Genomic DNA, 72,089 nt, shown 5'->3' on the forward strand with positions numbered 1-72,089 from the left:
AACCCACTCAAAAGCAAGGATGTTTATCTTCTAAACTTAACTCTTAGCAGCATAGATCCAATTTTTACCTCCTTGGATATTTGGATTAAGGTGTTGTGAAGGGGGGGTGTTAAGCATTAGATTTGATCTGTGAGATTTGTTCACAAATTTATGTTTTTTTATGTTCAGCTTCTGCCACTAACACAGTAAGTTCATGGAGGGCTTTGCATGCCTGCCTAGGAGTTTGGGCTTTATATGGTAAGAGGGAGTCTCTGAAGGTTAACTTGGAACTTTATGGGTTTAGATATTCATTTGGAGAAGTCTAAAAGATTTTTTTTTAATATTAACAAGTATTTTGAAAACTCACCACCAGCAAAATAACAAAAAAACGTTGGCATGGGTCAATATGAAGACAGGGAAATAGTCCGGAGATGTTGCTATAACATAAGCAAGGGATGATGAGGAACTGAACAAAGTTAGTGGCCCTAGTAATGGAGAAAAGAGGTTGGATGTGAGAAATATTAAGGGGGTAGAAGGAGAGAGTTGTAGGAAGGAGTCAGTTCCCATGTTTTTGTCTTGAGCAGCTGGATGGCTGGTGGTGTCATTCCCTAGGATGGGAGAAGGGGAAGGAAGAATATTGTTGGTGATGGTGAGCTTGGTTTGGAATACAGTAAATTCAGGGTTCTTGCAGGACATACAAGTGGAGGTGTGCAGTGCTCCATTGGGTATATAGGTATGAAGCTCAAGAGTTGAGTCTGGGCAGGAGATACAGATCTGGGAGTCATCAGTAAGGAGCTGGGAGTTGAGGCTATGCCACAGAGGGACAAAGAGAAGGACAAAAATGACTCTGGGGGAAGAGTAGTGACAGTGTTACTGATCAATCTATCACAGCCACTAACTTAGGAAAGGAACAGTGAGCCCTGGCCCTGCTGGGGCCACCCACTCCTCCTGGGGAATCCCAAAGGGGCTGGACAAATTGGAAGCATAACTCCTGGCTGGATTCACCAATGCTATTGCCAAACAAACTCAGATAAACTTGTTGCAAGAGAAGCCATAACTCAAGGGATGAGGGTTTGGAAAAGAGAAAGGGAGAAATTTATTTCAGGTGCCAGCAGTCCTGGGAGATGGTAGGCTCAACGTTTAACCACTAACCTCTCCACCCACAAGATGGACACTAGAGTTTTATAGGAGAGGTTCAGGGGGGTAATGGTGATAGAGGCTGAGGGTGCTCTGGGGGGCAGTAGGTGTTCAACTCATGGTCTTGAGCAGACAAAGGGACATGTGGCGTGTGGGCTTCTAGGTATTCTGTTGCTATCAGGGCTTTTCTGGTCCGGCAGTTGGAATGTTCTGGTCATTGCAAAATGTCAATGTCTCAAGAAAGTGCAATAAGAAATAAGCACACTGGGTTTTAGAGCACAAACAGTCTTCTCTATTTCTGGTTTTGACTGTTGAGATCTACAGTGGAGTGAGAGGGCTCGCTGACAATGGGGCAGGTTGAGGAAGAGGGACCAGAAAGGATCTAGAGTGGAGTGGAGGAAGAAGGGGAGAGAACAAGCAGGGGATCAGTTGAGTCAAATGCTTCAGAGAAGGAAGGAAGGTGGGATAGGAAGTGACCGTGACTTTAGGAACAGAGTTCATTGGTGACGGGGTTGAGGCAGCTTGGGTGGAGTGTAGTGTAGAAAGCCAGAGGACCGTGGCTTCAGTGAACGTGAGGTGAGGAATGGGGTCCAGGGGGCAAACCACCCTCTCGAGGCTCTGCGAGAGCCTGTGAGGGGTTTGGTTTTCAGAGTGAGAACTGAGCATGCTCTCCATCTCACATTCTCCAGTGGTTGATGACATGGATGAGCTATTTCAGCCATGAGTGGTCCCCGGCAGCCTCAGTGCTGCTTCTCTCATCATCAGATGGAAGACTTTTTGCTCTCTAGCTCTTCTCTTCAACTCCCTGGGCTTAAGTCCTAGGCCCCCTGTCCTGGCTTGCTTCCCCGTCCCCTGTTAGAGGTGAAGGGTTTGAAGGGTTTGTCACCACATGGCAGTCAGGCGCCATGTTCGGTATCCCTCTAGGGTCACCTTTCTCTTTCACCTGCTTGTGCTACACATGTGTCCCAGGGCTTGGAGTCCAATGAAGAGCTCAGGGTGGTCTCATAGTCAGAGGGGCCAGTGGGATGACAAATTCTCTGGGATGGGACTTCCCACAGTGCCGCTGTTGGGTGTCCAGGCATTACCAGGGTGCTGAGTCGTTAAACCCACAGCACCTGTGGCGATAGGTAGGGCCTGCCTCAGCTGTAACAGTCCTTTCATTCTCTAGGGGGTCCTTCAAATGCCTCCTTTTTCTTTGTGCGCCATGTTGTGGGAAGCACTGCCCAAGGAGCTCCACCTCCAGCACTCTGGTTGGCTCTTTGCCAGTCAGCTTCCCAGGGGATATTTACAATCCCCTCATAGCACCCCTGGGTTTCCGTGAGCTCTCTGGCCTCTTCATAGATTTGCTCTCTGTAGACTGGGAAAGCCAATTTACATTTGCCTGCATTTGTGTGGGAAGGAACACAGAGCTACTGAAGGATAAGTCCCTATCAACACCGAGCGCCCCTCTGAGGTCTTCTCTGCTTCCCTTTTGTTGTTATCTGGATGACAGGAATAATCTGGCCCACATCAAATACTGTCTGGCGCTGGAAACAAGCCTCAAAACATGTTTTAAATCCTTTATTTCTCTCCATCTCCTCCAAATCTGCCCACCGAGCACACACTTGACTTACCTCACACAGCAACAATCAATTGGGAGTGACAGTGACCCTCCTGAAGGTAGCTGCCGTGGCCCCCATAGACTAAGGCATCATACCTGGGTCTGATTAGACACTGTGTTACCCGTCTACATATGGAGCACATGAAAGCAGCTTTCTCTCGTGCACTTGTAGGGGAATGCTTTCTGGAAATGATAACACAGGACTAGACTTTGCTCCTGCTGATCTCCTGCCTGGAATGTTCTCCCCTTGCTCACCACCAGCTGGAGCACCATTGAATCAGTGTAAAATCCTCATCTTATGGTGGAGACTGAGGTCCAGGGAGGTGGGGTCATGCTTGGCCTTATCCTCTTAAAGAAGCACTCTTAAAGGAAGTCTTCTTTGTCAACTCTCTATTGGTCTGCTTGGGCCACCGTAACAAATGACACACATGGGCGCTTACACAATAGGAATTAATTTTCTCATTTTTCTGGAGACTGAAAGTCTAAGATCAGGGTGCCTGAGGGGCTCTTTTCTCCAGAGGTCTCTCTCCTTGCCTTGCAGATGGCACCTTCTTGTTGGGTCTTCACATGGCCTTTGCCCTGTGTATGTGGGTGGAGAGACGTGGGGAGGTTGGGGGTGGAGACCTTTTTTCATCCCCTTCTTGTAAATCCACCAATCCTAGCAGGCTGGTCCACCCTTATGGCCTCATTTAACCTTAAGTATCTCTTAAAGGCTCTATTTTCCAAATACAGTCACATGGGGATTAAAGCTTCAGCATATGAATTTAAGGGGAAACACAATTCAGTCCATAGCATGCTCTGTCTTTAACATGCTCCATTGTTCTGCCTTCTGTCCAGTGCTGGTGGATTTCCTATGCTGCTGTAACAAATTACTTCATATTCATTTATTATATGAATTATATATTCATTTCCTATGCTGCTTTAACAAATTACTACCAACTTGGTGGACTTAAACAACGAGCATTTATTCTCTCACAGTTCTAGAAGCTGGAAGGCTGAAACCAGTATCCCTGGGCTGAAATCAAGCTGTGGACAGGCTCACACCCCCTCCGGAAGCTCGAAGCTCTAAGGGAGAATCTGATCTGCTCCTTGCCTCTTCCAGCTCTCACTGCCTACCAGCATTCCTTGACCTGTAGCCACATCACCCCAATCTCTGCCTCTGTCGTCACATTGTTTCCTCCTCTTCCGTGTGTCACATTTTCATCTCTTTCTTGTAAGGACAATTGTGATTGCATTTAGGGCCCACCTGGATAATCCAGGGTAACTTCCCATCTCAAGACCCTTAATTTAATCATATGGGTAAAGATCCCTTCTCCAAATAAGGTAACATTTTCAGGTTCTAGGGATTAGGACCTGATATCTTTGCGGGCCATTATTCAGCCTACCCCAGGCATACTGTTCATATACTATCATTTGGTGTTTTCAGAGGGGAGTGGGTCTATGACAGGAGCCCTTATTGGAAGGGTAAGAGACACATGTCTTTCTTGGGCATGTCTAGGCGAGATCACGTCCTGCAAAGCATCCTCCAGACAGCTTGGCTCTGTCCTCTCCCGTGGCCTTCTCAGAGGATCTGAAGGGAGAGCTGGGGACTGGGGGCTGGGGAGGCGGTCTCCCTGGAGAGGAAATGCTCAGATGATCAGGGGTAGGAAGGAAGGAGAGTGTCTTCTTTGCAACCCCATTTCACGGCTGCTAAGAAGGATGGGCTGCTTCACTTGCAGTACTTTATTTACTTCTGGTTCAAGCCATCTCTGAGAGTGGGGTCTCCACTAGGAAGACCCTGATTCCCCTCCTCTCTGTTCTCCTATCAGGACACAATTTCCCCTTTCAATTACCTAAAATGCCTGATCAATTTTCAATGTGCTTATGAAGTCCGGGGAGCCAACCGTGTTGAAAATTAGCAATTTTAGTAACAGTGAAGCTATCACTTTTTTTTTTTTTTGTAAAGAAGGGGGTTACTATGTAGTGAATCTTCACAAACAGTGCTTTATTTGGTCACAGGACCCATGGTCCGCTATGAGGGTGGGAGAACTTTACTGCATGCTAATCTAATATCTAGGCTTGTGTTTGTCTGCTCTTCCTCCTGGCCATTTATGGTAAAAAAATCTGAGGCCAGAACACTGTAAATGTTTTTCTTCTTGTATCTAGTCCCATCCCAATTTCATTTTCATGCCATGAGAGTAGGGATTAGAAGATAATGAGCAATTTTCTTATCCCACTTTTGACAATGCCTCTGCTTACTTTACAAAGAGATGTTTGAACATTCCTGCTTACTCTGAAAAATTCAACATGTAATTTTAATGTTGTTTCAGGCTTTTCAAAGTTTCATGTGCTTCTGGAGAATTGCTAATGGTTTACCTCAGAATGCAGAAAAATTATTGTAAAGAAGACTGTAGGAGAAAATCATAATCTCCTTGAAGAAGCCATATCACCAAGATGCCATTGTTTAGGGGCAAGAGGGGAAAGTCAGAGAGAAGATCAGTGATTCAGAAAGATCAACACTTGGCATCAAGGCATTAATGCCTGTAGCCTGTAGGGTGAGTGGAAACATGTCAAACGCTGAGAGCTTTACTTTAATCTCTTCCTGTACTATCTAATTTGTGTCGATCAAAATTAAATTTAAGTGCAGTGGTTTAATTTACTCCTCTGGCACCAGGGAGCCCGGCCAACTATAACCTTTGTTATCTCTTCTGGTGAAGGCCACATTTGGTGATAGGTAAATATCTTGGAAAAGCCTGTCTCCCCACCTCCTCTTTTATTGGGTTCCAGGCAAAACTCTGCATTAAGTGAACTCACTCTTCATGCTTTTCCCGGTGTCTCTTAACTCTGTGAGTCCCTTGCCCCAGACCATTTGCTAGAAGCTTGTGTACCTAGAGTAGATGTCTGATAAACAAGTTCACATTCCATTGTTAAAGGCTTTAAAATGCTGATACTCGAGGGAGTATTCTAAGGGGACTCCTTTCCTAGCATAATGCCTCATCCAAAAGAACCAATCTCCAATAATGGATTTTCTGGCCCTGGGGTAGCTACATAAAGGAGAAATTGTTTTGAGCGGGATTGTCTTTCTGGGGTCACTCAAGTTCTGCCTATTTCACTTACAAACAACTCTGGTCATGGGTATGGGGACAACACATCCTTTGGGGGTTTGAATCTGCATTTCTTGTGACTCAAATTAAAGACGGAATTTTCCATGGAAACCTTACCTCAAGGGCGTCTTTGTTCAAGACCCAAATGTAATGGAAAGATCTTCCCCTTCTCACCGGTGGTTATTTGTGGTGTAAATGTTGGGGACTTCATGCTATGCTGAGATGACCATTTTCCTGATGTACCTTGGAGGGTAAGGGCTGATCCAATGAGTGAATGTGGTCTTCCCTGAGGGGCGGGCAGCCCACAAGTCACCTCTGGGAAGAGGCAGGAACTGACAGGAATCCTGAGTCCTGAGTCTGGATGTCCAGGGCTTCTGCCTCTTTCTTGGCCTCAGTTCTGTGAGTGTGAACTTCAAGGAATTTGTGAGAATGTCAGGGGCTGTTTGCTTCTACTCCATTAAGCTGGTTTTCCTCTCAGCTGAGACTCTTCAATGACATTTAAACATTTCTATTTCCTGAGAAGCTTTATCCTTTGATCTTGGGGATGTTCAACCAGAAATTGCAACCCAGCTGGGAAAAGATGGTTGAGAAGGGACTGGGAGAAGCAACCTGGAGGTTCTGTTGGTGGGACAGCTGCCCAAGTCGGTTCAGTCCAGGGACTATAATAAGAACTTGTTTCGGGGGCGGACCAAGATGGCGGAGGAGTAGGAGACCTCAGTTTTGTCTGGTCTCAGGAGTTCAGCTGAATAGGGATCAAACCGTTCTGAACACCTACGAACTCAACAGGAGATCGAAGAAGAGAGTAGCAACAACTCTCTGAACGGAGAAGCAACCACTTGCTGGAAGGTGGGACATGCGAAGAAGTGAATCCGAGGCGATATTCGGGAGGATAGACGGCGGGGGAGGGGGCCTCCGCCGGCCGCTTCTGGCAAGTGCTAGAGCCGCGGAGCACAAAATCGGACCTTTTAGAAGTCGGCTCCGCTGAGGGACGTCGCTCCAGTGGCTAAGCGGGGGGTGGAACCCTCGCGGGACAGTGTGGTCTCAGGAGCCTCAGGGTCACAGAAAGACCGAAGGTGCCTGAGTGCGGCAGAGCTCCCAGGTATCGGAGCGGGGAAGCCGGCTGCAGAGACGGAGCTGAGGCGCGGGCTTTCAGCTCGGGTTTGCCATAAACTGTGATCCGCAGCCCAGTCGGGACACTGCTCCTCCAGCAGGGACCCAACAAGCGGCAGAGCCGGGGAGACTCCCCTTCCTCCCCCGGGAGGAGCAGTGCGGGAGCACACCGCACGGATCTGCTGGGTTTGGAGACTCCACACGGGGTCGGGTGCCAGAGATAGAAACGCTCGATCACAGGCCGGGTGAGTGTGGAGTGCGGCCAGAGACCGGGGACACGGGAGTGACTGCTTTTCTCTGGGGGCGCACTGAGGAGCGGGGCCCCGAGTTCTCAGCTCCTCTGGGTGGAGATTGGGAGGCCACTATTTTCACCCTGGTCCTCCAAAGCTGTACCGAGAGCTTGGAGGGAACAAAAGCTCCTGAGAGCAAACCCGAGCAGCTTGCTTAGGCCCGAACGAAAAGGGCGGGGCAATTCTGCCTCCGGCAAAGACATTTGGGAACCACGGCAACAGGCCCCTCCCCCAGAAGATCAGCACGAACAGCCAGCAAGCCAAGACCAAGTTTACCAATCAAGGAGAACAGGAGAACTCCAGCGCTAGGGGAATACTGCACATAGAATTCATGGCTTTTTTTTTACCATGATTCATTAGTTTTTCAAAGTTAATTTTTTTAACTGTTGTTTTTAATTTTCTTTTCCCCCTTTTCAACCAACATCTTATCAATCCCTTTTTAAAAAAACATTTTTTATTTTTCATTTTTAGAGTCATATTTTATCCCTTCATAGTAGTTACCCTTATTTTTGGCATATATATATAAGTTGTTCTCTCTTTAAAATTTTGAGATACAGTTTCTTCTAACAGATCAAAATATACCCTAAATCACTAGTGTATGGCTTTGTTCTAGTCTCCTGCCTGATCACATTCTCTCCCTTTTTTTTCTTTTTTTTTAAATCTTCTTTCTTTTTTCAAACAACTTATCTTATCAATTCCTTTTATAAAATCTTTTATAATTTTCATCTTTACAGTCATCTTCCATCCCTTCATTGTATCAACCCTTATTTTGTACATATATAAGTCTTTCTTCCTTTAAAATTTTAGGAGGCACTTTTTTCTAACAGACCAAAATACGCCCAAAATCTAGTGTGTGGCACTGATCTATGCACTAGCCTGATCATATTTGATCATATTCTGTTTTTTTGTATTGTTCTGTTTTTGTTTTTATCTTTTTTTTCTTTCTTTTTTCTTTCTTTCCCTTTCTTTTCCCCTGGTTTCAGGTCTTTTCTGATTTGTATTAGAGTATATTTCCTGGGGACGTTGTTAACCTGTTAGCATTTTGTTCTTTCATTCATCTATTCTCCTCTGGACAAAATGACAAGACGAAAAAAATCACCTCAGCAAAAAGAACAAGAGGTAGTACCTTCAGCCAGGGACCTACTCAATACAGACATTAGTAGGATGTTGGACCTAGAGTTCAGAATCATGACTTTAAAGATACTAGCTGGGCTTGAAAAAAGTGTGGAAGTTATTAGAGAAACCCTTTCTGGAGAAATAACTAAAGTCTAACCTAGTCGAAATCAAAAAGGCTATTAATGAGGTGCAATAAAAAGTGGGGGCACTAACTGCTAGGATAAATGAGGCAGAAGACAGAATCAGTGATATAGAAGACCAAATGATGGAAAATAAAGAGGCTGAGAAAAAGAGAGAGAAACAACTACAGGACCACGAGGGCAGAATTCGAGAGATAAGCAATACGATAAGATGAAACAACATTAGAATAATTGGGATCCCAGAAGAAGAGGAAAGAGAGAGAGGGGCAGAAGGTATATTGGAGCAAATAATAGCAGAGAACTTCCCTAATGTGAGGAAGGAAACAGGCATCAAAATCCAGGAGGCACAGAGAACCCCTCTCAAAATCAATAAAAATAGGTCAACACCCCGACATCTAATAGTAAAACTCACGAGTCTCAGAGACAAAGAGAAAATCCTGAAAGTAGCTCGGGAGAAGAGATATGTAACCTACAATGGTAGAAATATTAGATTGGCAACAGACCTATCCAGAGAGACCTGGCAGGCCAGAAAGGACTGGCATGATATCTTCAGGGCACTAAACGAGAAAAATCTGCAGCCAAGAATACTATATCCAGCTAGGCTGTCATTGAAAATAGAAGGAGAGATAAAAAGCTTCCAGGACAAACAAAAACTAAAGGAATTTGCAAACACGAAACCAGCCCTACAAGAAATATTGAAAGGAGTCCTCTAAGCAAAGAGAGCCTAAAAGCAGCATAGATCAGAAAGGAACACAGACAATATACAGTCACAGTCACCTTACAGGCAATACAATGGCACTAAATTCCTATCTTTCAATAGTTACCCTGAATGTAAATGGGCTAAATGCCCCAATCAAAAGACACAGGCTATCAGATTGGATTAAAAACCAAGACCCATCCATATGCTGTCTGCAAGAGACTCATTTTAGACCCAAAGACACCCCCAGATTGAAAGTGAGGGTGTGGAAAACCATTTACCATGCTAAAGGACACCGAAAGAAAGCTGGGATGGCAATCCTTATATCAGACAAATTAGATTTTAAAACAAAGACTGTAATAAGAGATGAAGAAGGACACTATACCCTAGTTAAAGGGTATATCCAACAAGAAGATCTAACAATTGTAAATATCTATGCCCCTAACATGGGAGCAGCCAATTTTATAAGGCAATTAATAACAAAAGCAAAGAAACACATTGACAACAATACAATAATAGTGGGGGACTTTAACACCCCCCTGACTGAAATGGACAGATCATCTAAGCAAAAGATCAACAAGGAAATAAAGACTTTAAATGACACACTGGACCAAATGGACTTCACAGACATATTCAGAACATTCCATCCCAAAGCAATGGAATACACATTCTTCTCTAGTGCCCATGGAACATTCTCCAGAATTGATCACATCCTAGGTCACAAATCAGGTCTCAACAGGTACCAAAAGATTGGGATTATTCCCTGCATATTTTCAGACCACAATGCTTTGAAACTAGAACTCAGTCACAAGAGGAAAGTCGGAAAGAACTCAAATACATGGAGGCTAAAGAGCATCCTACTAAAGAATGAATGGGTCAACCAGGAAATTAAAGAAGAATTAAGAAAATTCATGGAAAACAATGAAAATGAAAACACAACTGTTCAAAATCTTTGGGATACAGCAAAGGCAGTCCTGAGAGGAAAGTATATAGCAATACAAACGTTTCTCAAGAAACAAGAAAGCTCTCAAATACACAACCTAACCTTACACCTAAAGGAGCTGGAGAAAGAACAGCAAATAAAGCCTAAACCCAGCAGGAGAAGAGAAATAATAAAGATCAGAGCAGAAATCAATGAAATAGAAACCAAAAGAACAGTAGAACAGATCAACGAAACTAGGAGATGGTTCTTTGAAAGAATTAACAAGATTGATAAACCCCTGGCCAGACTGATCAAAAAGAAAAGAGAAATGACCCAAATCAACAAAATCATGAATGCAAGAGGAGAGATCACAACCAACACCAAAGAAATACAAACAATTATAAGAACATATTATGAGCAACTCTATGCCAGCAAATTAGATAACCTGGAAAAATGGGTGCATTCCTAGAGATGTATCAACTACCAAAATTGAACCAGGAAGAAATAGAAAACCTGAACAGACCTATAACCACTGAGGAAATTGAAGCAGTCATCAAAAATCTCCCAATAAACAAGAGCCCAGGGCCAGATGGCTTCCCAGGGGAATTCTATCACACACTTAAAGAAGAATTAATACCTATTCTCCTGAAACTGTTCCAAAAAATAGAAATGGAAGGAAAACTTCCAAACTCATTTTATGAGGCCACCATTACCTTGATCCCAAAACCAGACAAAGACCCCATCAAAAAGGAGAATTACAGACCAATATCCTTGATGAACATGGATGCAAAAATTCTCACCAAAATACTAGCCAACAGGATCCAACAGTACATTAAAAGGATTATTCACCATGACCAAGTGGGATTTATCCCTGGGCTGCAAGTTTGGTTCAACAACCGCAAATCAATCAACATGATACAATACATTAACAAAAGAAAGAACAAGAATCATATGATCCTCTCAATAGATGCAGAAAAAGCATTTGACAAAATACAGCATCCTTTCTTGATCAAAACTCTTCAGAGTATAGGGCTAGAGGGTACATACCTCAATATCATAAAAGCCATCTATGAAAAACCTACAGCTGAGAGCTTTTCCCCTAAGGTCAGGAACGTGGCAGGGATGTCCACTATCACCACTGCTATTCAACATAGTATTAGAAGTCCTAGCCACAGCAATCAGACAACAAAAAGAAATCAAAGGCATCCAAATCGGCAAAGAGGAAGTCAAACTCTCACTCTTTGCAGATGATATGATACTCTATGTGGAAAACCCAAAAGACTCCACCCCAAAACTGCTAGAACTCATACAGGAATTCAGCAAAGTAGCAGGATATAAAATCAATGCACAGAAATCAGTGGCATTCCTATACACCAACAACAAGACAGAAGAGAGACAAATCAAGGAGTAGATCCCATTTACAATTGCACCCAAAACCATAAGATACCTAGGAATAAATTTAACCAAAGAGGCAAAGGATCTGTACTCAGAAAACTATAAAATACTCATGAAAGAAATTGAAGAAGACACAAAGAAATGGAAAAACGTTCCATGCTCATGGATTGGGAGAACCAACATTGTGAAGATGTCAGTGCTGCCTAGAGCAATCTACACATTCAATGCAATCCCCATCAAAATACCATCCACCTTTTTCAAAGAAATGGAACAAATAATCCTAAAATTTGTATGGTACCAAAAGAGACCCCGAATAGCCAGAGGAATATTGAAAAAGAAAAGCAAAGCTGGCAGCATCACAATTCCAGACTTTCAGCTCTATTACAAAGCTGTCATCATCAAGACAGTATGGTACTGGCACAAAAACAGACACATGGATCAATGGAACAGAATAGAGAGCCCAGAAATGGACCCTCAACTCTATGGTCAACTCATCTTTGACGAAGCAGGAAAGAATGTCCAATGGAAAAAAGACAGTCTCTTCAACAAATGGTGTTGGGAAAATTGGACAGCCACATGCAGAAGAATGAAACTGGGCCATTTCCTTACACCACACACAAAAATAGACTCCAAATGGTTGAAAGACCTAAACATGAGACAGGAGTCCATCAAAATCCTAAAGGAGAACACAGGTAGCAATCTCTTCGACCTCAGCCGCAGCAACTTCTTCCTAGAAACATCGCCAAAGGCAAGGGAAGCCAGGGCAAAAATGAACTATTGGGATTTCATCAAGATAAAAAGCTTTTGCACAGCAAAAGAAACAGTCCACAAAACCAAAAGACAACCAACAGAATGGGAAAAGATATTTGCAAATGACATATCAGATAAAGGGCTAGTATCCAAAATCTATAAAGAACTTATCAAACTCAACACCCAAAGAACAAATAATCCAATCAATAATGGGCAGAAGACATGAACAGACATTTTTCCAAAGAAGACATCCAAATGGCCAACAGACACATGAAAAAGTGCTCAACATCTCTCGGCATCAGGGAAATACAAATCAAAACCTCAATGAGATACCACCTCACACCAGTCAGAATGGCTAAAATTAACAAGTCAGGAAACGACAGATGTTGGCAGGGATGTGGAGAAAGGGGAACCCTCCTACACTGTTGGTGGGAATGCAAGCTGGTGCAACCACTCTGGAAAACAGTATGGAGGTTCCTCAAACAGTTGAAAATAGAGCTACCATACGATCCAGCAATTGCACTACTGGGTATTTACCACAAAGATACAAATGTAGGGATCCGAAGGGGTATGTGTACCCCAATGTTTATAGCAGCAATGTCCACAATAGCCAAACTGTGGAAAGAGCCAAGATGTCCGTCGACAGATGAATGGATAAAGAAGAAGTGGTATATATACACAATGGAATATTATGCAGCCATCAAAAGGAATGAGATCTTGGCATTTGCAACAATGTGGATGGAACTGGAGGGTGTTATGCTGAGTGAAATAAGTCAATCAGAGAAAGACATGTATCATATGACCTCACTGATATGAGGAATTCTTAATCTCAGGAAACAAACTGAGGGTTGCTGGAGTGGTGGGGGGTGGGAGGGATGGGCTGGCTGGGTGATAGGCATTGGGGAGGGTATGTGCTATGGTGAGCGCTGTGAATTGTGCAAGACTGTTGAATCACAGATCTGTACCTCGGAAACAAATAATGCAACATATGCTAAGAAAAAAGAGAAAGAAGAAGATAGCAGGAGGGGAAGAATGAAGGGGAGTAAGTCAGAAGGGGAGACGAACCATGAGAGACGATGGACTCTGAAAAACAAACTGAGGGTTCTAGAGGGGAGGGGGGTGGGGGATGAGTTAGCCTGGTGATGGGTATTAAAGAGGGCACATTCTGCGTGGCGCACTGGGTTTTATGCACAAACAATGAATCATGGAACACTACATCAAAAACTAATGATGTAATGTATGGTGATTAACATAACAATAAAAAATTGAAAAAAATAAAGAACCTGTTTCATCTGGTGCTGTTTCAGGAGATACTTTGCCCCTCTTGCTTCTTCCATCATCATGAATGACTTTCCCTGAACACTCACTGGCCTCACAGTTGAAGTGTCCCCAGGCTGGCCTTTGGGTTGTAGTATAGGCACTGTTAACTGGACGTGAGCTTTCACAAGATGGTGGCTTATTTTATATCAATTTCTAAACTTGGAAGCCACCTGTTCAGGAATCTCCTATTCCAGAGTCGTCTTATTCCACTGGGAGACCCTCCTCAGGCATGGGCCCAATTCTTTCATTTTCTACTTCGATCCCTATTCCTGGACTGTTTTTAGTAAAAAGCCTTCCAGGATGCAGTGTATTCTTTTGTTTGCCCAGGATCTTCTTCCTCCCGAGTATTTTCCCTCTCCTGAAAAACAAATCTATTTGGGCCCTCCTCTTCCATGAAGCCATCCAGGTCTTTCCCTCCCCAGAACTCAAAGGTCTTTTTTCCCGATGATCTTTTGGCAATGAATCACACACGTCTCATGACTTATTCCAGTAATTGTTTTATGGCAAGCATAATATCCACTTTACCTATTCAGCCTCCCTAATTTTGATGTATGGCAGGCATCTCGGTCTGCACAAGGAGACTCTGGAATATGAACTGTATTTGGCAAAGTGGCTTTGATTTGGGCAGATGTTTTTATGTATCTATCACCAGTGTTGATCTGCTTTCCATGAAGGAAATTTGGCTGACCTTCAAAGTATAAAGATTATTGACCTTCCTTGGAAGCCAGTGGAAGTGAATTCACTATAGAATTTTTTTTTAAGTACAAATGGAGGACAATTAAATGCAGTATATTACAGTTTCCCCCCTTATCCACAGGGGATATGTTTCAAGACCCCCAGAGGATGCCTAAAACCACAGACAGTACCAAACCCTAGGTATACTATGTCTTCCTATACATCCATAAAGTTTAGTGTCTAAATTAAGCACAGTAAGATTACCAATAATAAAATAGAACAATTATAACAATATACTATAATAAATTTATGTGAATGTGATCTCTCTCAAAATATCTTATTGTACTGTAGTCACCCTTCTTGTGATGTTTGATGATAAAATGCCTACAGAATGAGATGACATCAGGTGAGTAGGCATCGTGACATAGTGTTGGGCTACTGTTGGCCTTCTGGTGATTGGTCAGGAGGATCATCTGCTTCCAGGCCGGATGGCATGGGTAACTGAAACCACAGGTAACGGGTACTGTAGTGACACAGACTTCCCTGTGTTATACATCTCTTCATAGAATAAGCGTGGTTCCCTTTCTTCCACATGACTTTCTCTGCAGCATTTTACCACCGAATGATGACTCCCTTACAACTCAAGAAATGTTTAGGCCTACTTCTTAATAATCACTTGCTGTAAGAATAAGGAGAATTCAACATTCTCAGATGAAAGACCAGCTGGATGAAATCATGTGCCATCTATCCCAACCAAGCATGCAACTCTCCAGGTATCATCAGATGAAACAAACATGTCAATCAAGCAACGAACCAGGGAGATCATCTTCTTCTTTGGAAAATAATTGTATTGCTTAGCAACACATAAGTTAATGCGTGAATATCGTTTTGGGTATTGTGACATTTTCAAGCCCCATACAGCCAAATAAACCAGAAGGCTACCATCTGAGTCAATGCTAGCTTATCATTTAACATCTGCAAACTTCTATTGCTGGATCTGGCCGGAAAGTGTGGGTGGAGACACAGGGAGGCAGCCAATAACCTAATTATGTATGTGGCTTATTGACTTGTCAAAAGAAGAAAAGTAAGTCAATCATTCGTATTAGTTTGGTAGACTAATTCTAAAGTCTGAGGACTTCTATTAGGACTTCTATTGCTAAATTAGGGACTAGATTGGCAATGGTTTCCAAAGGAAAAACCCTTATTGGAGAGAAACCATCGTGCCGACTTGTTTTATTTTTTGTATGTTTCACAGTAAAATGGTTTATATTAGGAGGCGCAAAGCCATCACAATGTAGGCTTTTGTCTGTGTAAAAACATTTATCAAGTTAATGGATTCATGACTTCCTCCATTCCATGACTTCAAGTGTTTTGTGCAGAGACTTGAAAAACTGTAACTTTGAATAACAGAAATTAGACCATGATTCTGGAGACCTGGGTTTCTGTTCAACCGATTTAGTCTTCCATATTTGTTGACAGTGACCTGAACCACTGAAATGTGCTAAGTAATGACTTTCTATTTGTGAAGAGCTAAGTACCCTGATGTTCTTTTTTTAAGCAAATAAGCCGAGACAGAAATAATATATGGTGTCCTCTGTTAGGTCTCAACGCCCAGGGAAAAGATCACCTCCAAGAACCTTGCCTACAACACAAAAGAGTCTCTACTTAACACAAATCGCATGGTCTCTTTTCTGGTTGTTGGGTCACAAGTGGCTGAGCATTTTGAGTTTGCAAATGAAGTGCATCTTGATAAATTAGGTTAAAAGTGGGAGAATGTTCACAGACTGGGAACATCAATTCAGCTCTCAGCAGGTGCAAGTTGAAAGTGCCTTTTTGCAGAAAGCCCCCACCAGCTCTGCACCTGCTCCTTGGAGAAGGAACCAGGTATTAGAAGGGCTGCCACGGGAGAAATGACTTCGCAAAATCACAAGCAGGATGTGGCTCTGTTTCCCCTCTAAGAGGGGCATGTTTGTGCCCTCTCAATTATACCTACCTAACCTAATGGGAGGCTCTATGTGAGAGTGCCCAAAGTGTGATTGTTAAATACCCGCAAGGATGCATTATTACTTAGATTCTATCAAATAAACCCAAGCAGAGGAAATGTGCAAACATTACTGTTTCAGCTAATAGTTTAACCTTTTCCTTGAGGCCATGCTGAAGATGAAGAGTAAAATGAGAATAAATGTGACCACTAACGTAGATGGGGAGTGTTGAATGGGTCCGGTTGACAGAGAAAGAACACTAGAAAATCATGGGCTAGAAATGCAGCTGGGAAGTTAAGAAGGCCAGTACTCGGTGCTCTAGGGAAACCGGGTTCCTCTTCTACTTGGTGAGTTGTCTTGTGTCCCTCCCCCCACATCCCCCCCAACCAGGTGGGACAATCACTGACGTACTTGGGAAGAGGAAGTCATTTCAGGGATACAGTTCTAGGAGAAATGAAAGTTATTATGTGCAAGTGTTTGACTTTGAAGGGGGGAAGGGTGGTTGACAGGACAGGAACTGCTGTGTACATTTCCTCTTCCTGTTTCCTTAACTGATGTCCTCAGGCATCTCTCTGTGGCAGCGGTGGGCGGCGGGGGTGGGTATTTTCTACTGCCTTCTTTTTAGCCTCCTTCATCTGGTTTATATGGCACCTGTAGCCAGGAAACATCTGTCTAACAGGGACGGGATTGGGGTTACAAGAGTTTGCTACAGAGTGTATTAGAGTGAGGTTCTTCACAGAAATGAGTTTTGAGAGGCTGGCATCAGTGTTGACTTAAAAATTCTGATCTCACACGTTCATTTTTCCTAACACTGAAGGGTCCTGTTTCTGGAATCTCAAACCTTTGGACAAAACTCAAAATTGCAGAGTGGATGGAAATCACCTCTTATTTTAAAGGCTCACATACACTTTAGAGAAGCAATTTTTCTAGCCCTGAACTTAAGGAAAATATTATTATTCTCTTACACTTTTGTTTATTACTATAAACAAGCAACTTCATTTTAACATTTACTCTTTATTGTGTCGCATGAAGTACCTATGTAATGCAAGTTATGTACTGTACTAAAATACCTATATTTCCAAATAACATTATATGGTGTAGCCCACAGTCTCTGCAGAAGCATCATGAGTAACCTGTGCCCTTATATTTAACAATCCATTGTTGGGTGCTCTGAAAAGTATGCTAACAGATGAAGAAAAAGAAATAAAGCTAAGTATGAATACACTTTTCCAAACATATACATACGCAGCTTACAATGGAACCCCAATGGAGACAAGTCAAATGACAACATTTGATGTAGTATCTATAAAATGTAGACTCTGCAATAAAAAGCCAAAGGCACATAAAAATATATTTTAACTTTAAAAATAACTTAGTTACAGTAATACTTTGCTTGTGTCTTACCAACATGTAGCTGACGGTCAAAATTGCGCGATATAGATATAATATATAGGGATATATAAGAGCTATGAGAAAATCCCCCAAACCCATAGAGTTGTTCAAATGTGAGAACAGAGAACAGTTTTAACACTGAAGAATTTGCTATGATGAGCCCAAATAACGTAATATAGAAAAGAGTCTAGAAAAAAAGGCTTAGGTGTTAAATAAATTTTGACTTCTTGCTCAGAAAATGCTGGAGTATTGTCAAGTTCTTTAACGTGACTTGAGCAGCCCTTCGTAGCTAGTGCCAATCCTGGCCGAGCCAGAGTTCTTACGTTTCTGGAAATAAAAAATGTGAGCTGAACATCAGCAATACCCGCCGAAAATGGGTTCTGAATGACTCACTTCCTTTCTGCCAGGACGTTTTTTGTTTTTGTTTTTGTTTTTTGCCTTTCTGTTTTTGCAAACAGGGCATAATAGGTACAAAAAATATTTCGTAGGAACATTATCTTAGAAAACCCATCACACAAACTGCACACATAGCCAGTGAAGCTCTTCTCTTCGACTGTGGTTTAGTTTAGTTTTTATTTTTTGATACCTTCTCCCCCCAAAGGCCAAGAGTCGGCGGTGTCCGTTACTTATTTTTATCCATGACATTCAGCACCTCATCCAAAAAGGAGGGCCCCAAATCGAGCTGTAGGGAGAGGAGGGAACCTGTGAGGTCAGAGAGGGACTCCTCCGACTTTGTCTTCTCCTTGACAAGCTGGCATGGGGCGGGATGGTCAAACATGTCCTCAGCCGGCCAGTCGGGGTACTGTTCGGAGAGGCTGGAGGAGTGGCTGTCCCTGCCCTGGCTGGACTGCGACGCGGAGCCGCTGGAGCCCCACGAGACGTCTCCCTGGTGGCCCGTCCCGTTCCCCAGCAGACTGCTCTTCTCCGGGGCCTTTTCCTCCACGACCGGCTCACAGCTAAGCCGGGGCAGCTTGGCCGGCCCAAAGGACTCCTGTTTGGAATGAAACGTCACCGGCGACAGCAAGGGCAACATGAGCGCCTGCGACCCTCCGATGGTCGGGAGGGAGATGGCGTTTTTGAGCACGGGGGAGGGCGTGTCCGTGAACACGGAGTCGGAGGTACTGTTGGCCCGCAGGAACTCGCTGTGCCCCGGGAACGGGCCCAGGCGCGCTCTCTCCTGGTTTCCTGGGAGCAGCTCGTAGTTCCCTTGCAAGAACGAGATGTCGCCGAAGACGTCATGCTGGCCTTCTTTGCCGATGTGAATGGTGTGGCGGAAGTCTCCGAGGGGAGGGCTAATCATATCGGGGGACAAAATGTCCCTCAGTTTAAATTTCTTGCCTTTCTTGTTATTGGCAGCTTTTAGGTAAATCGGGGTCTTGGCTGGCATTTTGGAATTGGAGAATGTCTACTTTGAGAAAGGGAAAAGGGCCACTTTCTTCGAAGGTGTTAGGTTTCCGAAAATCCTTTCTGATAGGATCTGTCACATCATTTTTTTTTTTCTCAAGTAGCTTCCAGAAGTGGCTGGGAGATGAGCCGGGGTTTAAGAGGCCTTCCTGCAGTTACAGCCAAGGAGGGGCGTCCTGGAGAGCCAGGGACATCATCCAACCCCTTCCACGAAGAGGAGAAACCTGGAAAGGAAACCAGAGCAGGTTATAGTTGCTGGTCCTTCGGGGTTCACTGGGGCCTGCCTTCTTCACAAGAGCCTGTGAAAAGCCAAGCTTGATTTTGTCTTCTCCCTCTATCAAGGAGGATAAAAATTTGAATCTTCGGATAAAAACTTTAATCTTTGGGTCTTTTACTAAGGCTCCACTAATCTTAGTCTTATTTCAGGGGGAGGAAAAAAAAAAGGAAAGAGATTGAAAAACCTCATACCTATGACATCAGCACTTTTTAAACATGGTCATGGACACAATTTTCTGCACATGTCTAAGATTTTAGATTTTTCCTCTATCATAAGAATGGCTGTCAGCACATGACCAGAGTGATTTCAGCTCCTTAGATACAAGTGGATTTGCTTTACAATGTGTTTTCTCTTTTGTCTGGTGTTCACGCTAGCAAGACTGACAGTATTTTGTTGTTGAGTCCCGTGTCTAAATAAAATTAATGCAATACAGTGAATAGTCTTATAAGCAAAGGAACTGGAAATATTTACTAAGTGACAGTGGCTATTTATGCAGCGAACTGCATTCTTACACATGAGAAAACAGGGATTTGGGGGTCAAAAAATTAATCACCCTTTCTCAATCACCTACAGTCAGTAAATAGAAGAGCTGCAGCTAGAATCAGGTTGTGGCACGGAGAACTGGGCCATCAAGGGTTTCAGGACTTGAGTCCTTCTGAGATGGAAGCAAAATAACAAAACTGCTTCTTTTCACAGAAAAAAAAAAAACAAAACAGCGTGATCATCTATAACAGGCTGGGTCTTCACTTGGGAATACTTTTGGAATATTTACTGGTAAAGCACATATCCTCTCTCTGGGGTGGGCGGAACCCCAAGGAAACCTCCGTGATAGGGCTCCTGGTGTTAATGCCTTTGTGGGCACAACCTGGGACTTGCTTCTAACCTACAGAATATGGCAAAGGGGATGGGACGTCCCCCTTGGTAGGATGTATTATGAAACAGTCCATCTTAGCAGACTGAGAAAAGACTCCTTTCACTGGCCTTGGGAAGGTAAGCTGCTGTGCTGAGGGAGGGCTGACGGAGATAAATTCTGCCAACAACCTGTGGGAACTGAAAGTGGATTTTCCCCCCAGTTGAGCCTCTGATGACACTGCAGCCCTGACAGCTGGCTCACTGCCTGATGAGACCCTGGAGCGAAGCCCTGCCTGAACTCCTAACCACAGAAACTGTGGGGCAATCTCTAGGGGGTGGTGTAAGCCACCGAGCTTGTGGTCATGTGTTACCAGCATGGAAAACTCACACACCCTCCTCACATGTGCTACTTAACACAATCAGAAGTGCTAAGCTAGGAGGTGTGGGGCTCCAGGTTCTCATCCTACAGAGGAGAAACTCTTCGTCTCTTAAAAATAATCCTCTAACTCTTCAGTCACACCGGCTGACATGGGGAAGTTAAAACCTTTCCCATAGCGGGAATTCCTGAAATGCCTCGGCTAAGACCTCTCTCATCAGGCTCTCCTCCCATCGGCAGCAGAGCAAATAGATAAATATATCAATCAATACTCCAAGGGCTGAGTCGGGTGGTGGCTTGAAGGGAGAGCCAGTCACATTCGCTTTGTAGCAGCCAGAGGCTGTCTGTGTCTGCTGCGTACTTCTTTCCTTTTGGTGAGAATTTTAAATCCATTTCCCCGAAGCGGGTGGAAAGAACTGTGCCCTGGCACCTGCTGGCAAGGTACCAACTAGCTCTGTTTGGGAACTGGCTTGTACCCAGGCTCGACAAGGTGGAGAACGATGAGCTAGAGAGGCCCACCATGCCCTGGCTTTGTGTGTGGGGAGGAGGCCCAGGCAGTGCGCAAGGCGGACTGTATCTGGAGTTCACTAACCTAGCCGTCACCTGGGACCACACACTTGCCATCTTTCTTTTCTATTTAGTCCTGATCTTGGCTCCAAAAGCTCCCCGAGGTGTTCTGCTGTAGCCACACAAAGGTGCCCCAAGCTTCTGCTTCCCACTTGAGGTTAGGATCCCAAGGAAACACCGTGTTACTAACAAGAGGTGCTTGATACCAAAGAAGGGGACATGCGTGTGTAAGAAGCCAGTCTGGTGGGTCCAGATGTTCTCTCAATGTTCACTCGAATTTGAGTCTGGTGGCAGTCACAGATGTTACAAATCCAAAGCCTTGGATCCCAACATCAGAACCTCCTGGTAACTGTCTAACAGCCCGGGGCCCCTGCCACCTGGGGTAGCTGGCCTTGCCTTCCTGCGCCTCTGGGCACAGCATGGTGGATGACAACCTGCAGGGACCACCGGGGAACCCAAAGAAGGTGGGAGGCAGCCCGAGGGACAGGTGCCCACCGGAGTGGTGTCCTCAGCACACACGGCCAGGACAACAGCTGCCGGGGAAAGATTCAGTGTGTCCACCATAACCCAGGGGCAAGTGAGGGCTGCCCGTGGTCAGCTGGTGGAGTCAGGGTTATGCAAGGCCAGAACCCGAGGCAGAGCACTTCAAACTATGCAGAAAAATACCATGTAGATGCAGCCAGCAAACAGTTCCCTGCCCTGCTGATGGCATCCCGCACCATCGCCCTGCACTTGAACAAGGACTGGGTGAGCTGGGGAGAAGGGAGAGGAAACACTTGTGCCTGGAAGGCTGGGCGGGGGGGGGGGGGAACGCCCAGCCCTCCTTCCCTCCCTGCCTGGCCACAGCCTTGACCATGACCACGGCCACTGCCATGGGCACTGCAAGGCCTTCGCCAGAGGCTGGCTCGGCCTGGTCGAAGCTGGGTTTTATGTCAGCGGCACGGACACAAAGGTGGGAAGGAAGCGACAAAAAGTAAGGAAAGGCTTGGTGAGTGAAGGCCACAAGGGCTACAGGCAGAGACTGGAGTGGGAGAAGAGAGAAGATCCTGTAAAAGGCGTTTTTCTTTCTATAAATGTTTATATTAGTGTTTACTGCCTGACAGGGATGTAGGCTTCTAGGACTTTGCAAACAATAATTTGTATTGAATTTCTACTATGTCCCCATTCTATGGGCTCCCAAATACACTGGGAAAAAAATTTTTTTTTAAGAATTTGGGACAAAAATGTCAGTTTTACAACTTCAGATGGGTTGCTCTTTGCAATGAAATGCTGGGGAAATGGAACTCCGACCCCATCCCTCTCTCTTATCTGTCCTTCTCCAGCTCAGGGGCAACCATGCTTGATCCCACAGATCACAATCTAATAAGGAGGATGTCTTACACTGGCTGCTTCCTCCCCTCCTTTTTGGATATTCTGGGCTCCCAGGCTTATCAGCCGATGGACATCAATGCCTCCCTTTCCCTTCCTGGCCTGACTATTCTTTCCACATCTCCTCTGCCTCCGCTAATACAGAAACCTAACACACAGTTTCTTCAGCGGAAACAAAGTGGCTGGTCCTGGGGAGGGTATGCGCACACTCCTGGGAACCACCAACACTGAGAGCCTCTCTGTGTTCTGGGCACTGTTCCAACCTACCAGCTCATGCACAAGAACCCACGAGGCTGCTACTGTTAAAAGCCCCATTTTACAAATGACGCACTGAGGTATAGACCATGAGTCTTGGGTCCCTTTGCCAAGGCTACGTGGCTATAAGGCTCTAAGCCAAGTGGCCAGGCTCCAGAGAAGAAGGTCCCGACACTGAATAAACACACTTGCTGGGAGTTCACAGTCAGCTCCCCAGTTAGGAAGGGGGTGCATCCCAAAGCCTGTTCAAGATACAAATGTGTGATAACACACTGGGCTGATAAGTGCAGACCCCCATGGTGGGAGCCCCAAGAGATCCCACCTGGGTGGCAGGTGGTTTGGCAGTATCTATCAAAACTGCAAATCCCATGCCTTCAACACCAGAATTCTACTTACAGAGATTTATCCACTTACATAATACATGTACAAGATTATCAATCCCGGGACTTACACCAGTCTGGAGTTGGAAACAACCTAACTGTCCACTGACAGAGGAGAGGACTGGTTAGATTGAATTAAGGTGCATCCAGTACAAATGAGTATTATACAGGTCTTAAAAAGGATGAAGCAGTTCTTTGTGTGCTGATATAGAAAGAGCTCAAAGATATCCATCTTTGAAAGAAGAACAGGTGCCGAAGTACATAGACACACTTGTCTCGGCTTGCATCTCTGTAAAATCTCTCTGGAAGCATTCACAGGAAACTAATAATGGTGCCGCCCACAGGGAGGAGTGGATGGAATACAACAGAGGAGGGCGGGCGAGAAACTTCTCACTGTACATCTTTTTATGATTTGGGGTTTTTGAACCATGTGAATGAATTAGCAATTAGCTATTAAAAAAAAAAAATGTGCTGCTTAGGGCTCAGGCTGCACCTTGGAGAGAATTTTAAATATAGGTCCCGAAAAGCCTACTGAATCTGACTTACTGGATCATAATGCAAACAATTCTGTGGCAGTTGTGTTCAAAAGGCCAAATCTAGGGTGGCAGCTTGTGTGTGGGTAAGACCTCACGAGGGGGCTGCCCTTGTCTCACTGAAGCGTGGCCAGGGGATGATCACCCCTTCCTGCAGGGACCAGGCATTCACGCTTAAGAGGGAGCATCAGGGTTATTTGGCAGAATGGAAAAGCCCTCACAAGAGAACGGTTTTTAGTCAGAAAGCAAGGAGAAAAGGCAAGAGGCAAGAGGCCTAAGGACGCAGCAAGGGTCCACATGGAAGAGGCGCTGGGGCTGGGCATACAGCTCCTGTCCAGATGGCCGCTAGTGACACAGACAATGCTCTACGATGGGATGGTTCTAAATGCCCAACACGAAATCCTGTCTCTGCTCACCGTTTTCAGAAAAGGAGACCTGGGCTCCGCAGCTGAGCGACGCGGCAGTAGGCAGAGCAAGGATGAATCCCAGTGGGACAGCCTGGGTCAGGCTGTCGCCGGAGCGGCTTTGCCCTCTGCCCAGGAGGTGGGCTCGCCTGCTGTAGGATGGGGTGGGAGACAGGAAGGAGGGGCTTACGGGCCAGATGTGAACTACTCCACCAGAACTGGTGAGCAGGCCCTCCGGGTGTTCCACAGGCCAAACGAAGAGAACCGTTAGCCTTTTTCTATCAGGCAAGACTCTACCAACCATCGTGACCACGTGGTACGGATGCTGCCCGCCCACACTTGGGGGGCTCTCTGGGCTCTCCAGCTTTCTTGTATTGCCCTCATTCCTGCACTCCCACTGTCTTTCTCAAATCCAAAGACAGAAAGTCAGAGAGAAGGCAGGAAGGCACGAAAGAAACAGAGGAAAACAGAAAGAAATCTTCCTATGTGTAGCCCTTTCTCAAAAACCCTCCCCTTGACCCTGAAATCTGAACTCTCCATGATTGCTAATCCCTCTCTCTGCATTCTTGGATCACTATTTGCTCTTCTTTCCCCCTTTGATGACACTTGAGATAATATTCATCTCGTAAATTAGATCCCTTAGAAAACAAAGGTCCCAGTGCCTGGGCACTGGAATAGGACAGATTTGCCAACAAAAGGGGTCAACTCCCCGGGCAGTGGCTTGTCACCCTCTCTCAAGGTGAGAGAGAACGTCTGGCAGATGTGGGGGCATGGAGTCCAGCTGCAAATGCATAGGCCCCCGCTTACAGGAATTTATGAGACATCCAGGGGTTCCAGGATACAAAAGGTCTCGAGGGAAGTTTAAAGTCATGGTTTTGATAAGAATGGCAGTGTTGGAGTGTCCTTCTGGCCTTAGGCTAGCCATTCCATTTTCTGGTGACTGAATAAAGTGTAAGTGACAGTGTTAATAAGAGAAATCATCACAGCAGGGACAATTCAATGAACAAAAGAAAGAAAACCCCAAAGCGGCCCTTTGATTCATTTCCTTACCATCCTTTTGGTAAACAGAATGATGCCCAAAAGACCAAAGCAGGGCAGTGGCCAGGAGGTGGGGGGAAACAGGGTTCCTTAAGAAGTGACACACGAAAAAATCAGTTCCTGAATCACTTAAGAGTTGACTGGACTGGCAACTCATCTGAAAAGAACAAAGAGGTTTAGATTTTTAAAATCACATTTATTTTAAGAAAGGAATGTTTGGTTGGTCCACTAATTATTTTTAGAGTAATTCTTAGTGGAGAGAGAGAGAGGGTAAAAAAGTTCTTGCAGCCTACGAAATAGGTTGCAAAGTTAATCTGAAACACACATGTATAAAAACAGGGGCAGGTGGGGGGTGGGGAAACCATCCCGAGGGACCTTCGGGCTTTTTCCTTTCTTCTACTTTCGGGAAGTGACTGTGTGTGGACTTCCCCTTGCTTGCTTCGTTGTCACATCCTTCAAGGACATCCTAGCTTCTGACCACTCTTCACTCTGCCTCCCTTCTTCCTGGCATCAAGACCCAGCACTGCCACACCACCGGGGCCCCAAGCAGAAATATGAAACGGGTCCTCCTTCAAGTCTGAACCATCAGTCCCAGGGACGGATGATGACCCAGTTAAGAACCTCTCCACCCCCAAACATCTTCAGAGTATTTCTCTCTGCCACCAACAAGAAGATGCTACTTGTGATAAGGCCCGGAAAACTGTATTTGACCCTGGACTCCACACTTTATTGATTTTTAAAATTATCTATTTATTTTAGAGAAAAGAGTGAGAGAGAGCAGGGGGGAGGCCCAAAGGGAAAGGGAGAGAGGGTCCCAAGCAGACTCTGAGCTAAGTGCAGAGCCCAGCACGGGCTGGATCTCATGACCCTGAGATCACGATCTGAGCTGAAACCAAGAGCTGGACGCTCAGCAAACTGAGCCACCCACGTGCCCCTGGACTCCACACTTTAGAAGGGATAAAGAATACCTGAAACATGTTCCTATATGTTCTAAGGAGTCCAACAGGGAGACAAAGAACTTGGTCGTGACATGTGAGAAGCTGAAGGAGGGGAGCAGCTGAAAGGAAACTCAGACGGAGGGGAAAACAAATCTTTAGGAATCTGAAGGATTCATTCAACTGTAATAGAAAAGGGATTAACTTGTTCTCTGAGGCCCTAGGATTATTGGGCAGAAGATACAAGGACCTAGATTTTGGCTTCTCATTTGAAGCCAGGTTTCTCAAAGATGGAGTGGGTGGCTGTGGGATGTGTGATCAAGGTCTGGGGACATCACAGGGAGCAGCCCTGATCCCAGGCCTCCTCGGTGGTGCGTGGCAGGTGCCTGCTCATTCTCAGGATACTATCACTGCCAACTTCCTCATGGCCTCCTGTCACATTTGCCTGTCAAAACGCTCACAGACTTTACCTAGAAGACTGTCCATTTGAAGATGGCCGTGTTTTTACTAATATAGGGATGACAAGCCAACCTCCTGGATCAGAAACACTGAAACATTACCACAGTGTGGGCACCCATGCCAGTCCTTCTGCACACCTCTGTAGGAAGGCTTCTCTGAATCAAAAAATTTGAAAGTCATGGAAAAAAAAAATCAGTGTTAGAAGCTTCACATTGATCTTCAATCAAAATATAAGACAGAAAAAAAAAATGTAACCAGAGGAACACCCAATAAACAGCATCCTGAAGGGATGCTTTTCATATTTTTAGTCTATTTACTCCACCCAGGAGAAGATAAGAAGATGCCATTTCTATTTTTAGATTCTTATCCCATCCCATATCACCCAAGCTGAGGATGACACAGCTACTCGCAAAAGACAGTGAAACTCCCCGAGCTCCACCCCCAGCGGCTCAGCTTTCATGCAAATGAACTTACAGCCAGACTGAGCAAACTCTATTTTATGGACCCACTCAGAAAGTCTGATACATCTCACCTTCACTTATTTATAAACGGACTTCTCGTTTATGATTCAGCAACAGCTTGTATTTATTTTTCTTTTACGACCTGCTTTATAGAAACCCACAAAATACCATATGGGAGACTCACTGCTAATTCATGTATACGCCTCACATTTATGGTATCTAATTGTACTAGTTGAAAGATTTTTTAGAAGCAAAACTGGAAGACGGCACCTCCACCTCGAAAGTCTGCACTTCTGAAGACAGGCCATTACACACCCTTCCTATTAAAATCGGTTATTGGGGAGGACTCAATATGGACATTGATCCTTGGGTGTTGTAGTAAGGCAGGAGGAGAACAGGTTCTCTCAAAATGCCTGGCTCACTTGTCACAACTAGTTTCGTACGGGGCACGGTCTCAGGGCTGGGAGGACCAGGGCAGTTTGGCAGATGTGAATCAAATGACGCCATTACTGTGAACTGCTCACGTGCTTCCATAACTAATGGATCCCACCTCATCTGCGAAGCTGCAACGACATTATCAATATGGAAAGAGAATTTGGCCCCCAAGTTTAGGCCCCTTGATTACTCTATTTCTCTAATAGGGTGAAAGGACATATAATGGGATTTTCCACGTTATTCTCCCAACCTACTCCAGCCCTTGATAATCATTCATTCTCAGTGGATGGGCTGAAATATGGCTTCTCCACCTCATACCAGCACTGGGATATTTGGAAGCCAGCAGTGGCCATTCCATCCTCCCCCCACTTTCAAGGCAGGCTCCCCTGTGTTATTTGTATAGAAATATCCGTACACAAATGTTTGTTCAATAAATGAATGAACGTCCCCTCAGACCAGGTTGAGAGCTCGTCTATGGACACAAACTGGATCTTCTCTTTTTGCCTCCCGCTACACAAAGCATGCAGTGAACATCAAGTCAAGAAGTTTTTAAATCCATAACCCCTGCTACCCCTTCCATCATGAGGGATGAGTTGGTTTGCTCCCAAGTGCCATCCCCCAGTCCAAGTCTATAGGGGCTCCTCAAGGAAGTGGCAAATTTGAAATGCCTGTTTCTCTAAGGAATTTACACTTGTGAATATGAATGGCTAACATGTGAGTGTTTGCTATGGGCCAGGTGGGTATTGGAACACACCTCTTAGGAAGCAATCTTAGATTATGCCCGTATCTCAGGTAAATCAGCCAAAGCCATGGAAGAGCTGAGATTTCAGCCACCGCTGGACTCCAGTCCGTGCTCTTAACTGTTGCTGGTTGGCTAATGTGACAACTCGCATGCAAGTGAGTTTAGAATGGAATGGCCACTGCAGGTTACCTGCCTCGAGGTCTGACAGGACAAAGAAGAAATGATACACTATGATCTCAACATCAGTGAGAGGCAGAGATAGTAACTGCACCTTGTCAGGAACCAAGAATGAATAAAATGGTCCTAGACACCAGCCAAAAGAATTTTGTCAAAAAGAATCTCAAAAGGAATTTGACTTGATGTAAAAGAAAAGCCAAAAGATTAAAATTTTGCAATAATGAAAGCCCCCTGAGGCTCGAGGAGAAAAACAAACATCCTGTTCTAGAAAACAGCATTCAGCCCCGTTAATTCTTTTCCCAGAGGAAGCACGTGCACCGGGCCTCGCACAACCACCACACGGCTTTCACAGGGGACAATGGCTCCCTTCCCTCACTGGGGACACTTCACTTCCCCCGCAACTTTCTGAAACTAAGAACCCTGTGTTCCTTATGTGGAATGTCCTCCCACTTTCTTACCATCAACCCTACTCATAACATCCCCCAAGATCCGCTTTAGTCACTTCCTTCCCAGAGAAAATTCTCTTACTCACCTCACGTAATCCAGGCTCAGTACTGTACCGGCGAAGGCTTTCTGAGGACTCCTAGCGAGCCTATTATTTTTTTTTTTTTTCTGGTTTTGTGATTTTATGTCCGGTATCTCCAGGTAGGTGCTAAGCTCAATAAGAATGAGGTAGGCAAAGGTGTTATGAGTAAGAGCTACTATTGATAAAAATCTCCTCTTTATGATGGATTCCCAACAGAGCCTCCTTCTGGGCAACGAACACCCGAGGCCCTCAAATATTATTGAATAAACCCTTTTAGTTTTCCCTCTGTCCATCCCTTAGGCCCTGAGTCTGCAAATTATAGTCAGTGGGCCAAACCCAGACCTTGGCCTGTTTGTGTAAATAAAGTTTTATTAGAACACAAGTATGCCCATTCATTTATAGGTTGTCTATAGCCCCCACCCAGGCGACATTTGGCAATGTCCAGAGATATTTTTGATTCTCACGACTGGGAGTGGTGGTGCTACTGGCATTTAGTGGGTGGGGCCAGGGGAGATGCTCAACATTCTACAGTGCACAGGACAACCCCCCCCCCCAAACAAAGAATTATCTGGCTCCAGTTCTCAGTAGTGCTGGGGTTGGGAAACCCTGTTAGAGATGCTTTTACAAGACAAGGTCCGAGTTGGGTAGTTATGGACGGGCTACGTGGCCCTTTAGGTCTGAAATATGAACTGATTCTTTACAGAAAAAGTCTTGAGCCCCCGCCTTAGATACGGCATTTCCACAGGGTTGGATGGTTGTTGTCCATCCCCCAACCCTTAACAGTCCCCCTACAATCACAACCCTGCCCGGGGCTTCAACTATCCCCTCTAGTGATAACTTCCAAATCAGTGTGTCTTTAGCCCACACGTAATTTTAGTCTCGAGTTAACTACTCAAGGTAGCTCTGCAGACCACGGCCAGTCGATGACAAGATGAGGAAAGAAATCAAAAGTGAGCTACTAGAAACTCTTCTGACATTGCTGTAACCATCAAGGACAGGACTGGTGGATTTTTCTCCCTGGATAGGCTACTGACCAGTTTGGGAGCTGGGTGTGGGCCCAAGGCACTCGTGGTGCACACAGTATCAGCACACAGTGGATTGGAAATTATAAAACAAACACAAAGAAAACACTGCTCCTTCACAGACAGCATTGGACTTTTCTCCCCTGGTCTTTTTAGACTCCACCTGGCTCCCCGCCGGGCACTGCCTATTCAACTTGTGCCGTCTTCCCTCCCGCCTCCCTAGCACAAGCCTCCTGTACTTTCCTCTTGGTAAACGGTAGGAAGTCACCCAAATCCCAAACCCAGCTGTCATCCCCAACTTCTTCCCCTGCCTCATTCTCCACATCAAGGCCCAGTGCTGTCTCCCCTCGTCAACCCCAAGGCCTCAGCCTTTTCTAGGCCTCAAGATGGCTCTCCTGCATAAGGGCATTTGCCACCCCATGGGTCTCCCTGCCTCCAACCTTGTCTCCTTGCGTGAGCCAGCTACAATGCCCAAGTGACCCTGTCACTCTTGGGCTTCAGTGGCTGGCCCACCTTTACAGCCTGGACATAAAACAACTCGTGTGAGGCCCACTTTAGCAGTCAGGGTCCTGCCCACCCCCGCAGCTAATGTTTCTGGCCGGCTCCCCCAGGGCCTCTTACACAGAGCTGCTACGGTACCTTGTTTATACCTCAAACCCACCAGCTATGACACTTGCTGCAATCATTACTGGGTCTCCCACTAGGCTGCCTTCTTCTGGGGAGAGACAACTAGATTTAATTCATAGTTGGCACTGGACAAGTTTGTTGAATGAACAAATGAGAAAGTTTGAAAGAGACTGCCTTGACTTTCTTCCCTGCCCGTCCTGTTGAAAATGCAAGATGGAGTCTTTCTAGGACTCCTACAGGAAAAAAATAAAATAAAATCATTTAACAACGGAGCTGTGGCCTCTTGTGGCAAAGGCTTTCTTTCCTTTTTCCGTCTGTAAGACATTTTAACCTTTCTCTACCATGCAGAGTAAGAGTCTTACAGCCTACCAATGCAAGTCCCAGTAATTCTCTAGGCTCTTACAGATCTTTGGCATTAAGGCAGAGAATATTTGTCATCGTGCTATTTGAAAGGGAAAGGGCTTCTATCCTTGACTGCAACGTGCAAATAGCGTCTCAGAGAGACAGGCAAGACTCAAGAATAAATTGACAATACATGCCCCTGAATGCAGACTCGCTAGTTATATTTAAGTCAGTCTTTTAAAGAATGAGGCCCTGGAGAAACAATGAGCTTGCCCTCCTGACCTTTCCTCTCAAAAGGAAACAGGTTAAGGGGAAATTTGGATTATTTGGCCCAAGACGTACAAAGAAACCTCAAGAAACTCTAATGGACATTCTCCAGAAAAGGGTTGCTTTGAATAGCAACGTGGGACTAGCACAGAGCAGGTACTTGAGAAAAACACCTACCGAATGAACGAACATACTGGCAAACACAACAACAGGAGACTGAGCCGTGGTTCTAGGCCTTAGCGGAGAAGACACCTGGGCTAAAACTTGGAGCTTGGCTTGCAAGCTCCTTGTAGAACTCCAGATGCACGTGGGTGCCAGCTGCCTTCTGCCTAAATGGAGATTATTACCCCAAACCTGCTTCTCTTAAAGGGGCTTATAAAAGCTGAGTGCTGTGCAGACACCAAGCATCATCTTTACACCAAATGAAAAACCAGAACACTACTAGATTCAATATGAAGGAGGGGAGGCATTCTCTTAATAAAATAACAACTTTCATTTTCTCCTTAAATGTTGTCTGTAGCAGTCATCGATAAAATGGTTTATGTCCACCCTGTGAACAATCTCCACAACTGGAAGGAATTCCCACCTCCAGCTTGCTCAGAGGATAATTCCTTACTCTGACAAGGGGCTAACTTCCCCTTTGAATGTACAAGCATCCTTCCTCTCCATGTCCGAACCTCTCAGCCTTAAGAACAAATGGGACTTCTTGGAGTTGGGCAAATTACTATCAACTGCTACTGGTCAGATAAAGAAAAATGTAAGAGCTTCCAGTTATTTTCTTTAAATATCTGATAAGCTGTCAAGTGGGAGGGAATCTGTATGGTCCCAAGGACAGAACTAGGCATGTGATGAAAGTTCATGGCGAGGCCAGGTGGGGCTGTCTTTGAGGAAGAAGTCTAAAACAACTTGAGAGTTAATCAGCTTGAAGAAAGGGAGAGGCTTTCCCCGCTTCGTCTGAGTTCCCAAGTCAGGATCCCAGAGGGGAGGCAGAGACAAGCATTCCTGCCTGGGGAAGTCAGGGGAGATCTCCTCTAGGCCATGCTAACTTAAAGGAGCAGGCCCTGGCAAGTGCATGCAAGCTCCAGACACGCAGAGAGGATATAATCATAGATTTGTGTGGAAGATTTATCTATCCTTAGTATTACAAAGTACTTTATGACGGTGGTTCTTCATACCGCGTTCCCTGGAACGCTCGGAGCTAAAGGCAGGCACCCCTGGGCCACTGGTGGAGAGAAGGGAGACTAAGAAAAGTAAGGCCAACTTCCCTACCCGTTCCTTCCTCCTCTTTCACTAAAAAAATTCTAAAATCTGTTAATAGACTGGGTTTACATTAAGATTGTCTTTCTTTGCTTTGGCTAAAAAAAAAAAAAAAAAAAAAAAGCTTGAAAGAGAACGGGGCCAAGGGGGAGGACTCGTTTTCTGTCACTCAACTCTTAGGGCCTTAGTGTTATTTTGTCACAATGAGAGAGGAGGGCCGAAATAAGGACCCTTCCATCTGTGAAATGTTAGGGTCTATGATTCTACGTCTGCAGAAACATCTAGTTTCCGGGGACTTTTAAGGAAAAAAATAGAGTATTTTTTAATGAAGTTAAGTTTCCTTAAAATCCTTATCTAAGTACCCTTAGAATCAAAATACTGGCTACCAGCTTATAAAATGTTCATCATCTTTTCCCATCCTTCCTGGTACCAAATCAAGGGTACAAAGCAATGCCAGTAATTTTCTCTGGGAGCCTCAGTTTGCTCATCCGCAGAGTGGGGATACTAACAATGTCTTCTTAGGAGGAGACAACACATGTCAAGTGCTTGACAAAGTTCTGTTACGCAATGAGCTGACAAATCAGTGGGAAGAGAGTTTACTATTACTAATTATTCCAAGAAGCCAGAGCTGCATAAGGAACAAGACAGGCCAGAAGTTCACTGTTGGGATCTTTCTTCAACTTTATTTCTTTTGCACCTTGGGATCTGGCCACGTGCATGAACTGATTGTTTTAAATTGTGTGAAAACCCCCAACATGTTCTGGTTCCAAGCATAATTCCTTTCTAAGAAAAAACTGGAATTGGGAAGAAGTCACGGTTTCTCCCTCACAACGTCCCGGGGGCATGTCGGCAGCTCTCCACCCCACCTGTACCACAGGGGAGCCCACAGCTGGACAGAACAAAACACACTCATCAACAGAAACTTATATTAAACTTACATGAAGCCAAAAAAAAAAATCAACATTATCGTGGAAGACGTTTCACTCTGAAGCCATCTGAGGGCAGGAAAAACACTTGGCAGTTTGGTGCTGTGATAGACACACGGTGGGCCATGTGGCTTCAGCTGATGGACTCAGTGAGAGGTCACCTGCCTTCATCCAGCCCCTGGCTAGTCACTCACATAAACCAACAGCTACCTAACCGAGAATTAAGTTCTGGGGCTGGCTTGTTCCTCGGAGCACCTTGCGTGATCCTTACCACCAGAACCAAAGGACCAGAGATGCCTCCCTTTGAACGTGCGGATTCTGTCGCCTGGGAAAGAGTAACGTTACTAGGGCGATATTTGAGTAAGCTGCTAAGTGAACGTGACTTCTGGCCCGACAACACTGAGAAGACCGTGCCAGAGGCAGAATCACGTCACAGGCTAGGGCTAGATTGTCTGTTTTTCCATTAGGTTCTGTTGTAAAAAAAAAAAAAAAAAAAAGATGAAAGCGGATATAAACTAGGTTCAGTCCCTACTTCCAAGGAGCCAGCAGTCTAGCTAGGTAGCCACAAGGGTCAATAAATGATCATTTAAATGCAGTAAGTGTGGGGCGCCTGGGTGGCTCAGTCGTTAGGCATCTGCCTTGGGCTCAGGTCAATGATCCCAGGGTCCTTGGATCGAGCCCCGCATCGGGCTCCCTGCTCAGTGGAGAGCCTGCTTCTCAGTCTCTCACTCCCCCTGCTTGTGCTCCCTCTCTCGCTGTGTCTCTCTGTCAAATAAATAAAATCTTTTAAAAATAAATAAATAAATAAATGCAGTAAGTGTTACAATACAAAGTATAAGACACTGTGGAATGCCTCAGATACAAGGGGGAGAAAGTCATAGAATGACAGCAGTCTAGAGCCAGAAAAGAGCCTGGAAAGTGTCTATCTGCTTCCTCTGTGCCCCCATCCCTCCCCTTCCACGGCTTCACAGATGAGGGGGCAGAGCCTACCCACAGAAGGGCCAGCGTTTGCCTTGTGACACAGAGGGCCAGTCGAGCCTCATCTCCTGCTGTGTTAAAATCAATGTTATGTCTGAACTGACCCTTGGGGAAAAAAAAAAAGGTAAAAAAAAACTTAAAAAAATAAATAAAAAGGGAAAGAAATCAAATACATTCTGGAATGGCAAAGCCACATTAAACCAAAAATGCCTTGTTTAAAAAATGTGTGTAGCCTAAATGATTATGAATTTGAACAGGTCTTTTTCAGCTAAACACATGGTGATTTATCACTGGCAGTGATGTGTCCACAAATATGACCTTCGAGTTGTCACCAGAACATGACAGATTCCCAAGTGTGTAAGCTGTCTAAACAGAGGCCTAGCTTTGAAGTTCTCTGCCTTGCACGCGGGCTCAGGCGGCCTCGCTGCAGATCCGGGTTTTCCATTATTATTAGTAAGAGAGCTATGCTGATACGTGTCACTGCTCCGGGCTCATTGGACTCTATAGCTAGAGGTGATCTAGCACCAAACACCTCACTGAAGAGATGAGAAAAAGACCCTGAGGTCCGTTACACCTGGATCAGAGCTAAGACCAGACCCTGTTGCCTCACGTCCGGTACCTCTGTGATTGTTTCCATCAGTCTTGCATTAATTTGATCAAAAAGCAGAATGACAGGTGTGCTCACACCTTCTGGTGTGTCCTTGTGGCTGGTCCTCTATAAAGTCCTTGGGTTCCTTTAGCTCCGCAGGGCAGACTGCAGTGTGTGGCTTCTGCCTCTGGCTCACTGGCTCCCAGCGTGTGTTTCCTGCCAGACTAGCTCTGTCAGCGGCCCTGTGGGCTAATGATTTGAGACCCTGGACACTGTCTCCCTGTGGCGATTCACTGAACACAGTGACCTATTAAACGTTCTGACAAGTCCTGCAGAAAGGGACCTTAAGCAAGCTAGTTTCCCAAAGAGTCCCTGCCTGATGCTATTCGGAGCTCAGCATCCCAGTGAGGTGGTGCTGTCCTAGCTAACTGCAGACGTGTTATCACTGCAACACGGTTTAACAAAGAACCGAAGGCTAGAAAGTAAGTAATGACTTTTTCAAACATGCAAACAAAACCCAAATCACTGAAAATCAGGCTCTTTTAATTTCACATTTGAGACTCGAGGATTCTATTAATCCATGGCTTGGGCGAGCAACAAGGAGTCAACAAATACTAATTTGGAACTCACCAGCTTCCAAATTCATTAGTTTGCTTGGCTCTTCAGAAACAAGAGAACTTTTAATAAAATATCAATATCATGATTCATATTATAAAACTGTGGTCTCACTTTAAAAATGGCTTTTCCACCAGAGGTACTGGCGAACTCAGCTCATCATCATGAGATACTGGTGAACCTGGCACTGAAGAAATGTATCAAGGCCAAGGAAGGCATTTTTTTTTTTTTAAAGGAAAGAAACATACCCAACCACTGCTGTAAAACTATTTGGCTACTTATATTATTTATCCTGGTTTGTGGGGTGCTGTTTCCTTTGTAACCTTTAGAAGGGTAGGGCAGGAGAGGGGCAGATTCCAAACGGAGGCCGACAGCTGGAAGACTACTGCTCCTGGTTTTGAGGCAACCTGAGTTATTTCGAGCCATTCTTTCTAGAACCCCTCCTCAGGTCTGAGCAGCCTCCCCCAGCTAATCACAATCCCACAAATCCAAGGCACGGAGGCCAGGCCAGCCCCCCGTGGGTTATCCAGGGCACCTCTGGTAGGTTTCCCAGGCCCCCTCCCTCTATCTGTCACACCAGACACTTATCTGGCAGGGCCCGGGGCATATGTAGAACTTGGAACTGTTAATGAGGCCCAACTTCCGCCAAGGACAGAACCTTCCTGCCCAGCTTACTGGTGGCTCCTGGTCCTGAAGCAGCGTCATTAAGAAACACGTATTAAATGTCCACTGGATGCCAGGGAATTGAAGGGCCAGACACTGTGGGTGTGGGCACTGGCCTGAAGGAGGTGACCATCCAGACTGGTTATGGGACACTGTAACCCCTGGCTTCTCAGAACTTCAACACAAGGATGCGGTCCACCCTAAGCTCCACTTCATCCTGAGCTCGTTCCTGGATGTTTCGGGCTTTTTTTTTGGTCCCCCCCTCTTCTTTTCCAAGTCCTACATTTTCACGTAGCACATCTCTTCATTGCTGGTATAAACTAAACGCTCAGGTTAACTCTAGCAGTTTGATGCTGGATCCACTGCAGAAGACAGTTGCCATACCTCTGAGACTAAACTATCTTCAAAAATGAAATCACTCACGTGGTATTCCCCAAGGCTGGCAGTTACTGCCATCTTCCTTTGAATATAGAGTACTATGAAATGAGTTCTCTGCCAGAAGCCAAAAACCCTCACCAGAGTCAGATTTAATAGCCTCCCTCCCCCAGGGGTGGGGGTGTGGTATTTAGTACAAGGTCAACTAGACCTGAATTCAAACCTGATTCTGTTACTCAGCTGTGTGACCTTGGCCAAGTTACTAAACCTTTCTGAGGCTGTGTTCTCATCCGGAAAATAAGAACAATACTATCTACCTCAAAGAGTAGTTATGGATATTAAACAAGAGAGCCAGTATTAAGGACCTAGGAAAAAAAATAAAAGCAACAATGAAAGCATCAACCTTTTCTTGTGCTTACTCAGGACTGGGCACTGTTCTGAGTGCATTACTTTTTTTTTTTTTTTAACTCATTTCATTCTGAGTTCATATTATTATCCCTATTTTATAACTGCTAAGCTGAGGTATGCAGGCTAAGTAATTTGCTCAAAGTCACACAGGTATTAAGTGCCAGAGTTAGGCTATGAGCCCAGGGCAGCCTGACTCCAGAGAGGCTTCTTAACCTTACGGTTTTTTTCCCATCTCCCTACCCTAAAGAGGTGCTGACATTCATTCAGGATTAGCCACTCCTGCGTGCCAATTAAATTCCATATGCATATTTAGATTTGTTCCTTTTAGTGTAATTTTGGGCAAGTATAGAACAGGTCTGTTCTCAGCTTCCACATCTGTAAAATGGGGATAGTAACAGTTTTTCCTTCACAGCATGATTGCGAGAAATAAGTGAGTTAAATCGAGGTAAAGGGCTGAGAAGATTGCTTGGCATTCAGGACAGGCTCCATGTAGGAAGTACATTTATCATCCAAAGTCCTGAACAGCGTGATGCATTAGCGGAATTCTTGGGCTTCAGTCCTTGGTAAAGGAGATTTTGTACCTGGCTGAATTTACTAGTTTCAAATGACTACCCTTATTCTCTGGCAAACATACTGCATTTAAAAATAGACTGAAGTTCTTATTCAATCAGTGAATAATCGGGTCCACAGGATTTCTGGTTAGAAAGAATTAGGCCAGGCCAAAATGAAATTAGACCAAAAATAAGAATTTTAATAGTTACAAAGAAAACATCAGAGCAGTCTTTTTGGAGGGTCTCTTCAGGTTATGAATTGTACTTTACCCACTGGATAAATGTAATGGCTACTGGGCAGAGAGCTTGGGAAAAATTTATGGCCTGGTAAAAATTTTGGGGTGATACAGGTTAAAGCAACTTTATCCCCACTGCTGTTGAATACCATGAATTCTAGAAGCAAAAAAGGGCAGCTTTTGTGAGCATGTTGGACATAAAACACCACACTAAAGGGAAAGCTGGACAGCAGATAGACAAACCAGCTCAATGTGAGCACGTCTGTGATAATTTTTAGGGCTTTGTATTTACTCTTCTTGCACATTTACATTTACAATGAAAAGCAAAAAAAAAAAAAAAAAGAGGTGCAACACTCATTCTTTTAGCTGTCTTTACGTGTTACGTTCAGATAGAAAACAGAATTTCCCCACTCAGATTTGGAGGGAAGGGGGAGCTCATCTGATTTCATGTCTGTAGCTGCTGCCATAGCCACAACACCATGTTCCAATCATGGAATTCATAATGTAAATCTCTTGCAGATGATACCACTGGAAAACAGAAACTGCCATGGATCCAGAAACACTTCCAAATTTCTGTGAAGTTCTTATCTGCGAGCCCAGAAGCTGGTACTCAAGGGTTGTGTTCAGTGAGTGAGGCCCATTGGGAAATCGACATTCTTTGGGGGACTTAATGAAGAACTTTCCACCATTCCTGGACTATACAAATATGCGTGATCCCTGATTCCACATGTGCCAATGCTGAACATGTCATAACTGCCCCAACTTACCTCCTAAGCATTTAAATCTATTCTGAAAAGGGTTTGTGTCATACACATAGGGTCTAGCTGACTCTTAACTGCCAATCAATACATACAAATTACAGGTGGTATCGAAGAGAAGACCTCTAGAACTGTCCAGAAAAAAAGAGAAGCTGCAGTTTCTTGGTTGTTAGATTCAAGATCCTTTCTAAGTTAGAACATTATAGGAGTCTTTTAAATCGCCTTCGAGATACCCCTGCGGCATGATCACAGCTTCATGTGGAGCCTTTTGTCTCCCCGTGATGTGAAGGGAAGTCTCCAAGACTGGCTTTGCTATTCAAATACGGACATCTGCTGCACTCCTAATTTCTTGTTCTTTCTAAAAGGCAGCACCCGAAGAAACTCTTGAATATTGTGAGGCCTAAAAGTTGGGGGTGGGGAGGAAATCTTTGTCTCCCTAACACATTCATCCATTCCCTCCCCCTTCCCAGACGCATAAGCAGTGACTCCCCCAAATACACCAGGGCTGGAAAGATTCATGTTGCAATACCCTCCTGACATTCCTATTCCCGCCCTCATTTTAATTCACTCACTTTTTTTTTTTTTTTTAAACAAAATGTAATTACTTGACTGTCAGCCTGGGCTGCACTCTGGGGCTTTTACTCTTTTCAACACAGCTGCGCTCCGGGCTTTGATGCTGCTGTCCACGCAGCTTGTCCCAGCCACAGCCTGGCTCTCGGTAATTCAACATTCAAGTGCATATTTATTTTTAAACTGACCTCTCCTAGACTGTACAGTATAAAGGAGGTCCTGCCAAAAAATATGCTACTTTCTATTTATAAGATGAAACACATGCCTCCCGAAGTCGAGAGGGGGATGGAGTACAATAATTCATAACAAAAAAATGACTGGCCAGATCCATTCGTCCTCACGTGTCTGATACTTGTCTGTGTCAAGGCAGTTTTAAGAAGAAAAAAAATCTTGAAAACGCTTCAGCTGTTCAGAAACCACCGTCCAAAAAAAAAAAAAAAAATTATAAACTGCCAGATCTGCAGGTTGGAGCTCCTGCCACAATGCCCCCTGTCAAGAGAGGAGAGGGCACTCGGTGGACACTGCCACGGCAGATGTGCACGGCGCACCCAGGTGCGGTCCTGGTGCCAACCCACGACGGGAGGGGAGCGGTAGCCATGTGAGGTTTGTTCTCAGATGGAAAAATGCAATACGCGCCCAGAATGGCTGTCAATAGCTCAGAGGGTGCAGCGTAGCCGTGCAGCCCCACCCTGAAAAGTGGTGGGCACAAATGGTGGAGCTCTGCGTCCCGGTCATGCCACCCGAACCCCTCCCGGTTTGCTTTATGGTCCCCTTTGGTCCTTTGGACACCAGCTGGGAAGGCGATGCTCTCGGTATCCCCGCTCCCTGAGCGTTTCTAAGCCTAGTACCCGGCGCACGCCGGAAGCGGCCACGACCGCGGATCGGAGAGACTCACAGGCAAAGAGGAAGGAGCCCTGGGCAGGCAGCAACTCACCAGCCACCCCGACGCTCCCAGCCGCTGCCCGAGGGCGGGACGCCCCGCACGGACGCCTCCCGAGGGCACACGCAGTCCCGGCCCGTTACCCGCAGATCCAGCCGGCTCGGCCCGCGCGGCACCTCACAGCACTATCCACTCCGAGTCGGCGTGAAGGCGCCCGAGGCCGCGGGTCTCCAGGCTCGGCCAGCTCTGCAGCCCCGCCGCTGGGCTCCCAGCCCGCTCCGGCCACCGTCGGCAGGGAAGGTGCGAGCCCGACTGAGCGCGCGGCGACGGGACGCAGAGCCTGAACCTGTGAAGGGCGGGGCTGCTCGGGGCGGGGCCGGCGGCGCAGGGGGCGGGCCGGGGCGGGCCCGAGGGCGCGCGCGGCCCCGAAGACCCACCCCGCCGCGGTACCTGCGCCCCGGCCCCGCAGAGCGGGCGGGGGTCAGCCGCTACAGCGCCTGCGGGCCCCCGGAGTACAATGGGCACCCATTGTTACCGCCCTGGCGCCACCCTTAGGGATGCGGCTTCGCTCCGAGCAGTTAGCGTTCAGCTCTCTCGGCACACAGAGGTTGCGGGAGACGCTCGGTTCAAAGAGGGACACCGGGGTGCTAGCGCCTGGGTGCCCGAGGACAAAGGGACTCCACCCGCACCCTGGACACCTGCACGAAAAATCGCGCCCACCTCTCCTGGTCTCCACAAGCCGACCTAGGCCGGCGAGGCTCGGGCGCCTTGGGCGGGTGACTCTCGAGGAAGCGGGGCCACCTCACCGCGCCGACCCTGCCCGGCCCCGGGTCCCCCGGCTACTCGCGGCCCCAGCTCGGGGGGAAAGGTCGTGTTTTGTCAGTTTCCAGCTCGCTCCCTTTGGAGCTGCTGCCAAAACCCGGAGAGTGGATTTGGCGCACTGGAGACGCCTGGGGCTGGGGGCTGAGCGAGTGGGCGCGCGAACAGCCGACGCTGCAGGTTTTTCCAGCCCAGGGGGAGGTGTTTCCTCTCCCGCGGGGTCCCTACAGAGACTTGCCTGAAGCTGGGGCCGGCGGGTGGCGTCTGTCCCCGACGCGCGACGAGTCGCAAGTGGCGCAGCTGCCGGTCTGGGAGCCTAAAATTCCGCCCTTGGAGGCACCTGCGCCCGCCGGTCATTCCGGCGACCGCCGCGGCACGCCCCGCCCCTCCGCCCGAAGGCCCAGCTTGGACCTGGTTAATTAATTTTCTTAATCCGTCTCAGTCTCTTCCTTCTCGAGTCCTCCTCCTGGGTTAATGAGTAGGCGACAGGAAAGGGCGGCGTTTTCCGGCTGCGAGGTCCCAGGCCGCAGGGTCGGCCCGGGGAGGCGGCTGGAACCCAGTCGGGGGGAGTCTGGCGCTCCGGGCCTGGCCCGGACCCTGGGACTCTCGGGTTGGACGGAAATCCTGGCACAAAGCAGATACCCTGCAGAGGACCTTGACTTTCCGAGCGCCGTCAGTTTCAGGTCCTCATCGCGACGGCCCCCGAGTCTGAAACCTTAGAGGATGCACAATAAGCCGGGTTGTAAGCCACGGCTGACGTTAAGGTGAAGTGAAAAGGAAAAAGGAAGCGCACACAACCGCCCTGGAGAGCAGAAGACTTGGGTGGAGTGGTAAAACCCTCAAAGAAAATAATAGTTGGCAGGTCAAATGGCCGTCAGGCTGGAAGTCAAATACAAAACTCAGCTGAAGAGATGTTAGAAGTCTGACCAGCAAAACAGTCCAGCAAGATAAGAGACCCAGCATTGTTTCTTTTCTTCAAATGACAACGGCTCCAAAGTTTCCTTTGGCAGATACCTGGGTTTTATTCCAGATTCCTCAGAGTTTTACTTGGGGTTCATATTTCAAAATATATGTTCCATTTGGCACGAATGTATATATTTTATGTATGGATTTATTGAAAAATATTAAATGTTACTGGCCTACTTAGATAAAGGGATTTTTATAAATATTTATGCATAGCTTTCATTGCATGTGGTATTTTTATAAGTACAAATAATATGTGTATATATTTATTAAATACCACATGAAAAATTCCTTTTGCACACACAAAGACATTCTTTACACATATGTCTTACGTGTAAATTTTTTTTTCATTTGCTCTAGTTAGCTGCCATTAAAAACACTTTTTTTTTTCCACATTAAGTAACTTTTATAGCTTGTGGAAATATAGAGTGGCAGGTTGTTTGGGGTAGCTGTTTTATTCCAAAACCCCATTTTCACTTTTCTACACCATTCCTCACCTTCTAGAAACTTTCCATCTCTGCCCTTTGTAAGACTTCACTTCTGGGCTCAAGACAGTTTATCCCGAACCTGCCCCTTCTAGGGCTGGTGGTGCTGATTTGATGTATCCTGGTCTCTTTGAGGTTCCACATTATCTGTACTGGCCATCTTCTTGCTACTGAACATCCTCTGTGAGGGTGAGCGCCCTCATGGAGACAGTGAATTGCCCTTCCAAATGAGTACATTTCATGTACTAACTCTGAAGGCTTTTAGGCTTGGTGGATTTTTACTTCATTTACGGGGAGAGAAAAGATTTGCCTGAGGAAGAGTTTAGGGGTTCTGGGATTCAGCTCTGAATTACAGAAAAGTTTAGCCTTTAACACTTGGGGGTAACCTTAGAAGCCTAAGTGAGACTAAAAAAGTGGACATAGAGGAAATGTTCTAATCAGGCTCAGTTAATGCACTCATGTCTGTAGAGCAGGCATCTGGCAGGCGGCCTGATGGTGGGTCTTTTTCTATTAGTCCCAACTGTGGGACAAAAGCCAAGAAGTATGAGTGGTCCCCTTGCTGTCCAGAAACCTGCAGTCTACTTACGGGTCAGAGCAACATGCCAGTGTATGCAAGCAAGTGCTGGCTGGAATTATTCTAGCTTTTTGCCACCCAGTGTGGCCGTGGGACCGTGGGACCAGCCGCACCAAGCCTCATGCCAGGGCTACTGAATGGCAGTCTTCATCTTAATGAACCGTCAATGGTTCGTGTGCACATCTGATGTTTGAGAAGTACTGGGCAAGAGTGGTGGTTCTCAATCTTTTTAAATCAGAGATTCATTTTAAAATCTCATGGGACTTAGGAATACCCTTGTCAGAGAAACACACCCAGAGAACTACCCACCAACGCTTAAGCCTTCAACTTCCTAGCTGCCCTGAACACCAGTCTACGGGTGGTGAGGAAGTCCCCAGTAAAAGCCTCCAGTTGCAGAACCAGAAGAACCACTCTCACCGTCAGCCCCAGCATCCCCAGGAAGAGGAGCATCCTTCCAGGAGGCAGAGCTTAAATTATGCTTTGGAATAGGGGAGAAATTAAATAGGGAGAGGAATCAAGAAAGGCATTTCAGGCAAGAGATATGCAGAGATAAGTGGGCCCAGGAGATAAAACACCCAACATCCATTTTTACATTCAGTAAGGTGAAACTTAATGAGGAGATTGCCATTTGGTAGCGGGCTCGCCTTGTAATTGATTATCATTGTCTGAAGCTCCAGAATATGAAACTGGGCTCGGTGGCCCTTTCACTTCAGAGACACCAGGAACCCTACGACATATGGTTTTCTCTCAGACCTCATTTCCGATTACAAGCCATCCCTCTCATTCACTCCACATGGCCTTCAGGCTTTTCCAGGAAGTCCAGTGGTGCCTGGGGCACTCCCATCTGCTCAGACACTTCTTCCCCAGATAACCAAATGATCCATTAAGGTCTTTATTCAAATGAGACTTCAGGGGAGAGGCTTTTTCTCTAAAATAGCGGCCCCACCCACATTCCCATCCTGGGCTTAAAGCAAGAATTATTTCTTCATTACCTGATATTACATTATATTTACTTATAGATTCATTTATGGCCTGTTTCCTCTGATGTGTGGACTTGGTTCTTGTATCTTTCATACTAAAATGGGACCTGGCACATAGTAGGTACTCAATGAATATGTATTGAATAAACGACCTCATGGCTACAACCAGTAATGAATGTAAAAACCGTGTTCACAAACCCCATAGCTCCAGAAATAATAATATATTAAACATTCCTGAAATATGCCACACATATGCGGAGACCGAATTTTTGACCACTTTTCTTTAGTGTAGCTGAACAAGAAATACTAAACACATGGAACATTTTAAGTTCTAAAATTCAAACACTGAAAAGTCAGGCTTACAAAAAATGTCTTTATAGTCCATGTATAATGCATAACTATTTCTCTTCTAGCAAAGCTGAAACATACTCTTGTGTACTCAGCTGGGGTTTGCCTCCAAAATGCCACATTCAGACTGAATTTGTGTGTGTATGTTCTCGATTATCCCCCTAAGTTAGATTTAAGGCAAAACGTAAGAGAAGCTGGAAGGTTAGAACATTTTGAACGAGAATGTCCTTGTAGCTGGAGGATTCCCCTCCTTGCTCCCCAATTAGAATGTCACCAGTCCTGGAGATGAAGCTAACCAATGCTAATGAATTTGGTTGAACAATTGGCGAAAGCTAAGGCATTTGCCAACCAGTGATTTCCTTGTAGATAAAGAACTTCAGGCCACGTCTCTTTCGCCTAATCAAATGCAGCAGGAAATGGCAAACAGGGAGACTACATCAGCATGCAGACGGCAGACCTAGCGTGTAGCTCTGGGCAGGTTAGACAGTCATTCACAGACTCTGCCAAATCCTAGGACTCTCTTGGCATTTGAATTAGTTTTTTAACTCAGACCACACCAATTTTCTTCGTGATTGGCCTTCAAATATAGATGCATATTTGCTTGCTGCCTGGAAACCAGTGGCTAATAAATAACCTTACCTTACACATTTCTATAGCCTTCTTTGCTTTATGAAACCCTTTACATTCATCTGCTTTCTTCCTCCTCTCAGGTGGTTTTGGTAAGGCCCTTGTTGATTGACACTTTGCCTGGTCCCAGAAGGGATTTGAGGCAATTTAAAAGTCTTGTGTGTATAATGAGCCCTTCCTATTGTACTCTTTGGGATGTTCTCTTTCTCCAGATACATGTATGCCTCCCTCCTTAGCTTTTTTCAGGCGTGCACATAAATGGTAGCCCCCCAGAGGCCTTCCCGGACATTCTGTATCAAATGTCACCCATGGTCCTTTTTATCTCTTTACTGCCTTTTTTCTTCATGGCGCTTATCACTCAACATATTGAGTATTTCTTTGTGGGTTATCTCCTCCACCCCACACCCAACATACTGTATATTTCTTTGTTGATTATCTCCTCCACCCTGCACCACTCCACTGTCAGCTCCATGAGGGCAGAAAGTTTGCCTATTTTATTCACTACTGCATCCCAACAACCCGATGAGTGCTGGGCACAGAGTAGAGGCTTACTCCATATTTGTTGAATGAAGGAATGATTCCTCAGTGCTTAGTGTAGATACGTGGCACACAGTGAATATTTGTTGGATAAAACAATATTTTCATGAATGAATTAGCGGAAGGTCTGTGATTCATTCAAGGTCATGCAGATAGTGATAACTTGATGTATAAAGATTTCAATCCCTACTAATTCTTTCTCTGCAGTGTCCTCATTTGTACACCTGCTAGTGAGTCCCGACTGTTGTATTGGCAGTTTCTTTGTTCATCCAATTTCTACCTGCCCAAATGAACATTACAGAGCTATTTCAGTGATTATGAGCAGGAAATGCGATCAATCATTTCAGGTAACGTTCGGGGTTAGTGAGAAACACGCTGAAAGCATACAGAGAAGAGAGAAGTCCACAATGATACCCCCCATTTTTCCTGCTCCCCAAGTGATTCATACACATACATGAGACCACATGTACCCATGTACCTCTCCCCAACCCATGAACAAAACATACTCCTCTTGCCTGACAGGTACACAATGTCCTCACTGTCTCTGCCTGTCTTGCATTACCCAGTGTTAGAAGTCCCTGTGCACAACGGACAGACCATCTTCTGAGGGATTTACCGTAGGTCCCCGAATCTGGACTCTCACAAAGCAAACCAGGAAATGCGCAGTGGGGGGAAGAACACCCGGGACCGTCCTTCCATTTACTTCCCAGAGAATGTTCCACAGGGCTGTTCGGAAACCAAATCTGACAATAGTCTTCCACCCTGAGGTCCCCAAGGTCATGTGGGCTCTGGGCCAAGGCCTTTTGCTACAGCCCACCCTGCTGAGGGGTGTACCAGAACTCTCGAGGATACCTCTCCCTTCTCCTCAGGGGATGCTCTCCTTAGTTTGTGTCATCAACTCTCTAGAAACAATGGTTGAGGTATTTGGTATTTTCCTCAAGAAAGATAAGAGATAGGCAGGTGTTGGCTTTGGGAGTGCTTTGAGTTGCTTGACTCCTGACTGAACAGGTTGGAGCAAGAGGGGAGGGGGGCCATTTCACACATTCAACTCATATTTATTAGGCACCACTCCGTGCCAAGGAATCGGGCCAATCATGCTGGCACTCCTCTCGGGCTGACCTATATTTCTCTCGTCTTTCCAAACCTGCTTGACTAATGTGGAAACTGTATTCCAAAGGCAATCATCACAGTCCTCCAGGGACGTCTAGGTGGCCCTGACTGTGGTCGGGTCCCTTGTCTCAGCAGAAGGCCACGTTAGGCAAATTAGGCACCCATGTAAGAGTTAACTCTTGGTGACGCCATGCTTTGCATCTAAGCCCAGAAACACTGAGATTTACACAAACGAATACCCCAAAGGCAGGGGTCTCCTTTGTGGCACAATATTAATATCTCTATTCCTACAGTGGCCTAAGACTTCCTTTCGGGTTCGTAAAATTCTATCTCCAAGTTGCTTCTGACTGTGTGTTTGTCTAAAAAGCAAAGATACGAATTTAGCACATTCATTCCATAAATCTGCTTGCTAGTGAATATGATTTGATATTCTTATTGTCGTTCAGCTTATATTTGTTGAACACCAGAGCATAAGGCACTGAGACAGGTACTCTAAAGGATGCAAAGAAGAATACACTTGCTACACATAAGCGGTTTAAAATATATAGAGAGGATAAAACAAGTGTACACGTAACTATAATACAGACAAGATATGAGAAATGTCATCAACTCCATGTTATTTTCCAAATGCCAAATGAGGACATGTACTCTGATATGTTATCTGACACTAGCCCAATGTGTATCTCAACTGAGACCTCTGGGTTATCGGGGATGGATGGCCGAGTAATATTGATATTTCATTCTACATTTGTGGTTTCGAAGTTTCTCCTTTTTTAAACGGAATTGTAAGCAGGACCCCGATGTTTCTGACAGGTGAAAGTACAGCTGTCCTGGATCCCTTCTCTGGGCCTTCTCCGTTCTCAACAAGGAGTTGCTTGAAATGTCTTCCTGACTCCTGTGGGCTCCAGGAAACACAGCCGAAGCCATGGCAAGTGGATCAGTAAGTGCAGAGATTGCTTCCGGTTAGGGTGATGAGGATGACCTGATGGAGGAGGCAGCATTTGAAATAGGTGTTAGGATAGGGTGGTCATTGGACTTTCCCTTGTGTTGGGCTGGGGGCATGTGGCCCCGGTGCCCCTGGACTGCAGAGATCTTTACGATCCCAGAAATGGCCTCCACAGAGGATGGCAGTGAGGATCCAACACTTGGTTTGTGAGTTTCATGGTGGGGAAGGATCTGAGGTTTATCTCGGACCTCCTCTGACTTTCTCTTCCTCATTCCTTATCATCCTTCTTTCTAACCTACTATAAGGGGCTTTCTGTTGTTTCTTTGTCAGCTTAGAGCCTCGGCTCTTCTGGATATTTGTTCTTTACCAGCAGTAGCACTGACAGTGAGTGGATTCTAATGTTTTTTTCTTTTAGCACTAGACCCCAGAAGTACATGCCCAGGTCACTGTAACAATGACCTGCCATCCTTAGAGAGTGCTGTGCTTTCTTCCAAGGAGGGAAGGCTTGGGAGGAAGGATCCTTTCAGGAGCCATAGAACCAATGAACTAGAATCCTAATCCTTTAGCACAGCATTCTGGCTGACCCAAGTTTTATACCACCTTGGAGTATAATTAACATTGCTTGGAAGGTGAGCTGCCTACTCCGAGCTTCATGCTGTCTTGAAATACCTAAAAATTAGGATTAACATGGAGGAATGACCAAATCAGAGACACCATTCTCTTCCTTAATTGCTTTATTATTCCTTGTCAGGCGAATGACCTAGTTCGTTGTAAAAGAAAGCAGAGTTTATGGAAAACCCAAAGATGGAATTCAAACTCAGATTTACAAATGTGTGAGGGTTGCACAGAAGATTCAATTCAATTAAAACATGTATCTGTTATTTCCTTTATTTTCTAGAGAAGCCTTAGTGGCACGGCAAAATTGAGCAGAAAATACAGAGTTTCCATCTACTCTCTGCCTCCACACACATACAGCCTGCATCAGAGTGCTACATTTGTCACAATCAAACGAGCCTGCATTGTCTCATCATTATTACCCAAAGTCATAGTTTATATTAGGGTTCATCCTGGTGTGGCACATTCTCTGGGTGTGGACAAATGCATTGCCTTGCTTCTGTTTTATCCCTGGTGTGAGTACACAGTGGTTTCAATACACTGAGTCTGCAACACGGAAAGACACGTTTTGACAGAAAAGCCACCTAAGAAGATTTTGAGATATTTCCTGTCACAGGTGAGCAGGAAAGGCTCTCCTTCTCCCATTTGTCTCCACCTCCAAGCAAACAGTTCTCCAAAAGGGTGCTACAGATGTGTCTGGTTGGTTAAAAGAACATCAGAGCTTAATGGGACCTTAACCAGTCCTGCCCTGCCATTGTACAGCAGAGGAAACGGAAGCCAAGAAAAAGTTAGTGATTTTCTCAAGGTCATCCAGTCAGTGGTGGAGACTCCTAGTCTAGAAAGGATTTTGTTTCTTTGTTTGCTTTGCTTGCTTGTTTCTAAATAATCTTGCTTCTTTTTGGCGGGGGTGGGGGGAAGACACTCATCTCTGCATGGGTTAGAATGGGAAAGTGCTCTGAATTATGTCTCTGGGAGGCCATCCAGGTGAAAAGTGTGTGCTCTGGAGTCAGACTCCTGGGTGCAGACCCCAGCTGTTCCTTAGCTAGCCATGGGACCTCGGGGCCAAGGCTAATGCTCTCGAAGCCTTCGTTCTTCATCTGTAAGATTGGTGGGTGGGTGGGTGGGGAGGTTATCCTAGAACACATCTTGAGAGTGGGTATGAAGATTAAGTAAAATAGTTCTTATGAATGTGACTAGCACATTCTCAGATCTCAAACAATATATTCGGATCTGTTCTTCCTATCAGGTAGGACGATTGTCTCTGTGTCCCCGGGACCTGGCACAATCCTTATCACAGAGTCTGTGTGCAACAAGTGTGTGTTGAGTGAGTGAAGCATCAGGAGTGGCTGAGGAGAAACACTAGCACAAAAAGCTGGGAAAAGAAGAAGGAACATAGAAGAGAATAGATGGATAAGAAAAATCTGTTTAGATTCTCAGGCAAGTGGAAAGATTTGAGAAATGTTAAATGGCAGTGAAAGGGAGAGAGGAAACCCCCACCTCCAGGGTCCACTGGAACCACACAACAGGTGCACTTGACATGCCTTGCAAAGCATGAAGTACAAAGCAGGTGTGCACGGGTTATCAATGCCAGAAGCAACCTCATCTTACTAGGACCTGAAGAGGGAAAGTTTGCCCCAAGCATCCGGAGAGGCTTATACTGCTCAGCCCTCATGAACCAGGGAGGTCAAGGGGCGGGGGGAATCTCAGGCAGCGCCAGTGAAAATAGACCCAACAATAAAGACTCTGCAAGATGGGGTGTATTAAGCATGCCTTTTTATTCTTGTCAACACTTTTCAGCACATAGGGTGAACCTTAATTATGCAAATTTAAAAATCCTTTAGGAGGTTATAGGATCCCAGGATGGAATGCAAAATATGACAAAAGAATGTAACTGTGTTAGAAATGCCTGAACCATCACTGAAGAGCGGGTGGGGGAAAGTGCTGACCGAAGTCACTTTGGAAATAAATGGAGTTTGTAAAAAAAGGCAAAAGGAATTGTACATAAGCACTCTAGTTTATAAAATTATGTTCTACTGAGGTTATGGGCTAACAATGATGTAAATACAATACACTGGGACTGAGCAATTAGGTCATGGATAGCTGATGGTGGGGGCCAGGTTTCTTATTGTAAAGGAGAGGATGCAGACGGGCAAGGGAAGAAGGTTAGAATGATCCATGTGGTACTGGGTTACAGCTGGAGACATCAGTATGACCCATATTTAGCTTAATAGAGATACAGAGAAATATTCATAGGTATTTGTGTATATACATGTGTTACACACACACACACACACACACACACATTCTTTCTGCAGCCAGGAGGACCTAAAAGCAGTGACCCCACAGTAGCATCCAGCACACCCAGATCATGATCTCTAACACCATTCTCCAATAAAAGAACCAGGGCTCCTTGGAGACATGCCTGATTCTAGGACAGGAGCAGGAAATATGCAAGATAAGCCTGGAGCATCTAGTTTCCAGGAAGGAAATAGGCAAAAGATCACAGGGACCCAGGAACCAACTGAAAGAGCTCTCAATGGCCGAAGCTGGAACACTTTGAGCAACAAAATAAAGTTTCAACCCAAAGGGTAAAAAAAATATCCATGAATCCATTCTGGTATAAATGATTGAATAAATAAATAAATGGGGTACAATAGACAGATCTCCCCTGCAGAATTCCAAATAATTTATATAAATATTTTTCTGTCAATGAGGTAGAGCATAACTCTCCACTCCTTAATTGTGGACTGCACATAGTGACTTCCTTTCAAAGAATACAATATACAAGGGTTGAGGGAAAGTAACTTTACAATGGAGAAACCTGACAAACACTACCTCAGCCAGGAGATCAAGGTCAAAACCAACAGTCATGGACTCCTGTTGATAGTATGCAGCCTTGATATGACATGATGAAAACGGTACTTCACCTCTGTGGCCTTCCTCCCCAAAACTCATAGCCAGAGTCAAATAATGAGAAAAACATCAGACAATTGCTGATTGAGGGATATTCTACAAAATACACGACCAGTATTTCTCAAAAATGTCAAGGTCAAAACCAAAGAAAGACTTAGAAACTGTAAAAAGAGCCTAAGGAGACGTGACAACTACCTGCAATGTGTTGTGCTAGATGGCATCCTAGAATAGAAAAAGGATATTAGGTAAAAAGTGAAGAAATCTGAATAAAGTATTTTATTCAGACTTGAGTTAAAAATAATGTACCAGTGTTGGTTCATTAACTGTCACAAATGTCCCATATTCATGTAAGACATTAACAGGGAAATGGTGTATGGGAACTCTGTATGATCTTTGCAATTTCTCTGTAAGTCTAGAACTATTTTTAAATTAAAAGATTTATTTTTTAAAAAGTTCTATGAAGAGGACCTGGGCTTAATCGTTTTGCTTAAAGTTGGTTTCCACCTTTAACTCATTGTTCTTTAATTTAGAGCTTAGAAATTTAGTAATAAAATGAATAAATATTAACTCATTATAAGGAGCTGAAAATACTTCTTTTAGAAAATTGGAAGTAAACGATTAAACCAGCAAAAACAGGAGTTTATATGTGTAAAAAAAGTATAAAACTCTGTATTTTTTTGGTATTGTTGAGAAGTTGATCATTGCACTATTGATCTGCATTACTGAAATTAAAATATAAAAGTAAACTTTATATTCAGCTAGACTCTATATCACTATATACCTTCAGTATATACAAAATGCTGCTGGCTCTGGAACACGGCTTAGAAATGGATGTCTTGAGAGAATCCTGGTGACCATAATCTTTAGGTATCAGTAAATGGGTGAGTGGGTATCTTGACATTTTGACAAGAAACTCCTGCTCACTTTTGCCTTGCACTGGCAAGGGTATGTCTGCCAGTCCTTGGAATCTTCTAGAAATTATATAGACTCTAGTGCACATCATGTCTAAGAAGATGGGCAGCAGGGACCCCCTGAGGTCTTTGAAAGTCTCTGGTGGCCATAAGGGTCTGTCTGAAAAAAGGGCAGAATGGCAGGGAAATTAATCTCTCCGCACAGCAAGTAGTTGAAGGATTTTCTCTTGTTTAAGTACTAACCCTGCACCATCTCTCTCCCCCGCCATTCCCAGACACAAATTATGGGTTTTCTGTTCATTCAACACATATTTAGAGAACAATACGTGTGAGACCAGTGCCAGAAAGTGTCAATAGCACAAAGTTGAATTAGACATGAATCTCTCTGATCTTCCCTCAAGGAACAGATAATCCAATAGAGGAGATAACACTTGCCTAAGTAATGAAACAAGGTAGACAGTGAGCACTGGAAAATATTATTACCAAATAGATAGAATTATTCCATTTTTTCCCTCCTGCCTAGTAAAACCTGTGGGATCACCTAAGACTATTTGTTTCTCAGTTATACTTCTGGGTGAAGCCCTCATCATGTCCCACCTGGAGCTTGCATCCGTACCCTCTCTCCAGATCCAGTTAGTCACCAGGTCAGATAGACTGGACCACCTCATGAGGCTTCTCAGATCCATGAGGATAAAATACAAAGTGGCTAAATACTTAGATGGCTAAAAAAAAAAAAAACCTTCTGTCATGCCCTGGTCCTTGCCTTCTTTTCCAACCCCATCTTCTAAACCATCCCCAGGTTCCAAACATACTGACTGACTGATATTCAGAACTGCTGCATTCCTTCCCTTCTTCTGTCTGGAATGCCCTCCCCTCTGCCCTCCAGTGTCTTCAAGGCTCACTTCCTCTGTCAAATGCTCTCGAGTCCTGTTGTCTGGACTATTGTCCCTCCTCTGGGTTACTATAGCTCCTTGCCCATGGCCCTGTCTCATTTCTTACCTCCTGAAATATTCCTCTCCTGCCCATATACTTGTACTCATTCTTCAAAACTCCTCTTTTGGAGGTAGCCTTCCCCCCTTTAGTCAGAATTAATGCTGACTAATTAATGCAGCCCTCCCCTGCTCCAGTGACTCATTCAGTTTTATTCCTCCATTACAGTACTGAGATGCCTCTGATGTGCATTACAGCAGGTGTCCCCTTATCAGTGGGGTATACATTCCAAGACCCCCAGTGAATACTGTTTTTTCCTAACCATCCATACCTATGATGATAAAACTTAGTTTACAAATTAGGCGCTGTAAGAGATTAACAACAATAACTCATAATAAAATAGAACAGTTACAACAATATACTATAATAAAAGTTGTGCGAATATGGTCTCTCTCAAAATATCTTATTATACTATAGTCACCTTCTTCTTGTGATGATGTGAGGTGATAAAATGCCCACGTGATGAGATGAAGTGTGGGGAGTGGCGTAGGGGTATGTGAAGGAGCGTTAGGCTACTACTGACCTTCGGACCATATGTCAGAAGGAGGATCATTTGCATCCAAAGTGCGGTTAACCGAGGATATCTAAAACCAGAAAGAGAAACCACAGATTAGGGGGGACGACCAGCATGTTTGTTTTGGTCTGGCTTCTCTACCTGATTGCTCTAACCATTTCAGAATAGGCAGCTTATCTTCAACTTTTATTTAGCACAATGCCTGGCACAACACCTATGGATTAAGTTAATTACCCTTTCTGTGGTTCCTGGCGCCTCTAGGCAACCAAGCAGCGCAGGGCTGAGGCAGAGGCAGCCTTAGCGGGCCCCATTTCTGGCCATTCTGAAAGGCAGGCTCTGCCAGTCTTTATAGGACTTAATGAGCCTCCAACAACCTGGAAACGGAACTTACAGCCCGTTTATGTGTCTTCTGTAGATACCTGTTCTGCAATTGTGACCAAACAGAGGAATAAATCCAAACCAGAATCTGAAATGTAAAGAGGCTATTTGTCAACGATAGCATTGTCTTCTGCTGGAGCTAGCAGAGCGGGCTCGGGGGCACATTCCTGGGACATGAATAATATCAGTTGTGATTACACTTCAGTATCTCATCCATCACCAGCCTCTGAACGCTGAATATAACCTAATTAGGAAATGCAAAGGTCCCTTTGCTGGGGAAGCACAAGTCCCCATGCCTCTCCCCAAGATGGGGCTCCTGAAGCCTCCCGCACAGGTTTTGATCCTGCGGGGCTCAAGGGCCGACCTCACCCAGACATCCACATTCCTCACATAATCGCCAGGAAGCTGAGATCAGGACACCTTGGATTCCATCCTCTGTTGCACTCCTCCTCAAATTTTGCAAAGGACATATCAGGACTGATAAATCAGTCACCTTCAAATGGATATTAAGGTATTAACTAAGTGATTAATGCTCTCTGCCTACCAAAAAAAATTTTTTATTTATTACTTTTGACTGGCCTCCAGTAGGAACTCTGAATTTGTTGACGATTGACTTCTCGTTTTTTATTGAATTCTTTGAGGTGACTGTCTTCTACACAGCTCTTAAAATGCAGACAGAGGGCTGCCTTCTCTTTTCCAAATTTCCAAGAGCAGAGGACTAAGGATGACTGCAGGCTTAATCACGAAGGATGAGACACCATCCCTAAAATTCCTTTGCATGAGAGGAAAAGTACAGGCTCTTCTGTGCACAAAAAGCTGTGGCATCTGAGGCCCCACTTGTCATGCGCGGACTTTAACTTGTATTTAGTATTCAATCCTCTGTCCGTGCACTCATCTGACTCTTGCTGAGCATCTGCTGTGGTGCCAATCTGCCGCCCCCATGGTGCTCCGGCACTCAGTATTTACAGGGTAACTGCCAGGAGCTAAGAAGAGGCCTGTGGCCACAAGGCAGTGAGATGGATTCACCTGCTCTGGGACCGAGTGCCCATCCGAGCACACAGAACCTCAACTGACTCAGCTACCTGACGTCAACCTTAATTCTACTGGAAGATGTTTTTTCCTCTGCCAACTCAATGTACATTCCTATAACCTATACCTTACCCGGATAATGTGTGAGCTTCAATGCCAAGGTTCTTTTGTCTCTGGGCAAGGGGTCTCTGAGATGACCCCTAGAATTCTCTATTTGTCTTGAATCATGGTTAAGCCACTCTAGAGTGTCGTGATAGTTTGCCACCTGTTTCCAAGTGTCCTCTGCCCCCCCTGATTTCATAGAACTGGGCTTCCCTTGGATTCCCATTCTGGGTTTCTAGTCTATCTTCCTATAATTTTGAATGCTGGGTTCTCTTCCCAAGAGATTTAACCTGGCTTTTTGGTAAAGACCTCCATGAAATACTGGGATGGTGAATACCACACACTCAATTTTGCTCACCAGGATTTGACCGTGACAGAGGACATCCTACTACTTCCTCCTTCTAACCTGATCTTTGCCTGCATCATGTCTGGACACCGCTTAATTCCCTTCATCGCCATGCCCTACCCGCTTGTTTGAATTTCTGTAGCCACCCTCGTTCCCACCTGTCCCAGCAGCTCCAGCCCTGCTCACACCTTGTCCTGCTGCCGTGCCTGCAGAGGAATCATGAAATTTGATAAGCAGGTTGTTGTTGTTACTACTCTTGCTTTACTGTTAGGGAAACTGAGGCTTACACGGATTATGCGACTTGGCCAAGTAGATGTCTAATACATCGTAAAGCCAGACCTTAACCTAGGTCTCCTGTCTCTAAATAATTTGCTCTTTGCGCAAATCCATGCTATTTGCTCTGAAAATCTTAGAATGTGATAAAAAGGCGAAAATACACAGAAATACATATTTTATTGTTATTCTCATCAGCAAGTGAGCTTCCAGTTGCTGCAATGCATTTTTGAGGGGTCTATCTAGGTCTTTAAAACAGAAAAGGTGCTGCTTCCCGGATGAGATGATCCAGTGCAAGCGGAAGGAAAATTACTACAATATTTTCAGAGGCCAGGTGTGAGCCAGTCACATTCCAAAAATTCATTTGTGGTTTATCTAGGATGGAAGCCTCCTTTTCCCACACAGATAACATTATAAATGGTGGTTAGAATCTTGGGTTATCCCACAAAGGCTGTTTCATTTGTACTGCAGCTGGGGTCCATTTCTAGTTCATAAAGTAGCTGAAGGAACATCTCTATGATGCCACTGCAACATGATTGACAAGCCCTGATTAACCAAGTCATGTTTATTTATTTTTAAGATTTTTATTTATTTGACAGAGAGAGACACAGTGAGAGAGGGAACACAAGCAGGGGGGAGCGGGAGAGGGAGAAGCAGGCTTCCCGCGGAGCAGGGAGCCCGATGTAGGACTCGATCCCTGCACCCTGGGATCATGACCTGAGCCGAAGGCAGGTGCTTAACGACTGAGCCCCCCAGGAGCCCCCCAAGTCATGTTTATTTTGATCCCTGTGGAACTGTCTACTGACAGCAGTGGTGATTCTGTCACCATTGGCTCTGGAGTGGTTGGGAAATCTCCTGAATTTTGATAGCTGAGAGAGCTGGTGTGTCAGGTGAGACGTGAGAAGGTATTCTAGAGAGGTCAGGTGGCTTGAAGAAAAAAGTGCAGCTGTGGAAGAGATAAAAGGGCAGGAAAAGAGGAATTCTAGGAACAAAAAGAGACGTGAGCAGAGTAGTTGGAAGAAATCAGAGTTATGTGAGGATGGGAAGTAAAATTTGACACAGAAATGGGAACTAATAAAAGGACTCAGAATGTGGATTTAGGAGGTGAGGGATTTATAATGTGAGAAACAGAAGATGCGTGGGCAGAGGATGGTTCTGGATGGCTTTGGATAGCGCCAGCTCATTTTTAGAGAAATGTTTTAAAGGAGAAGCTATCGTGACCAAGCTCGTGTAACTCAACTCTAATGAGGTGTCACTAGTGGGCTGCCAGATTAGCCATGGATCGTCACTGACAAGGGACAGGGTATAGCCCAGGAAGGACAGGAGATTGGAAGACTGATGGGAAAGAGCCTTGCAGAGAAGCTAAATGTTAGTCCATACTAATAATACAGGAAAAAGCAATCCTGTAGAGGAAAAGCAGATGGCTTTGGTGGACTGTGCATCTCTGTGTTAGTCTTTCCCCTATTTCCAATACTAGCATGGAGGAAATCTTGAGTAGAATAGGATTTGGTCCAAGGTAAAGAAAAGCTATGGAGTAGCTGTGAAGTTGATGGCTCTATTATTCTCAAAGATGCCATGATGGGCTTCTTTGGTTGGTTGGTTGGTTGGTTGGTTGGTTGGTTGGTTGGTTAATTGGTTTACAAAAGGAAAAGCCTGGAAAAGGTCTGGACACAGGAGAATAGGAACAGGGGATTGATATCTCTTTGTCAATAATGTAAAAATGCCATCTCCTTTGTGACCCAGGGAAAGCCATTCAGATCATGTTGCCTTTAGGGAAATGTTTCTCTCTTTTAAAATGGGTTTTGACATTTGTCCTGCCAGAGACGAGTGTGTACATTGTTTGGCTGGAGGTACAAAGTGTTGTTTCACATTGAACAGCTTGACCTTTGGGGGCAGATACTGCTGTGACTATGATGTCTCATGGATTGCCCTTATTGGAGTGGAGGAGCAGACCGACCTTCTAAAGTAGAGGGATAAACTTTCATAGAGGAAAGTAGATGTTTGCAACATGATGGATTTAAGAATATTCTTTCTCTGTTTCTGGGAAAGGAGAGGGGACCAAGGCTAGGAATCAGGGAACCCAAGGAGAGGATCTGTGTGAAGGTTTTAACTTGATTTTTAATTTTTTTTCATAGACCCCGGGAACAGTGATGATTATGGTCATTTTTATTTTTATTTATTTTTCTAAAGATTTTATTTATTTGATAAAGAGAGAGAGAAAGAGCACAAGCAGGGGGAGCAAGAGGGGTAGAAGCAGTCTCCCCACTGAGCAGAGGGAGCCTGATGTGGGGTCAATCCCAGGACCCGGAGATTATGACCTGAGCTGAAGGCAGATGGTCAACTGACTGAGCCATCCAGGCGCCCCAGTGGTCATTTTAATATAAAAATTATAATTATCTCCACCTCCAAACCCTTGATCAAGTCCAACAGGCTTGTGTTGTTAATGGAATGGTGTGAATTAAGGAATGTGATTGTAGAGGAAAATGTAACCTTCTGCTGAGGTCAGTGTGATGGCATCAGAGTTCTAGGGAGAGGACACTGTCCCAGAGATCTAAGTGTGAACTAGCAGTGAGTATCCAGAGGCTCAGGGTGTAGCTGCCCAAGCAGCCATGATGCTGGACTGCTTCAAGAGCAGGTGAGAATTGGAGTGACCTTTAATGGGGACAGTGTCCCCCTGGGATACACAAATCAAAGAAGGGAGGCTTTTCCATCTTCCCTTCCATTAAGATGTTGATAGAGCAGATTCCTCAGGATCTCAGATAGCTGAGTGCATATGCAGCTGAGGATTGCCCAGAAATACTATATGTGTATTCTGGAAGGGTTGAAGGTGAATGGAGAAACTGCAATCCAGGAGGGGACCCATCAGAGGAACCCTAACAGAGGCCAGTGAGGAAGCCAAGTCAGGAAATCATTCCACCTCATTGGGCACTGTAGTGAGGTGGAAAAATGCATCCATAAAGATGTAGGATTTTGGTAGGACTAGCAATTGCCATTCCTATTTGCTATTTATGGATACTATTTATTGTGTTGCTTCCTAATTAAACTTGTATTAAAATAATCTTGTGGTGACAGTGTTGGAAAGAGAAATACCTGTTCTTTATTTCATTACCAGGCAAACTGGGGCTGTTGGCAGAATTTTCCAGCAAAAGCAGTATGCTATGAAGCTATTGGGAGAACCTGTGGGAGAATTTCTGTGGTGCATGTTATACTTAGATGAGGAAATTTTCAGGGGCGTGGAGGTCCCAAAGGATTTATTTTTGAGATGGGATAGCTGAAGAAATAAGAGTGAACAGTTTGGGGTGTGGGAAGAGCCTGAGGTAGTGTTGTCCCTGCAGAATGAGAACGAGGTTTTGGCAATGCTTCCAACCATATCCTATCATCAGGCAGGAGACTTGGGGAAGGGGAAAGGCCGGGAATTTTGGCTCCATTGTATCACATTGGAAAGGTTGATTTCAATTTCTGTTTGGAGTTTGCTCCATTTATTCCTCCAGCCTTTGAAAATGCAGTAATTTATCTGCACCCAGGAGTTCAGCCCCATCAAAATCTCCCCTTCTTGTTGGGTAGGGGGACTGGACCTTAATCCAGTCCCAGATGCCATAGCTGAGATGCTGATTCATTGCTTTGGGGGGCTTTTCCTCACCTCTAGCACCCACGAATGCCACTGTTTAAATGGTTCTTATTTCATGCCCCTTCTAGAATCCCACATCTCTATTTGTCTGCAGGACAATGTCATTTAAAGTCTTTACATAATGTATTTAATTTATTAAATAAACTCATATAGTTTTCTTCTAATACTCACCTTTCATAGTTTGTCTTCATTACTGTCAAGAGAACCACTTGGCTTTTCCTGGTTCCCTAAACAAAAACTTGGGAGATTTTTGACTTCTAACATCCAATCCCTTATCAATTTTGCTAATTCCTTTTTACATAAAGTCCTACAGATTTACCCCCTTTAATTAGACTTTAACAAAGCCTGAGATACTGTGTATGTTTTCTGTCTCAACCTCATGTATTACGTTTTACAATCAGCAGCTAGCTGAACCTTGAAACTCCATGTTCCAGTTTCCAGTTTCCAGATAACTCTGGCTTCAGTTCATTCATCCGTTCCATTTTTTTTCCCCCCAATATTGTTGACCTACTTATGCCAGCCTGGTCACTTGGAAATAAAGAAATATGATCTCTTCTAACAACATGTGTCTGTAATGCAGATCATCTTATATATGACTGATAAGTAGAAGAATAAGATCAGAATAATGCAGAAGTCATGTTGGTTTATAAGTTTTCCATAGAGTAACATTTGGCCATTCATTCATTGTCTTTACACAAAAGAGGAACCTTACCTTCTGCAGCCAGCTCTCATTAAATTCACCCAGTTCTGACTTCTTTCCTTCTCTTTCCAAATTCTCTAGACATGTAGGTATTCAGTTTGTATCTTATGAATTTCCATTTGCTGAAAGGTTTCTACAAACTATGTATTGCCAAATATTGCAGATGTGCCTCGTCATATCAGATTGTAAACTCACAAGGACCTGGGCTGTCTTAGTCTTGCCTCTTCCCAGATCACCTAGACCAGTTATTTTGCATAAGTCAGGGTGCTCACATGAGAGAGTGATTCTATGTGAAAGTGAATTTGAGGCATTTCAAGAAGTTGTAGCATATCTAAACAGCAGGGGTCAAGAATGCTAGATAAATAGGATATAAATATTGAGTAGGTATTTTATTGCTGAATGAGTAAGTGAATGCCTACATGCATGAAGGCCACTGGGACTTGGCAAATCCTTTTTCAGTGGAAATTATTTGGGTGCATCAAATATTTATTAAACACCTAATACTTTCCTGTCACTTTGCTAGACCTACAGATGGAAATGTAAAAATGAAATGTATTAAAAAATGTAAAAAATGCAGAGCCTTTGACCTCCAAGAAAATAGATACGGGGGAAAGATGCATACACACTCACATGGCTAATACAAACCAGGCAGAAGATGCTGGGAGAGTATGGGGAGGGTTATTGAGCCTGGCATGATCTCTCAGGAAATGGTTCCTGGGCAAGATGAAACCAATCAAAGCTTAGTATGTAAGAGACAATGAGGCAAAGTATGGGGTAGAGTGAGGAAGGGCATTTGAAGCAAAGGGAACCACATGAAGAAAAGTTCAGGATTATTTTAGCATGATGAGTGCAGCAAAGCACTGGTCATTTAGAGCACAAAGCAGGAGACAGCAATTTGGGGGAGATAAGAATGAAGTGGTAGGTAGGGACAGATCAAGGAGGGCCTGTTTTCCCTAAAAGAGAGCTCAGCCAGGCTTGGGAGAGTCACTGAACCAGTAGAGGCAAAGGAATGAAATGGTCAGCTCTGTGTTAGAGATCCCTCTGGCAGGTGGGTGGAGGATGGTCTAGGGTGAAGTGAAAGCAGGAAAGGAGTATGACCATCTAGGCAGCAGATGAGGCCTTGAACTAGACTTTACTAATAAAAACGCAAGAGAAGGAATGCGTTAGAGAACTAGTTAGCAGGAAAAATGGTCAAGGCTTGGTGAGTGGCAGAATGTGAAAGATAAAAGAGAAAGGTGAGTCTGGGTGGATCCCCAGATGCCTGGCTTGGGTGGCTGGGTAACTTCTCTGTCATTGTGTCATGGAGGCGTGGGGAAGAGAATGGATAATACAGGAAAGATGGCAGGTTCAATTTTGTCCTTGTTGAGTTTGAGGTACCCATTGGGATAGTCAAGGGTATGACATAGGGGCTCCTTCAACTGGAGCAAGCTACTTGGGAGAGCCATGTCCTCAAGGGAAAGCCCATTTTCAGTTAAGGTCAGGAAGTGGAGGAGCATCTGTGAAGAGTCTGAAGACATAGGGTGGCTGGGTTAGGAAGTGGGATTCCAGAGGGCACGGTTGAAAGCTCTGGGGCAGGAGGCAGAGAGGAGTGGTTGGACAGACACAGGAGGCTTAGAGTCCCGTGAGATGAGTGTGTGAGAGGGTCAAGGGAACATCCATGGCATTTTGTTTGGTGACCAAGGATGGCATAACGTTTAGGCTTGTTAGAGTCAGCTGGCCTTGAGAATCCTCCAGGGAATTAGGGATTTAAGGCAGGGCAGTGTTTGGGTTTGGCCTTAGGCAGCCCCAATCAGGGGTGATGAATAATGGTGGTGATTTTAGCATCGTGGGACAGTTGTGCCAATGGAGTCTGTGATGGTGGCCTCCAGGGTACGGCCTTCATGAACTTTACCAGCCCTGTGGTGAGTGGAAGCCAGACTGACAAAAAATGGCTCCAACGTATCTATATATGCGATTTTATCTAAAAGTACACATCAACCAGGAATTTAGCCAGAAGATACTCATTTAATAGTCAGAATATTTCAAATTTTCTTCTACATCGGTAATGGAGACAAAGTAGGGAAAAATAAAGAGGTTAAAAAACTTATAAATGCTAAGAACCACATAAGTTAAACTGTCTCAACTCCTGCTTTGTTACTCAGAAACGTTTTCGGTCATTTGCAAGAGTAAAATGAGTTTCTAGAAGAGATGCCTTTTCCTCATCCATTCCAACTTCTAATGACCTCTCAGGCCTTCTGATTTTTGCCTGTGTGCTTCTAATATGGATATTGCAGGTGGGTATTTGACCAATTAAAAGGTACAGCAACAGATAAATGCTCCAAAATAGAAAGGCATTTTAGCACAGGAGTACCGTGTTCAGGGGATCCACAGCATCGGGAATTTAAGAGGTGAATCTTCTGGAATGTTTCATGGCCTTGTCCCACGTGTAACCTCACACAATGACCTCCCATAGTCCCCTGTATCAAAGTCTTAGCATTTCTTCCAGTCTTTTGGAGCCTGCAATAATCTGGTTTTAATCTCAGCCACCAAGTGAGAATAATAACAGCTACCCTATTTATCCTACAGGTTTTTAGTCCAAACAAAGGAAACAATACATGTGAAAGTGATTTGAAAGATGTAAAAGCTGTACGTGTTTAAAAGGTAGTTCCTTTATGACTTTGCTTTTGCTGTGTCCTCCTTCCTTTAGTACCAGGATTTTCTGTCCCTAAACTGCAGGCTCCCTAACACCTAGTGGCAAGATTTCTCTAACCCTCGACCATGCTCAACCTCAACTGATGACCAGCACCACCTCTGTTCGAATATTCACCTTTGATCTTAGGCTTCAAAACAATGGTTCTTCATGAAAGGAAGAGAAACAACATCTCTTGAGAGCTGGACTGTGGAGACTGGGTTCAGGAGGCCTAGTAGGCCAGGGTCAGGAACAGAGGGCGGGCCACCACCTGGGACAGGCATTGCTGGCCGGCTGGGTTTGACAGGATTTTCAGCATGGTGTTCGGGTACAGTGCTGGCTGCGTGGAGAAGGCCAGGGCTGGGGCCCACATCCTGGCCTGACAATTAGTCTCCCCTATTCAAAAACAGCTTCATTCACATCCACTGTCTATGGAGAAAGTCCAAACTCCTTCATCTGGTGTGCCTGCTGTGTTCAGGTCTCACTAGCTTGGGGACTGAAATGTTCCCATTTCCTTTAATGGCTGATTATGCCACGATCCTGGATGGTGGGCAGTGATGCTGGCCCCCAGGCCCCCCAGGAGCCAAGCGCCTCCTTCTCAACCTCAGCCCTACTCTTTAAATCCTCCTCTGTTTCTCATCTTCTCAGAGGGAATCATGGGGAAATGGCCCAAAAGATACAGTCGTGCCTTCCCCCGGATTCAGTTTCATTCCAGGGATGCTTGACATTACAGTTTAGCTTCGATTTGGCCGTAGAGCTTAACACTTTATGGCCATAGTTTCTGCCTCTCTCATAGCCGTTTCTTTAAACCCACTCATAATCATAGACTCTCAGACTGGAAAGCACCTTACAGATGGTTGAGTCAGACTTCCTGGTATTTTTAAATAAAGAGAAAAGTTAAGTGACTCTCTTAAATGACACTTACTTAGGAATAGTTAGCATTTGTGTTCAAGTTTCCTGATTTCCAGCTCAAAATGCCTTCCTTCTGTCACCCAGTGTCTTATTAATTAGGTAACAGGCAATGTAAAAGATTTTATCGGTAAATGCAAGCTCCAGTTTTATGAAATGAATAATTATCCCTTCATGTGTCTGCCTTGTAAGATTTAGTTTTCATGTATTAGGTTCCTAATGACAAGATACCCTCAAATCTGATAGAGATAAAATGTACCACTTTTGAATGATCTCAAACACTCTTTACTGCCTACCTGTGAGTCTCAGAGACTCAGAAAAAGTGGACTTTAGAGTTACCCCATAGAGGAACTGTGGGATTACAGGCTGGGAGGTGACAGTTACGAGTGAGAAGGTTAATTTCTTGCATGTGCCCCCTCCACTGATCTAAGGGTCCCATGAAGCAGGGACTCCGTCCTGGTCTTCCCCACGTTGCCCAAGGCGCACACAGCACCCAGCTCCGAGTAACGACTTGAGAAGTGCATGCTGGACAAAGAGCAATGATTGAAAGAATGTTCCTTTTTCCTCCACCAATGATGGTCCAGAAAATGAGCAGAAGAGACGGTCAGGCATAACTGATTGGTGAGCAGGGAGACAGGGAGTGAAGAAGGGGATAGTTCATGTTTTAGTTCTCTATTACTGGGTAACAAACTACCTTAAAACTTAGTAGCTTCAAACAACAATAATGTATTATTTCTCATTATGCTGTGGGTTGATTGGGCTCAGCTGGGTGGTCCTTCTGCTCCATAAGACATCGGCTGGGGTCACTCACAAGGTTGTACTCAGCGGGGAATTCCTCTTATCCTCCAGGGCCTCTCTTGTTGGGGCCTCATATCATTCAATACTCTTGTCTAAGTTTCTTAAATAGTGGCTGGAACCAGGAGGGCCAGGGGAGAACTGCCCGCTCTTGAGGCCCAAGCCTAGAAATGGCAAGATGTCACTTCCATTACGTCTTATGGATCAAAGCAGGTCACAAGGTCAGCCCAGCTCAGTAGGAGGGAAAATAGAGTCCACGTCTTAATCAAAGTGGTGGCGTGCATGTAACAGGAACGGAATTGTTGTAGCAAACTGCAATAGGAAAGGAGGAAAGGCTGTCTAGACTTAGTGCCTTGGCTGGCTAAGGTGCCAGGAGACGTGTGGAAGGCAGACACCCAGGCAAGTGTCTATGTTGAAGGCAAACATCGCTGTGCAAGGCTATGAGGAGGTGGCAAATAAAATGAAGTATGATTTGCTCAGATTACCAATCAGGCTGCTATGTCTGTTTTATCACCTGAAGTCTCTGATTCAAGAAATGCCTTACCCTGAACACTATTGTCTGCACCCAAAGGGGTTTTTTCAAGACGTGAGCTCTGAGGGCAAAAGTCTAATAAAGATACTCAGCTACTGCAACTTTTCTTGAGAGTGTGCTAGGATTTTAAATGAAAGCAGTAAATTTTCTCCTTCGGCAATAATGAGAAAGCCTCAAACCATTTATGTAGCATAATTCAGAAGTTACAGGACAGTTTACAGCGAAGCATTTTTATGAGCAATCAAACGCAACCATAAGAGAATTTTTCCTTATTCCTGCTTTAAAATGCTAGGACTTGCAGCCACACTGTGAACCAAGGACAAAAGGAAACGGAGCACACGGGGAGGGAATCAGGAGGCCCAGGTTCCTTTGCAAACTCTGTTCCGCACTAGCTTAGGGCCAGGGTCACTCACCCACCTGCTCCCCTGCCCTCTGTTTCTGTATTTGTCAAGTGGGGATGATAGAGTGGGGTTTGCCTTGCCTGGTCCTGCCTGCGTGGGCCACAGCAGTGCGATAACAGATGTGAACAGTCTGAAAACTGCCAAGTGCTCTGAATGTTGCTATTCAGTCTCAGGGAAGGACTGGATACATATATAGTATCTGTCAATAGCTAAGGTGAATATTGTTGGGTTTTATGTAGAGGCTTTATTACTATTATTATCTTTAAATTTTAAAAGTCATACCTGAACGTGGGCTAATTGCAAGAAATTCAGACACATACAAGGCAAAACCAAACCAAACCAAACCTCAAAACACTTTGTTTTACACCCCAGCTCTCACCCTACCCCTCTGTCTCCTCAGAGCTAACCACAGTCATACTTGATGTGTACTTTCTAGATCATTTTCATACTTAAGAAAATCCATAAACAGACACACACAGTTTTTACATAAATAGTATCAATTATAATGGACTTCCATACCATTTGCAGACAGCTTCTTCAGAAGTCAGTGAAATATTTTCCATATTTCCAAATTAAAGTGTTGGCTAAAGGCTTCACACCTTACTGCAGACTCTTTGTAAATCTCATGCATATCTACTGTTTTTCTCACTTTCATTACTTCCTGGAATACATTTTATTTTACTGTATCCTATGCATCTTTGTAAGAGTTCTTGAAAACCTTCGGGAACAAGATTTGAAATACAGAAAGAGCTTGTCAAATGTTGGTTCCTTCTGCTTCTTCCTCCCTTTCCCTGTTCGCTTTGCTTTCTCTAAACAAACCCTCAAGCTGATGCGAACAAGACACTTCCCTCTCTCCCTGCCTCCAGTGTTTCCCTGGGTCATTCCAAGTTCAGGCAGTGACTTTTACCTCAGATAACCCCTTTCTCAAACACAGATCCACATCTACCTTTGCATTCCTCCAGCATTCTTTCAGAGTTACCTCAGGAAAATCTCTACTCTCTGCCCCTCCCGGATTCACTCGCGGGGCTGAAGAACCATAGCCTGCCTTCGGCTTGTGCCGGTGATCACTCTACAGGGATGAAAACATGTGCTTGCCAATTTACTCGTGTTAAAATATTCCTCCTGTGCCTACACTATGCCAGATACCACGGACCACCTGGTTGTGCGAACATGTGTCCGGGGAGCCTGACCCAGTTGAGGGGATCATAGGTGGCTTCTCTGAGGAAGCACAGGCCTGAACTGGGGTCTGAGAGAGGAGGAGGGGGAGGTAACTAGGGGAGGTAACTAGGTGAAGGCGATGGGAGTGTGGAGGGGTACATTTGCGTTTTGAAACAATGCCTCTGACTTAAGTAGGGAAAACAAGTCAGGGACATGCAAATATGTTGCATGGTCAACAGTTTCAAAAGATTCAGGTAAAAATAGATGGTGTTTTGCGAGGATTAACAGGTTCTGATAATCTTGAAATGACACAGATGTTCCCTTTAAAATCTTAAAAAATGTTCCCTTATCACCTAATCCTCTGACGATTACATCCATTTCAAGCATGTATTTAAGATAAAAAGTTGAAGAACCTACTTCTCAATTCTGATGAATCAATCATATGACACCCAGAAGATTTCTACTGTTTGGGGTATAAACTCTGGATGGTATAAATCCTGCAGTGGTCCTTGCTCTGGAAGGTTCAGGGAAAGAAGGTCTACGTGAGGTCAGGCAAGGAGGGGTTCCCCAGAGGACCTTCAGGAGGCACTCATCGAGGCTCACCTTGGTGTACGTACCTGGGCCAGGATGTAGTCTAGGTCTTCAAGTCTCCAAACTTCATTCATTACCTCCCTGCCCCTACAGCTCTAGTTTCTCCCCATTTTGTTTGAAATAATTTATTCATGATCCACATTTCAATATGGTCATACTTATCAATAAACTCCCAGGAACCATTTGTTGAGGAGGCAGTAATAAAAATATATCGATGCAGTATGAGCCAGAATCCCTAAAGCACATGTTTTGACAGTGTCAGCGGCATAAAAATCAGGAACATATTTCATTCTTGTCCTCAGCAAAAGGCTCGACAAAGCAATATTAACTATAATGGAGACAAAGAGACGCTCACAAACATAGATCAGCTCTTGCCATTTAAGGATTGTCTCTGAGGATGGGATTCTGCCTTTAAAAATTTCATGATTCTGATTTAATCCACACATTAAAATATTTGAAAATAAACCCCATCAAAGAATACTGAGAATGGGTGCTGTCCAGGTGACATCGTTAAAATAAATCTTCACTCGCCTTTGTTTCATGGGATACTGATTTCTACTTTAGTCTAGTTTTAAACCATGGCTTCATGTATTTCTACACTTTTTTTTTTTTTACTTTGCTGTGGTATTTCTGGGCTTCACTTTCCAGGATGCTTGAATAATTTGTGATGGGTTATTTGAAGAAGATTTCAAGAAGGAAGTAAAGAGTTTAGGTGGGTGAATGGTTCTGCTTGGAAATGCATTCTCGGTTGAGGTTGGAAAATGGTAAGGGGAAGGAAAAACGGTGAAGAAGGTAAAGCAAGAAAGGAAACAAGACACTATGGGTAAGCAACAAACAGTTTCATTTACAAGAAGAAATGGATAATTTATGTGCTTTCTGTAGATGCAGCCAACTGGAAATTAACCCATTTCTAGTCTTTCCAAACACTGATGTGGCTAGTCCAAACTGGAGACAAAAATTAGGTTGAAGCTGTTACACACAAGAAATCATATTCTGAGTTTCTCATTGAAACATGGAACAGAAATGAGACACACTGGGGTAAAGAGCATTGGCTTTGGAGATTTAGATTGATAGATGATATATGTATATAATACATATATACATATATATATCTATAGAAAAGTTTATGTGTATATATACACACATGAGTATGTACACATGTATATACAATCATCTATCAATCTAAATGTATACACATACATGTATGTAAAATTATTTCTATCCGTCTCCACATCTATACTTACATCACATAGTAAACGGTCAATGGCTGGATGCTTTTATTATTATTGTGGTTCTTGAGGTGAGATTGTCTTAGAGTTGTTGAGTAATGTTGAATAATGTTGAATAATGATCCCCCAAAGATGCCCACATCCTAATCCTTGGAGCCTGTGCATGTTATGTTTTATGGCAAAAGAGGCTTTGCAGATGTGATCGAATTAAAGATGTTGAGATAGGGAGAGGATCCTGAATTACCGAGGGGTTTGATGTAAACACAAGGGTCTTTACAAAAGGGTTGCAGAAGGAGTCAGTGTCAGAGAGAAGGTGATGAGGTGACTGAAACCAAGGGACAGAGAGAGATTTGAGGATGCTAGCTTCGACGATGGAGAAAGGGGGCCGTGAGCCAAAAGCTGTAGGCTGCCTTTGGAAACTGGAAAGGGCAAGGAAACAGATTCTTCCCCAGAGCCTTCAGAAGGAACACAGCCCTGTGCACCCATTTTAGACTTGTGACCTCCAGAACTGTCAGATAATACGTGTTGTTTTAAGCCACTAATTTGTGATAATTTGTTATGTCAGCAATAGGAAATGAGTGCAGTTGTGGTTAGAAAGGACCTACTGGAGCTTCCCCCTCAGTCTCCTCCCTGTGGGCAGCCTATCTGTGGTGAGTCACTGCCCCAATCCTACAGGAGCTGGAGCTTTGAGAGCACACCTGAAAGCAATCAGAGGTAGGCTCCGAAATGCTGTCCTCAGAGACTTTCAGACAGTGCCTTATCCTCTGCATCACCTGCATGCAAACTATACCTGGCCCTGAACCCCCTTTGCAGCAGACCTGGGCCTTGATAGGCGCTCAGGGGAGCCAAAGAAGAGAGGGGGAAGCGGGAGCCCGCCCACACACATTGCAAGTGCCGAATGGCTGGCTGTGGTTTTCCTGCAAGGCTCTTAAATGGCTTTCAGAGCATTCTTTGTTGTGCCCCTACATTCTCTGGCCGAGCTGTCATGACCCACGGGGTATGGCCAGCAAGCCACATCCTCTTGGGTGTTTTGTGGGCTGCTTTGCCGCGTGGCATAGGGACCCTGGCTTGACAGACCTGCTTCCCCCTAAACTTATTACTCAGGAAATGTTTGGCCCTTTTCTGTTTATCCTTGAGATGAGCAAGTCTCTCCAATTTTCCACTATGAAAAGGAGTTTGTCCTTAAGTTTTAGGAATTGTTATTTTGAGTCCTTATACCTGCTAAATATCACCCCAAGTCCCAAAGACCAAAAGTAAAAGGCAACATCACTTTCCCTCCTGTGATGCTAAAGCAATGATTTAGTCACAGAGATCAGACAAGAGGCCATTATCTTGTTCTGTAATGTCTTGCTCACCCCTATGCATAGCTTTAGTCAGTTGCCGTACTAAAGCACTTGTTCCAACATTCTGGAATCATTTGATTCCCCTTTTCCAAATCCATGTGTTCTTCAGTGTTGGGATCATGCCTAAGAGTACTTGGTATTCCGAGAGATTAGCATGGTGCTTGGCACATAATAAGTTATTGATAATGTTTGTTGGATGAATGAATTTTACCCTGTGTAGTTATTTATGTCCTTGATACCCATCAGATGTAGTACTTTTTAAAAAAAAAAATTGAGGCATAGTTTTTATATATAATCCTCCAAAAAGTATTAAATACTCTGTTCAATGATTTTGACAATTGAATACATCAGGACAATTGAATTCACCAAACTAAAGATAATTACTGTTTATGTATTTTTTTTTCCACCATGAATGCATTTTGCTTATTTGGAACTTCATATAAATAGAATCATATGGTATATGCCTTTTTGGTTAGCTTCTTTTGCTTAGCATGACTGGAAGTCTTAAGATCCATCAATGTGTTGTATCATCAGTGTTTGTTGTTGTTTTGTTTCTGAAATACAATTCCAATTTATGAAAATATCACATTATGTCTATCCATTTTCCTACTGATGAACACTTGGTCTATTTCTACTTTAGGGCGATTGTGAATAAAGTTTCTCTGAATATCCTTATTCCTTGTACATACCTCTTTGTGGACATATGTTTTCATTTCCTTTGAGTAAGATTGAATATGGAATTTCTGAGTCATAGTATCGATGTAGAAGGTAATTTTTTTGTTTGTTTATCTAAATTTATCAGTTAATTTTATAGGAACCTAACAAGCTCTTTTCCTAAGTTGTACCATTCTCCATTCCTACTAGCAATGTTTGAGGGTTCCAGTTTCTCCCATCAGCTTTTGGTATTGTCATACTTTATATTTTATCCATTTTAATGAGTGTAAAATGATAGCTCATTGTGATTTTAATTTGCATATTAGTTATGATTAATGATGTTGAAAACATTTCATGTGCTTATTGGTCATACTTCTATCTTCTTTTGTGAAATGGCTGCTCAAGTCTTTTGCCCATATTAAATAACTACAATTGTTACTGAGTTAGAGGAGTTCTTCATATACACTGAATATAAACCTTTCGTCAGGTATATGGACTGGCCTTCCTATTCATTTTCTTAGTGGTGTTTTGATATGCAAAAATTTTTATCTTGATGAAAGCCAATTCTCATATTTATTACTTAATGCTTTTTGTGTACTTTCTAAGTATTCTTTGCCTAGCCCAACATTGCAAATATATTTTTATGGTTTTTTAAAATATTTATTTATTAGAGAGAGAGAGAGAGAGAGCATGAGTGCATGTGAGCAGGGGGAGGGGCAGAGAGAGGGAGAGAGAATCTCAAGCTGACTCCCCTCTGAGTGGGGAGCCTGATGCAGGGCTTGATGCCGGGCTTGATCTCACGACCCTGAGATCATGACCAGAGGTGAAATCAAGAGTCCAATGCTTAATCAACTGAGCCACCCAGGCGCCCCTATTTTGTGTTTTCTACTAGAAACTTTATTGCTGTAGGTTATATTTTGTTCTATGATTCATTTCAAACTAATCTCATTGCATAGGGTGACACTGAAGTTTATTTTTGTTTTTCATATGGTTATCTGGTTTCCAGCACCATTTGTTAACAAGTCTTCCTTTCTTTATTGAATTATCTAGCCCTTTTTACTCAAAAATCAATTGACTCTATATGTGTGGTTTATTTCTGGATTCTGTTCTATTGGTATTTGCCTATCCTCATGTCAATACCACAATGTCTTGATTCACATAGCATTTTGTTCAGTACTGAAGCCAGGTATTCTAAGTCTTTCAACTTTATTCTATTTCAAAATTATTTTGGGATTTCCATAACAGTTTCAGGCCCAACTTGTCAATTTCTCTAAAAAAAACCTATTGTAATTTTGATAAAGATTGTATTTAATCCATAAATAAATATTGGAGAATCAATGTGTTAACATTGTCTTCCAATTCATAAACATACTATAGCTCTCCATTTTTTTTCTAATCTTCTTTAATTTCTTAACAACGTTTTATAGTTTCTATTGTAGAGGAATTGTATTTCTTTTATATATTTTTCCTAAGTATTCCATATTTTTGATACTATTGCAAATGGTATTTTTTATTTATTTCATTTAAATTTTGTTAAATTTATTTTTTTAAACCATTTATTGCTGGTATATTGAAATAGATTGCGTTTTGTATATTGACCTTGCTAAATTCACTCATTGGTTTTCATAGTTATTTTGTATATTCCATAGAATGTTCTACATATATATTCATATCATCTTCAAAGAATGACAGTTTTACCTTTTTATTTATGCCTTTTATCTGCACACCTTTTATTTCTTTTTCTTGCCTTATTGCATTGGCTGGAACCTTCAGCAAAATATTGAGTAGAAATGGTAAAGTGGATATCCTTAACTTGTTCCTGATCTAGGAGGAAATATCAGTAAGTATAATGTCAGCTATAGATTTTTAGAGATGCCTTTTAGCAGTTTGAGGAGGTTTCTTCTATTTCTAATTTTCTCAGCGTTATCATGAATAGGTGTTGATTTTTGTCAAAAAAAAACTTATGCATCAACTGAGATGATCATATACTTTCCCCCCTTCAGTCTTTAATTTCATTGACTAATTTTCTAATGTCAAACCAACCTTGCATTCCTTGAAAACCTCACGGGGTCATGATGTATTTTCCTTTTAAACGTATAGCTGGATTATTTTTCTAATATTTTGTTAGGAATTTTTAAGCTATGCTTATAAGGAATATTGTCTGTAGTTTTCTATTATTA

At 44.3% G+C, this 72,089-nt stretch overlaps 1 protein-coding gene across 3 annotated transcripts; it reads right to left on the bottom strand.

Moving 5' to 3' along the window:
• Window positions 1-17,190: 17,190 nt before the first annotated feature.
• Window positions 17,191-41,424, bottom strand: CDC42EP3 (CDC42 effector protein 3). 3 transcript variants are annotated; one of them, XR_012379694.1, is made up of 3 exons: window positions 40,562-41,424; window positions 39,896-40,187; window positions 35,643-35,791 (listed from the first exon to the last, which is right to left on the bottom strand). XR_012379694.1 is itself a non-coding variant. In XM_073897300.1 (2 exons), the coding sequence occupies exon 2, from the start codon at window positions 18,973-18,975 to the stop codon at window positions 18,211-18,213; it is 765 nt and encodes a 254-aa protein (XP_073753401.1). In that variant the 5' UTR covers window positions 18,976-19,216; window positions 40,562-40,687; the 3' UTR covers window positions 17,191-18,210. The 3 variants fall into 3 exon arrangements, 2 of the variants coding, with proteins under 2 accessions (XP_073753401.1, XP_025723860.1); XM_073897300.1 differs by lacking the exons at window positions 35,643-35,791; window positions 39,896-40,187 and adding an exon at window positions 17,191-19,216 and having other exon boundaries at window positions 40,562-40,687; XM_025868075.2 differs by lacking the exons at window positions 35,643-35,791; window positions 40,562-41,424 and adding an exon at window positions 17,191-19,216 and having other exon boundaries at window positions 39,896-40,171.
• Window positions 41,425-72,089: the final 30,665 nt, after the last annotated feature.

The sequence above is a fragment of the Callorhinus ursinus genome, unplaced genomic scaffold, assembly GCF_003265705.2.
Source record: "Callorhinus ursinus isolate GAN/ISIS: 27379988/994484 unplaced genomic scaffold, GSC_fseal_2.0 scaffold10, whole genome shotgun sequence".
NCBI classification, from domain to species: Eukaryota; Metazoa; Chordata; class Mammalia; order Carnivora; family Otariidae; genus Callorhinus; species Callorhinus ursinus.

What these genes read in the sequence shown, in the direction of transcription:
- CDC42EP3 (XM_073897300.1), bottom strand. Translation starts at nt 18,975, where the DNA reads ATGCCAGCCAAGACCCCGATTTACCTAAAAGCTGCCAATAACAAGAAA.